Source organism: Arachis ipaensis, chromosome B5, assembly GCF_059453495.1.
Source record: "Arachis ipaensis isolate K30076 ecotype BB chromosome B5, ASM5945349v1, whole genome shotgun sequence".
NCBI lineage: Eukaryota > Viridiplantae > Streptophyta > Magnoliopsida > Fabales > Fabaceae > Arachis > Arachis ipaensis.
This window is the reverse complement of record NC_142440.1, coordinates 6,307,656-6,379,744: the sequence shown is the minus strand read 5'-3', so window position 1 is coordinate 6,379,744 and position 72,089 is coordinate 6,307,656. Positions and strand designations below refer to the sequence as shown.

General features: G+C 34.6%; 4 protein-coding genes and 1 long non-coding RNA gene across 5 annotated transcripts; 3 read left to right on the top strand and 2 right to left on the bottom strand.

Annotated features, from left to right (window-relative positions):
- Positions 1-24,767: 24,767 nt before the first annotated feature.
- Positions 24,768-26,286, top strand: HAT22 (Homeobox-leucine zipper protein family). Its single transcript, XM_016346095.3, has 2 exons — positions 24,768-25,665; positions 25,744-26,286. The coding sequence occupies exons 1-2, from the start codon at positions 25,147-25,149 to the stop codon at positions 26,071-26,073; spliced, it is 849 nt and encodes a 282-aa protein (XP_016201581.1). The 5' UTR covers positions 24,768-25,146; the 3' UTR covers positions 26,074-26,286.
- A 19,364-nt stretch (positions 26,287-45,650) lies between these two features.
- On the top strand, positions 45,651-46,478 carry LOC110271717 (uncharacterized). Its single transcript, XR_002362317.2, has 2 exons — positions 45,651-45,792; positions 45,956-46,478. It is a non-coding gene; the product is annotated as an uncharacterized LOC110271717 (long non-coding RNA).
- Positions 46,479-47,978: 1,500 nt separating this feature from the next.
- Positions 47,979-49,591, bottom strand: LOC107642672 (putative xyloglucan endotransglucosylase/hydrolase protein 6). Its single transcript, XM_016346094.3, has 4 exons — positions 49,356-49,591; positions 49,168-49,268; positions 48,894-49,090; positions 47,979-48,548 (listed from the first exon to the last, which is right to left on the bottom strand). Exons 1-4 carry the CDS (start codon positions 49,537-49,539, stop codon positions 48,161-48,163), a joined length of 870 nt encoding a protein of 289 aa, XP_016201580.1. The 5' UTR covers positions 49,540-49,591; the 3' UTR covers positions 47,979-48,160.
- Positions 49,592-50,961: 1,370 nt separating this feature from the next.
- Positions 50,962-53,149, top strand: LOC148563278 (uncharacterized). Its single transcript, XM_088486707.1, has 2 exons — positions 50,962-52,866; positions 53,129-53,149. Exons 1-2 carry the CDS (start codon positions 50,962-50,964, stop codon positions 53,147-53,149), a joined length of 1,926 nt encoding a protein of 641 aa, XP_088342833.1.
- A 2,908-nt stretch (positions 53,150-56,057) lies between these two features.
- Positions 56,058-56,644, bottom strand: LOC148563277 (uncharacterized). Its single transcript, XM_088486450.1, has 2 exons — positions 56,594-56,644; positions 56,058-56,522 (listed from the first exon to the last, which is right to left on the bottom strand). Exons 1-2 carry the CDS (start codon positions 56,642-56,644, stop codon positions 56,058-56,060), a joined length of 516 nt encoding a protein of 171 aa, XP_088342576.1.
- Positions 56,645-72,089: the final 15,445 nt, after the last annotated feature.

The following is a 72,089-nucleotide window of genomic DNA, read 5'->3' as shown; positions in this document are numbered from 1 at the left end:
TATCTCAACAAAAGAGATAGATATATGTAATCTTTTAAATTAATAATATTAGAGTGTATATCTGAAAAGATTAATAAATCTTACATAGAAAATATCGTTAGAGATAATTTTTTGCTTAAAATAATAAAAATAATACGAATACATTTATTTTTATTAAATTAAATTATTAATTTAAATTATATCTATTTAAATTTTAAATAAAATTTTTTAAAAAATTTAAGATTTAAATATGTGAATAAAATTAGATTAATAAAAAAATAAAAATATACGAATACGATTCAAATTGTACAGAAATAGATATTTTCAATAAACAAAAGAAGATAATATATTAAATAAATTTTATAAAATAAATTATAATTTTAAATAAATAATTAAAATAAATAAAATATAAAATTGTTAATTAATTAGATTTTATTAACTAATTTAATAACTTATATATTAATAGAGCATATTAAATTTCTTATAGTGATTATAATTATCATTTATTAAAAATATATTTTACAAGTTGTAATTAATATGTTTGTAGTTTTTCAAAAAAATGTATTAATTGTTTATTGATTTTATCAATGTGCATTAAATGTTAATCTAAATCTACGCAAGGTGAATTGAATTTTAAATTTTAATGGTGTTTTTTTTTTTTTGTTAAAATTATATGGAGTTTAAAAACTCCAAGCATTAAAATATTAAAGGAGTATTGTAACATCCACCTATTTTGTATACATATATATTTGGTCTAACACAAACTTTTCTTTTTGTAAATCATTTAGAAAGCCCTTATTTTTTGGGTAGAAAAACGGAGTGTTTTTTCATTTGCTTCTGCATTCCACCTGAGGTAAAATATCTAAACCTATTAGAAGATCGTTTTTCTGACGATATGAGGGGCCATAGGCCCAAAGAAAGAGCAAAAACAAAAAAACAAAAAAAAACAAAGAAAGCACACTAGCGCCATTTAATATGCTAAAAAAATATTAGCAGATGTATCCTAAGGCCCATTTAGAATCAACCGAATGGGATATAGATTTTGTGGGCTCAATTCATACCTGAATTTTGTGGGATCAATTCAATGATATGAAAAAAATAACATGAATCATACATCAATACCCAAAAAAAAAAAAAAAAAGCATTGGCTTTCATTAATATATATATATATATATATATATATATATGAAGTTTATGATTCTATATATTTATTAGGCATTGGCCTTAATTTGAATAAACAACATTAGGGTGGTGTTACGGTGGGTAACCGGAGATTAATGGGTTGGATGGCGCTGGTTGGCCCAAACGTATGAAGGAGGTGGCTTTCGAGTGGATCTGTTCTCGGTATTCCTCCGTCCGACTTGCAAGTGTGAAATAATAGGGGGTGGTACCTGCAAAGACACTCCGATGCCTAAGTTAGCAAGAGTGTGAGCAGGTCAGAGAGTATTGGAACTTAGAGATACCTGAATGGTGTCAGTGTATTTATAGTGGTGAACCAATAACCACCGCTGAAGTAGTGCCACCTTTTTAGGTGGATAACCGTTCCCATATCTTAGGGAGGTTAAGATATGACTCTATGAAGTGGTTAGAGAGTTTCTAGGGGCAGTTACTCATTCGAATGAGTGTTATCTGCCAGCTAACCCTCGTATCCGACTTCTTTGGAGCAGGTCGTGTTCAGTACCGACTTCTTGGGATGAAAGCTGGTACTGGGTGAGGGCCAACTCTTTGGGTTGGGCCTATTTGCTTGGGTCCTGGACCTTTATTATTGGGCCAGGGTATGAACAGTGCCCCTACTCGAGCCCAATTTCTTTTTAGGATTTGGGTTCGAGTATTCAACTCGGGGTCGTAGCCGATTTGCAAGAGGACCGATGTGATGGTTTAAGAACCGACGTGATTTTCCTTGACCTTTCGGTTCTGACAGTTACGTCTAATCAAGCGTCGTGTCCGTTAGGGGTGTGCGTAGGGATTTAATGGCCTTGGTAACGGTGCATCTTCATTAATGATTGCCCCAATTTTACCATTATGCCCCTAACGTTCTTATAAATACTTTCCCTCTCTTTCGTTGTTTCGTTTCTGCGATCTTTCAAATTTTCCTTGCATTCGTTCGTGCTGCATTCTTGCGGTTCGAAGGCTTTTACTTCCTCCAGTCTTGATTTCAGACTTAAAGGTTAGCTTTTTCCCCTTCTGCAACATGCTTTCTATTTGCGTGCTTTTATTTTGTAGGTAGATTGGTTTGTAGGCTTTAGTTCCGTACCCCGTCCCTTTAGAGACCGTGTGTTGATTTTCTTTTTCTTTTTGTAGGTTTCTTGTCACCCCTTTTAAAAAAAGAAAATGACTTCCGTAGATGTTCTCTCTCAGTGGGTCGATGTCACGGTCCTAGGGGAGGAGCCTTCAGTCGATACCGAGTTTATCACCCACCTACGTACTCACCACAGAATTTGTACTTCTGAAGAGGATGAGCCGAAGTATGAGTTGGTAGTCCCGGGTCCAGAAGACCGGGTTTGCTTCGGGAGGGCCGACGAGGCGGCCCCTCATTTCTTTTTTATGTATGAGAGTATGGTCACCCGTTTGGGCGTTTTTCTTCCGTTTTCAGAGTTTGAAATGTCTGTGTTACGTCATTGCCGGGTTGCTCCCACCCAGCTTCACCCCAACTCTTGGGGTTTTTTGAAAATTTACCAATTTATCAGCCAGGCCTTAGAGTTCCCGATTTCTCTGAGGATTTTCTTCTATCTCTTCCATATGACCAAGCCCTTCAGTGGGCTAAATAATAAGCAACAGTGGGTGTCCTTCCGAGCCATACAAGGTCGGAGGCTTTTTACCCTTTTTGACGAATCCTTTCACGATTTTAAAAGCTATTTTTTCAAAGTTCAAGCAGTAGAGGGTCACCACCCCTTTTTCTTAGATGAGAGTTCTTCTCCTCGCTTTCCTCTATACTGGTTAGAGGCCTCCCCCTGTGAGAAATATGGTCTGGACGACCTGGACGAAGTGGAGGCGGCCATCGTAGGGTTCCTCCGAGAAGTGTGGGGGAGGGCCCCATACTTGGATACTAAAAAATTTCTCCAGGGGTCGCCGACTTTTGTCCAGTCACAACTAGGTAGCTTTTTGCGTTTCTTATTTATTTTCGACTTGCAATTTTTTTTACCGACTTGTCTGACTTTTAGCTACCAATTTTTTTTTGCAGAGATGGCAAAGAAAAACGCTCAAGAGTCTTACCAGAGGGTTCAAGAAGCCAAGGCAAGGTCTCGTGCCAGATCTGGTGGTGCTAGGGCGGTTGTCTCTCCTCCTCCTCCTCCTCGGAACGTCGGGACTCCCTCCCAACCTATTGTAATTTCTTCCTCTGCTTCCTCTCTGCCACCCCCTTCTGTCCGACCTACTCCTGAACCAGAGCCGAAGAAGCGCAAGACCTTAGAGTCTGGCGCTTCTGGTGAGGCGGACGCTCTTGCGTTCGTCCGAAAGAACATTTATCCCATGCTCGTATGAGTATGGATGATGTTTCTGTTCGGCACTACCTCACCACTGTGGTTGAGGAGAGTCTCAAGACGGCGGGGATTTGTGGCAAACTCTTAGATATATTTGAGAAGACTCCTCTCAGCTCTTTAGGGACGACCTCGAGGGTCGATGAGCTGGAAGGCAGGCTTCGCATATATCAGGAGCATGAGAGGGAGTTGGAGGGGGAAGTTGCCAAGCTGAGGGAGGAGAGGGCCAGCCTCCGGGAGAAGGAGAAGAAGTTGCAAGCCCAATGCAACATGGAGGTGGATTTGAGGAAAGCAGCGCAAGCCAGCTACAATAGTTTATTTGCTGATCTTGTGTCTGTAAAGAATGACTTGCTGAATGCCCGGAAGGCCTATACTGAGTTGGAGGACTCTATTGCGGATGGTGCTGATGAGGCTTGGAGGGTTTTTAAGGAGCAGGTCGGAGTCATTGCTCCTAACTTGGACCTCTCTCCTTTGGACCCTGATAAGATTGTTATTGATGGTGCCATCGTGGATCCTCCTGTCCCCGTGGTGGAGTTTGAGTCTGATTTGAAGACTCGGGGGCAGAGGATCCTAGAGTCCCCTCCTCGCTCTAAGGACGCTCCGAGTTCTTCTGCCGCCTCCGACTTTCTCTCCAACTCCTGGTCCTGGTGGTGGTGATCCTTCTACTCCTCTTGCTAAGAAGTGATTTTGGCTATTGGGGCTCGGCCTGTGGGCCCCTCTTTTTAAACTCTTTTTATATTTATTTGTTGATGTTTGCAACAATTTTTTGGCCTTTTAGGGCCGTAAACAAAACAAATTTTCGATACCCTTTTTAATAAGGGTTTAATTTAGCGTTTAAATAAATGTCCTTTTTTGGATAAGGGTTTTGAGTTACCTTATGCGCGCATGCTTTTCTGTTCGTGGTTCTTTTGACTCTTTGATCTTTTCTGGAAAAAACCTTTTCTTTGGGGCTTGCCTGCTTTTCTGAATCTCTTTGATCCTCAAGGCAGCCTTACAACTTTTTCTTAGTTTTTTCCTATCTCTTTTTGTTATTCCTAGTACTCAATTTTGTTTTATTGAGTTTTTCGTGACTTAGGCTACTTTTGCGATTCATTTTAATTTTACTCGGTTTTGCATTCCGACTTATGAGTCGGACTGCTCCCGAGTTTATCATGATCGACTTCTATAGCCTCTTTACGCCGACTTGTACCTCGTCGTTTTATCCTGACGACCATCTAGGTCGGTTCATGGGATTTTCACGTTTTGTCGAGCTTAAATCGGCGCGTTTCGTAGAAAGAGAATAAAAAGGGAATTTAAAAGAGATATTTAAAATGAAAGAGATCTTTATTAATTGAGGAGGTACCTTATTGCTACTAAGGGCTTTTGATAATTTATTTTCCCTTAGCCCCTACTATGATGCCTCGTTAAAAACCCTTTTCAGAAAAAACCCTTTGATTTTGGGAAAAAATCATGAAATTGGGAAAAGAGTACATCAGGGAGTAGGGTTCGCTTTTAGCTGTAGTACCTTTTCATATTACAAGCATGCCATGATTTTGGTAACTCGTTGCCGTCGAAGTCGGTTACCCTATAATAGCCTTTTCCTAAGACCTCGTTGATCTTGTATGGTCCTTTCCAATTAGCAGCGAGCTTTCCTTCCCCTGATTTGTTGACTCCAATATCGTTTCTGATTAGGACCAAGTCATCTGGGGTGAAACTCCTTCAAATGACTTTTTTGTTGTATCTCGCGGTCATCCTTTACTTCAACGCTGCTTCTCTTATCTGGGCTTCTTCTCGGATTTCGGGGAGCAAGTCGAGCTCCTCTTTGTGCCCCTGTATATTCCCGATCTCGTCGTGGAAAATCACTCTTGGGCTTTGCTCATTGACCTCTATTGGGATCATGGCTTCTACGCCATAAACTAGTCGGAAGGGTGTTTCTCCAGTGGCGGATTGGGGGTTTGTTCTGTAAGCCCATAGTACTTGTTGGAGCTCTTCAACCCAAGCTCCTTTCGCATCTTGTAATCTTTTCTTCAGCCCTGCCAGTATGACTTTGTTGGCTGCTTCGGCTTGCCCATTGGCTTGTGGGTGTTCCACTGAGGTGAACTGGTGTTTGATGTTCATACTGGCTACTAGGCTTCTAAAGGTGGAGTCGGTGAACTGGGTTCCGTTATCTGTGGTAATGGAATAAGGTATCCCATACCTTGTGATTATATTTTTGTAGAGGAACCTCCGACTTCTTTGTGCAGTGATGGTGGCCAGTGGTTCTGCTTCTATCCACTTTGTGAAATAATCTATTCCCACTATTAGGTATTTGACTTGTCCTGGCGCCTGGGGAAAAGGACCTAACAAATCCATTCCCCATTTTGCAAAGGGCCATGGGGAGGTGATACTGATGAGCTCCTCTGGGGGGGCCACGTGGAAATTTGCATGCATTTGACACGGTTGGTATTTTTTCACAAAGTCTGTGGCATCTTTCTGCAAGGTTGGCCAGTAGAATCCAGCTCGGATCACCTTTCTGGCTAATGACCTTGCTCCGAGATGGTTCCCGCAGATTCCACTATGTACCTCCTCTAATACCTCGGTGGCTCTTGAGGTCGGTACACACTTTAACAATGGTGTTGATATCCCCCTTCTATAGAGAATATTTTTTACCAAGGTATAGTGTTGTGCTTCCCTTCGGATTTTCTTGGCCTCCTTTTCCTCCTTGGGAAGGATGTCGAATTTCAGGTATTCGACCAAGGGGTTCATCCATCCGAGGTTTAATCCGACCACTTCAAAGACTTCTTGTTTGTCTTCCATTTTTACCACTGAGGGTTCCTGGAGAGTTTCTTGGATCAGGCTTCTGTTATTTCCTCCTGGCTTGGTACTTGCTAACTTGGATAGGGCGTCTGCTCTGCTATTTAGGTCCCGAGTTATGTGCGTGACCTCGGTTTCTGCAAAACGCCCAAGGTGCTCCAGAGTTTTTTCCAAGTATCTCTTCATATTTGGGTCTTTTGCCTGATATTCTCCACTTATTTGGGAGGTCACCACTTGAGAGTCACTGTATACCATTACCTTCGTAGCACCGACTTCTTCTGCCAGCTTCAATCCTACAATCAAGGCTTCATATTCTGCCTGATTATTTGAAGCTGGGAATTCAAACTTGAGGGAAACCTCTATCTGGGTTCCCCTTTCATCTACCAATATTATGTCTGCGCCGCTTCCTGTTTTATTGGAGGATCCATCTGCATAGAGTTCCCATGTAGTTGGTTTATCCTCTTGATCCCCTGCATATTCTGCAATGAAGTCGGCGAGGCTCTGGGCTTTAATCGCCGTCCGAGTTTCGTACTTCAAGTCGAACTCGGAGAGCTCTATCGCCCATTGAACCATTCTTCCTACAACATCCGTCTTTTGGAGGATTTGCTTCATGGGTTGGTTCGTGCGGACTCTTATTGTGTGAGCTTGAAAGTAAGGTCGTAGCCTTCGAGAGGCTATCACTAAGGAGTAGGCAAACTTCTCTAATTTGTGATACCTTAGCTCAGGGCCCTGTAGAACTTTACTGATGAAATAGATTGGGTGTTGACCGTTCTCGTCTTCTCTTATCAAGGCTGCTGAGACAGCCTTGTCTGCCACGGATAGGTATAGGACGAGGTCTTTTCCGGCTACAGGTCGGGTCAAAATAGGAGGTTGGCTCAAAAACTTTTTGAACACCTGGAACGCCTCATCGCATTCGGGAGTCCATTCAAATTGGTGTCCCTTTCTCAATAGGGAGAACAGTGGAAGGGATCTTAGTGCTGATCCTGCCAAAAATCTGGAGAGAGCTGCTAGTCGGCCATTCAGCTGTTGGACCTCTCTCAAACAAGTCGGGCTTTTCATTTCTAGGATAGCTCTACACTTGTCGGGATTGGCTTCGATCCCTCTTTGTGTTAGCATGAATCCTATAAATTTTCCTGCCTCCACCGCGAAGGCGCACTTTGCAGGATTTAGTCTCATCCCGTGCAACCTTATGGTGTCAAAGACTTGTGAAAGGTCAGACAAGAGGTCGACTTCTTTCTTGGTCTTTACCAGCATATCGTCGACGTACACTTCCATTAAGCTCCCTAGGTGAGGGGCAAACACCTTATTCATCAGCCTCTGATATGTGGCCCCTGCATTTTTCAATCCAAATGGCATGACCACGTAGCAAAAGTTAGCTCTGGGCGTGATGAATGATGTTTTTTCCTGGTCTGGTTCATACATCGGGATTTGGTTATACCCTGAGTAGGCGTCCATGAACGACAAGTATTGATACCCCGAGCTAGAGTCTACTAGGGTGTCAATGCTTGGTAGTGGATAAGGGTCCTTGGAACATGCCTTATTTAAGTCGGTATAGTCGACGCACATTCTCCATTTACCATTTTGTTTTTTGACTAGTACCACATTGGCTAGCCATGTTGGATATTCGACTTCTCTGATGAAACCGGCTTCTAGGAGCGCTTGTACTTGCTCCTCTACTATTAGAGCTAGCTCTGGGCCGAGCTTGCGTCTTCGTTGTTGTACAGGTCGAGATCCCGAGTAGACCGAGAGCTTGTGGGACATGAGTTTTGGATCTATCTCAGGCATGTCGGAGGCCTTCCAGGCGAAGAGATCGGAATTATCTCTTAGGAGCTTAATCAATTCTTGTCTTAGGGTTTCCCCCAGGTTGGTTCCTATGTGAGTGCTTTTTCCTTCCTCTTCTCCGACCTGAATCTCCTCGGTTTTTCTTCCGGGTCGTGGTCGCAGCTCTTCTTTAATCCTTGCTCCACCGAGCTCTATTGTGTGAACTTCTTTGCCTTTTCCCCTCAGGTTTAGGCTTTCATTGTAGCATTTCCTTGCCAGCTTCTGATCTCCCCTCACCGTTGCTATCCCCGCTGAGGTCGGGAATTTCATGCAGAGGTGGGGTGTCGATACCACCGCTCCGAGTCGATTAAGGGTAGCTCTGCCGATTAAAGCATTATAGGCCGACCCCACGTCGATGACTATGAAGTCTATACTCAGAGTCTTTGATTTCTCCCCCTTTCCAAAGGTGGTGTGGAGGGGCAAAAATCCTAGTGGCTTTATTGGCGTGTCGCCTAATCCGTACAAGGTGTCGGGGTAGGCTCTTAACTCTTTCTCATCTAAACCTAGTTTGTCGAAAGCGGGCTTAAAGAGGATGTCCGCTGAGCTTCCTTGGTCTACTAGTGTTCTGTGTAGATGGGCATTTGCCAGGATCATGGTAATTACCACTGGGTCGTCGTGCCCAGGGATTATTCCTCGCCCATCTTCCTTTGTGAATGAAATGGTTGGAAGGTCGGAGGACCCCTCTCCGACCTAGTAAACTCTCTTGAGATGTCTTTTACGAGAAGATTTTGTGAGTCCCCCTCCCGCAAACCCTTCTGAGATCATATGGATATGTCTCTCCAGAGTTTGTGGTGGTGGGTCTCTTCTATCCATATCATCTCGCTTTCTTTTTCCATGACTGTCCGACCTTTCTATGAGATATCTGTCAAGCCGACCTTCTCTGGCCAGTTTTTCTATCACATTTTTAAGGTCGTAACAGTCGTTTGTGGAGTGCCCATATATCTTATGGTACTCACAGTAATCACCGCGGCTCCCCCCTCTTTTATTTTTAATGGGCCTGGGAGGAGGCAGCCTTTCGGTATTGCAAATTTCTCTGTATACATCCACTACAGGGACTTTCAGTGGAGTATAAGAGTGATATTTTCTTGGCCTATCGAGGCCGAGTTCTTCCTTCTTCTTAGCTTCCCTCTCTCTCTCTTTCGTTGAGGGAGGGTGACCGGGTCGCAAACTCGGGTCTCTTAGCCTAGCATTTTCTTCCATATTGATGTACTTTTCAGCTCTTTCCTGTACATCACTTAAAGAGGCGGGGTGTCTTTTTGATATGGACTGTGAGAAGGGACCTTCTCTAAGACCATTGACTAGCCCCATGATGACTGCTTCGGTGGGCAGGTCTTGAATCTCCAAACATGCTTTGTTGAACCTTTCCATATAGGCCCGTAAGGACTCCCCGACCTCCTGTTTTATTCCCAGGAGACTTGGTGCATGTTTTACTTTGTCTTTCTGGATGGAGAACCTCATCAAGAACTTTCTTGAGAGGTCTTCAAAACTGGTAATTGACCTCGGAGGGAGGCTGTCGAACCACTTCATCGCTGCTTTTGACAAGGTTGTCGGAAAAGCTTTGCATCGCGTAGCGTCAGAGGCGTCAGCCAGATACATCCGACTTTTAAAGTTGCTCAGATGATGCTTTGGATCAGTGGTTCCGTCATAGAGGTCCATATCGGGGCTTCTAAAGTTTCTCGGAACTTTTGTCCTCATTATGTCCTCGCTAAAAGGATCGTTCTCCCCTAAGGGCGAATCTTCTCTACCGTCGTGGGAGTTCTGACCTTTGAGGGAGGATTCTAACTTTAAGAGTTTTCTTTCTAACTCTTTTCGTCGCTCCATCTCCTCTTTTAGGTTCTTTTCGGTTTCCTTTTGTCGTTCCCGTTCCTGTTCTAGCTGCTCGAGGCGACTGTGGACTAATCCCATGAGCTCAATTGCGTGGGATGGTCCTTCTTTTTCTGATTCGCGCCCCTCCGAGGAATTTACCTTCGGGTTTTTGATTCCGGAGGTGCCTTCCCTGTGTTGATCGTTGGCTTCCTGGTGAAGGGTTTGGTCTGCCTCATTGTTTCCAGTGTTCAGATTCTCTTGTTCAGAATCTGTCTCCACATGACCCTCTTCAGGGGATCTATCCGCCATCACTGGTTGATCTCTCGGGCTCCCCGGCAACGGCGCCAATGTTACGGTGGGTAACCGGAGATTAATGGATTGGATGGCGCTGGTTGGCCCAAACGTATGAAGGAGGTGGCTTTCGAGTGGATCTGTTCTCGGTATTCCTCCGTCCGACTTGCAAGTGTGAAATAATGGGGGGTGGTACCTGCAAAGACACTCCGATACCTAAGTTAGCAAGAGTGTGAGGAGGTCAGAGAGTATTGGAACTTAGAGATACCTGAATGGTGTCAGTGTATTTATAGTGGTGAACCAATAACCACCGCTGAAGTAGTGCCACCTTTTTAGGTGGATAACCGTTCCCATATCTTATGGAGGTTAAGATATGGCTCTATGAAGTGGTTAGAGAGTTTCTAGGGGCAGTTACTCATTCGAATGAGTGTTATCTGCCAGCTAACCCTCGTATCCGACTTCTTTGGAGCAGGTCGTGTTCAGTACCGACTTCTTAGGATGAAGGCTGGTACTGGGTGAGGGCCAACCCTTTGGGTGAGGGCCAACCCTTTGGGTTGGGCCTATTTGCTTGGGTCCTGGACCTTTATTATTGGGCCAGGGTATGAACAGGTGGCAAACGGAATCCCTCTCATCTAATAAGGTAGTCTTAAATTTTTTTCTGCCACGTGGAATGGTGAGTTGGATGTCAAATCTCTTTTTTTATATATAAACATTAAATATTAAATAATCAATAATTACAATAAATTTATAATTTTTAAATTCACAGATATTTAAGTTTTTATAATTATAAATATGTAAAAGATATCATAAATCAAGTTTTTTAAAATAAAATAATAAATTAACATTATTCAAAACACATAATTAAATATCTTTAAATTTATAATCAATCAAATATAAAATATAATTTAAAATATAATTTAAAATATCTTCAATTATCATTTTTATTCTCTTATAGATCAATAACATTATAAAAATTTGACTAATAAACTATAACTCAAATGACATAATCTCCCCATAAATTAATATCAACCAACTTTTTTTCATTTATTTTATTAAAATTATTTGCTCCTAACATTCCCTAAGTTGTATTTTTGGTGTCTATATATACTATTCCCCTAAGTTGTTAATACGTCATATTCAATTGCACTAAAAAAACAAAAGGAAATAGATAGTTCAAGTATATATATCATATAAGTTATTTTATTAACTTGAGTATCATACTAATTAATCAGGGACCAATTAATTAATACCATACCTTTTCTTGTGTACATATATATGATGGTTTTGAACTCAATAATAATCTTTCAAAGAAGTATAATTCTCTTTCTAGAATAATCCAACAAGTTGAGTGGTGATCATTACGCATGCATGATATATTATTCTAAATTAATTGAAAGGTTTAAACACATACGTACTCTCCAACTTAATTAAATTATTAAAGTCTAAGCCAGAATCTACATATATTCTCTTGCTTCGTTAGTGTAAGATATAGGAGTAATGATATAGTCAACTCAATTTTAACGTTTGTGCTACCATTGGAATCAAGAATACTAGGATGATATATTACATATTGATGCTTATATGCCATTTGACAAATGAAGTCCGTTGCGCCCTGAGGTTTCCAAAGTATCCAATATCCATAATAATTAAAGAAATAGATGATATATACCATGCATGCATGCCGACTTGAGGATTCCGACTACCTTTATTCTATTTAGATTGGAATTTATAACATGGTTTTGCGTAATTTGCATCCCATTAAGGGCACACAACACCCTTAATCATTCACAAACATCATCTTCAAGCTACCTTATGCCTTTCAAATCTTAACCTCCCTCAATTTACTGTGGTTTCTAACAAATGCCTAGTGTGAAAAGTATCTTTTGAAATTCCAAAAGCGATTGATGGTAATAAAAATATATTCCAATGTTATACTTGTCAATGTTAGAGTTGTGGTGTTTTACTCAAATTTTCGTTACATTATTAACGATAAATAAATCAATAATTTTCGAGTTTTGTTTTACAATCTTAATTCAAAGAGCATAAACAATTTTTTTTGTGAGTGTTTCAAAATCTTAATTGTAGTTTTTTAAAAGTAAAATTAAAGATAAAAAGAAAACATACAAGGTGTCGAAGTAAAGTAAAATGCAAAAATTAAAAGAAAAAGGAAAAAAAAGATAAAGAAGAATAAATAAAAAATAAAGATTAAAGAACTTTGATTAAAAATAAAAAATAAATTATAAATTTGAGTTCAGAAAAATTACTTAAAATTCTCAGTTTTATTCTGTGATATTAGGGAGGTTGAGAGCGCTTTTGAGTCTCCAAGTGCTTTCCAATAAAAACTGAACTGATTACAATGTTTGCCTAAATATCTATTTATAAACTAATCTAATGTTAACTGACAGTTACTCCTATATAATAATCATCGTCAGTTTTCAAATTTGAATAACCATTCGCACTTATTTTTTTGACGATCGTTCTATACCCTACTTTAACGCTCTATGTTAATAACTGCTCTTGCATATAGTATACTCTATAATTCAGGCCTAATTTAAATTTTGCGTAAAACTGCTCCTTTGCTAATGTTAATTAGAAGCTTCTCTTAAAACATATTAAAATCGACTTCATAAATTAATAATAATATTATATTATATTTATTTACTTAAAATAATTCTTTTTTTAAGTAATAATATTTTTTTGTCTATAATAATAATAATAATAATAATAATAAAATCATTTTCTAGGTCTAAAATAATTCGATCAACCAAATGAAAAAATTAAGTAAAATTAAAAAATTAATAACGAGGAATTATAGAAATATATAATAAAACAAATGTATTTAAGAATAATTATGTTACGTGTGCACAAATTTCAAGAGGACAAACAATGGTCTTGGGCCTTGGCCTTGATTTTGGCTCCCAAAATTTTTGAAAAAAAAAATACATATATATATGAAATATGTGATTGATAAAATAAAATATTTAATAATTTTATATGTAACTATTTTTAATTATGACATAGGTTTAAATTTTAATTATTTTTTACTGATAATTTTATTTAATTAATTTTATATCATACATTCAAATTTTTATAATTTTTAAATTAATTTTTATATACTTATTTCTATGAATATAATTACTTACATTATTTTGTTTTAATAATTATATTGTCTATTTTAAATATTTTTTTGTAAAAAAATAACAACTTTTTTTTTTAATTATATTGTTGACAAAAATTTTTTTTATCTTAATTTTTTATGATAACTTATTTCAACTATAGTTTTATTTTTAGAATTGTATTTTATATTTTATAAGAGTACTAGTACTTTTGAGATAATTAATAATTTATAAATTATTTTTAAATTTTTGAAACTTTTAAAAGAACTAATCTTAATTAAAAAGATATGTAACAACTTTTTAACTAAACATACCATAAAAATATTGATATCTTATAATTTTATACAATACTATAAAATACTATGTAATTCTTATATAAAAAATAAAATTGTTCAGGTCTAGCCAAAAAAGGGCTGGCGGTCCACCATACGGACTCCCGACTCGATTGGTCATCCACCCGCATGCGAAGGTGACCCACGTGTTGTTTCATATCTTTATGGAGACTTGATAGATGGTAAAAGCTTTCAGTTGGACGGACCCAAGACAAAGGACCCATTCGAAATGTAAGGTATAAATGGGGAGAGACCTACCCCTAACTCTCCAGGTACATCATTCTTATCATAATTAATCGCTTTTTGGTACGGACGCTCACTTTAACATCGGAGTGTCTTTGCAGGTGGCATCACCCGCCGACTCACCGACGCTCGGAACAATACCTCTCCGTAAAACTCGCGCCCAGGTCTTGAAAGGCCCTCGATCCACCAATCATCCGATCCATCTTCCTCGCAAGCAATTGAAAAAATTATATATTTTTTTATATATATTGATAAAATCTTTAAAAGGGAGCAATTCACTAATTGCATATTATTCCTAAATTACTTTTATATAATAAAAAATAATTAGAAATTTTATATAAAATTTGACTCCTTTATATCAAAATTTTTAGATCCATCCCTCATATGTACATAAAAATCAGTCACCAATATAAAATACATGTTACGCATGAGTTAAATAATATATGTATTTATATACAAATAATAATTACTAATTTAGTAGCTAATTTTTTGTATGCACGTATTTTTTATTTAAGAAATATATAAATTAAAAATTCTTATAATTCACCATTATTAACAAAGTAAATTACTTAAATAAAATAGATCTTTTAACATTATCCATTAAAAAATTTACATCTGGGTGTTGTGAATAAATTAAATGTCATGTGACTTGTCTTCTCTTTTTCGTAACAATAATATTTTCAATATGCCGTCAAAGATAAAATTAATGTTTTCAACGCTACATATATAGTGCAGCCTAGGAGGCATGCAATAATTATAGCAACAATAATAGTCATATATTAATGAGAACAACCTAGCTAGCTATATTTCCTCTTAGCCTTTTAATTTTCTTTTTCAGCACCAAAAAATTCAAGCTATGTACCCAGCTACATAATCTAGAGGTGCAGCACAAATTAAACTTTGTTAATTAACCGTTCAAAACATTTATGATGAAACCAGGCAACCAAAACACCAGAGAAATTAAATAGCATGAATTATATATGAATATGCTTGGCTCAACATAATTTGCTTTGTTGGCGGCAGGGCTTTCTCAACCACCGTAGAACCAATGTAACGAAATTCGTAATCAAATCACACCATGTCTTTTCAATAAATTGTCGTTGTCGACAAGGCATGGGGATTGATTTAGGGTCATGGTTTCATCATCTATCTATGACTTCGTGAATTAGTCCAAAAACCATAGGAAAAGAGTCTAAAACCATAATGTCATGTTAATTAATCTCCGCTTCTTGCGTGATTGAAAGTTTCACAGTGTATCTTCTTTTTTTGTTTCAGTTCGATTTGGTTTAATTTAGTTGGCCTCGGACAAAAAAATATTAACCAAATCAATCTAATTAAATTTAGTACTGTTGAGTCGGATGATTTTTCCAATTTAAAATCGAACCAAATTGCAGTACAAACACCCCATATATATATAGAGAGAGTAATTCATTAAAAATTAACTAAGATTGATAAAAAAATTTTAATTGACAATCTCATTATCTTTTAACGATAATTGTCAAGGCCGTTTAATTTTTTTAATATATTTTTGTTACTTTTTCAAATACATTAGTTAAATTTATGGTGTAAAACTAAAAAATATTAATTAAATATATTAGTTAAATTGTTTTTACTTATAAAAATTAAATAGAGGATATATTAGTCACATAAGTATGTTCCGAAAAGAGATTATTAACAGAAAGACTAATCAATTCCATAAAGTTAAATATCAAGAGTCAAAAATGATATTTTTTTATTGAAAATCTCAAAGTCCTTCAAAAAAATTATCAGAGACCAGGATGGATATTCATCCATAAATCAAACTTTATAGTTTAAGCACAGGTATGTTCTTGAATTAAAAAAAAAATCAATTATATTAACTTGAATGTTGAGATGTTTTTTCTAATTAAAAAGAAATCAGCTCAGCACCACTTAGGAGTAGGGCTGGCAATTTATACTCTATCCGCGGATATTCAATTCGGCCTCCAAAAAAAAATTATTAAGTTTCTCCAAAGTAAACATGTTGGTATATATATATATATATTAGTAACTTTTGAATTGAAGAGTAAAATTCATCACACACCATAAAAGTTATAATTTTAATAATGATTAAATATTTATTTTCTCGATTTATCAATTTTTTTACTTTAAAAGTTCTATTTAAAAATAATGATTTCAATATTTCATGAGCATTACGTAAATTCCATGTCTTATAATCATAATTGGTCCCAAATAATTATCCGTAAATGAAATAATAAGAAAAAATATTGAAAAAAGGTAGGATCCACACTTGAATAACAATAAAATAATAAAAAATAACTATAAAAAGAATTTATTTTTTCTTTTTATACCACCTCAATCTGTATAGTAGAGTGCTCCATTTTTTAAACAGACGACTATTAATAGTTATTTGAAAATTAAAACATGAATATTATATTAACAACTTTAACCAGTACTCTTATTAATTATATTATCACATTAAAATTCTTACATTTGAATTGGGCATTTATATATAATTCAGAATTCATGCATAAAACGCATGATAATTGTATGACGATGAAAAACATGCATATGTTTGGAAAAGTTGAGATTGATGCACAAAGTTTGCTATCTCATGGAGGGACAAGAATCCTATTATACCTCTACATATCTTATGAATTTGGCATTTGCAATACAATACGCATTCCATCAATTATATATGCACCGTTTCTGATGGGCCCCTTCTGCCTTAACTTTGTGCCACAACATAACCGGCAAACCATTCCAACTGTTTCTGCTTCTTCCTTACCTCCCTTTCTACTATACACTACCAACAACCTACAACTAACCAATTCAATCTTAATTAATTTTCGGCCTAATCATAACCTTTTCATATGTGTATGAGTGTATCCACCTCTTCAATTAAGACTAACTCAATTAGCCTAGAGTTTTAAATTAGTCCTTTTCGATATTCACTCGTAAGACTTGCGTATTATACACACTTTGTATCTTTATTTTCTTGATCTTATATTATTTTAAATATGAATTTAGTTAATATGTATTTTAACTTTTATGATTATTATTATTAGTTAAAAATTTAAATTTTTATAAATATAAAAATACACTGAATTTTTTTATAAAAAAATAATTAATAATTTTAACACGTATTATTAAAATACATATTAACTAAATTCTTTAAATGTAAATCAATTTTACTTTTTATTTTTATAACACATATATTTATTACTTAGACAGATTTTTTTTTAAAATTTAGTTAATATATATGTGTTTTAAGGACATATAATTTAAGACCTATGATAAGATTATTATTAATGTATATTTTTTTTTTATAATAAATACACAATAAACATATTGAGGATTTAAATTTTTTGTATTTTTAATAAAAAATGTTAATTTGTAATCTTAATATGTATTTTTATTATGGGACAAAATAACTATTTTTTTCAATAAAGACTAAAATAATTAAAATAAAAGGAGTAATTGTTAGATGAATGTTGACATAGACACAATATGATGCTGAGTGGGCAGTGAGGTAGCATTGGTATTTACTATTTAGTGGAGGGGGGTGACATGGATGCATATGCTTTTCACAACTTTTAAACGCAAGCATGATGGTTATGTGTGAAAAATGAAAAATCTCAGCAATCAAAGCATTCATCAGCATTGGAAAAGAGAGTTTGGCGTGGCCAACCAAAATGCCTTTTGCTTTTTAGATAGTCGGTGCGTTTCATTCTTGGATGCTCACTTCAAATATCAAACTTGTCATTGTAAAGAATTTTATGCACACATTAATTATTACAAATTCAATGTGATACAAAATTCAAACATATGATCGATTAGATGAATAATTTTTTTACATACATTTTCATTATTGTATTATATTTTGTCCGTTGGACTGTGTTTGTTCATAAAAACAGAACACTAAATCAGAAATACAAAGATACAAAATCATATTTAGCAAATGCGACATGAATAGAGATTTTGTATTCAGAAATACTAAATTAGTATATTTTGTGTTCATCATTATAAGAAAGACACAGAGACACTAACAAGAGACTAAGTTGTTTTTTATTTTTTCATTCATTATTCTTGTTAATTTTTTATAATTAAAATTTTTATTATTATATTTTTATTTTTAAATTTTTTTAATAAAAAATTAAAAAATTAAATTTTTATTATTTGTTATAGTTTATCACCAAACAAAATATAAAAATATTAAAATTTATGTCTATGTTATTTGTATCTTATTCTCGTTATCTTGTTTTATCCTGTTTTTAGAACTAAATACAACCTTGATGTTTTGGATTTATTTTTTGTGAATTGATGCTACAAGTCTTTTAATAATAACCCTTAATCGTTTTTATCATATATTAAGCGATATTGTTAAGTCTCTCATCCAATATTATATAGTTTTGTAAATAAAATAATTAATGTGATTGATTAGTTTGTGGTTAAAAAATACGTTATTAAATATTAGAACTCAAGATTGTTTTATAAAACAAAAAATAAATAATTCTTTCACTGTCAAAATTTTATGTTCTGGTAATCTTTTAGGCTTATCGACTCAATTATTAACTCCCATAATTAGGTAGGTCCGTCTTTTCTAAAATAAACTTTTGACTAATTCTTACACTGATGTAAAATATGATGCCTGTATTTAAAGTTTTCTTTAATAGGAACAAAGTTTTCTTCAATCTCCATTTTGTTCTACTTTCAGTTTAATATCAATAATTCACTAGGAAGATATTCCTTTTGCTATTTCATTAATAATAAGTTGTTGGTATATAATTGAAGGCAACAAAACAAAGATGGAAAAATGTTGAGTGTATAACACCTTAATTACGAAAACTATCTCATCATTATTTTTTCACTTTAATCACATCAGCAATACAATATACAATTAGGTATATATATATATAGTAGGCATCTGATACACAAAGCAAAAGAAATTGCTTCTTCTCTTGTCCATTTATCCGGATGAAGAACCTCAGTTCTTCTAGCAAAAGCATTTTCGGATGAACTTTTTATCAACTAGTTTTTCAGATAAATGCTACTTTTCCCACCACTTTTTAACTTGGGTAATATTCTGTATCCACTTTTTAAGGAGCAGGAACATCTTAGTCACGTTCAAACACAGCTATACCATTCACTGCTTTGCCTCATGCCATGCACTATATATAATAAATATCTCACTCAATTTTATTTTGGTTCGATTTTGAGAAAAGTACCTACCAAATAAAATCAATCGCTTGGTTTATATACAAAACATCTCAGCCGTTCAGTTTTTCTTTCAAACAGAATCTAACCAATTTTAATGGGTTTGGTTATTCGGTTTTAATTAGATATCAATTTCAATAGAATTGAGCCCGGCCCCAATAATGTAACATACTCACACAATTCATCAATCTGATCGATAACACATTAATATATAAAGTGAAAAATATAGCAGCATGAAATTTCATTTGTATGTGGAAATTAAAGATCCAAATCCAGTAAAAATATTTATTCATTGTGGACACTGTGCCTTCAAATCTCTAAACGAAAAAATTAAAGGTAAAATAAAAGCTAGCAAAGTCGTCGTTTATTTTATTTTATTTATAAATATTTTATAGTTAATAATAGATTCTTTTCAATACTCCAAGAGTATGGGCGGAGTGAATATGGCTGGTAATGGATAAAGTAGAGTTTAAATTCACCTTACTATCTGTAAATTTAAATTCTTTTTAAAAAATTAATCTTACTCTATCTATGAGTTGAGAATCTCTCAACATTAATTCTACCTGCACTCTAAAATTTTACACTCAACTGGACTTCACCCAAAACAAATTAATTTACTCAATTAAACATAATATTTAATCATTTCATAATTCATAAGCATACTAATTAAATAGAAAATATATGAAATTAAATTCATATTAAAATTAAAAGCAACAAAATTATAATAAAATTTATTTTTAAAATATAATTAAAAAAGACTATGTGAGTTCAATTTCTATTAATTTCATTACATATGTATAATCATTTTTAGTTACATATTATAATATGATGTTAGGGGTCATTATAATTTATTATTTTTTACCATTATTTCACCATTAACTCAATTTTTTTAATTTAGTTTCGTTAGTTTTTTTTTTGTTGTGACTATTCCGTTAGTTTAATAATTCAACAATATATTTTATTCCATATTTTTAAACATTAATAATTAACTGATAACAAAAAATAATAAAATCTGACGATAGACTAACATTTCTCTTATAATATATCACAGGAGAACAAACCAAAAAAAAAAAAAAATTGGAAAAGAGAACAAAGCATATATATGTACTACTCTTTTCATATTTTGGAACTAACAAGAATCTAGATTTTAAAATTGCAGAGTCTTTGGTACTATATAAGATTGAACGGGTAGAACTTGTACTCGCGAGCATTCACCTCTTCCTTACTTGATGTGGTGTGGGACGGGTTACAGTGAGGCGGGTTCTTGAGAGCAAAATGATTTTATATATATATATATATATATATATATATAAAATAATTTTAAAAAATATATTTTTCTTGAATGTTATATGATTTTTTTTTTATAATACTTAGGATTTATAAATTTATAATTTTATTTTCTATGCTGAATTTTAAAATTTATAAGAGACATGTAAGGACAAGGTAGGGTACATGTTTTCACTTGTCACAAATAATAATTGCACAAATTTTATATAGGATAAAATAAGTAAAAAAAAAATTAAAAATTCGTCCTATGGTTATCCACTTATTCCTGTACTAAATTAATTCTAAAAAATAATTCAAAAAATAAGAATAATTTTAAATTTATAAACCATCTAAAGATCATATCTAAGAGATATAGAATTTGTAATCCCCATTCGTCAAGGTCATCAAGAGAGAGACACACACCTATAGTTAATTACCAAGAGCAAGAATGAGGGTAAAATTCTCTATATCTGTATTTAAGAATATGAATAATATTAAAGAGAAAAAAAAAAAAAAAAAAAAAACAAGCATCGTCCTAGGTTGATACTTGAGAATAACTCCAAGGATAAATTAGTTTCCTGGAATTTAAAAATTGCTTGTAGTCTCTTACTTTACGGAAAGCAAAATACATTAGTAGTCCGATCCCTCAGTAAGAATGAATTAAATGTTGAGCAATGCAATTTTAATATATTTTAAAGAGAAAAAAGGAAAAAGAAAGGATGGGGATGGATTAGAGGAATTATTGGTGAATGAGAATGAATGAGTGGCAAGTGGTGGGTGGGCCAAGTAGTGGAGCCCTATTGCATATGATGAGTAAACCATTGTTTCCTTGAATAGGACATTTATCTGGTACACACACGCTCATTGGAAATTAAATAACGGAAAATAAATAAATAAATAAAATAGGATTCAATTTAGTTAACATTTTTTTGAAAGCATGCACTTGTTAACATTATTAATTAAAAATACTTTTTATAAACAAGATATACAAAATGTAAGTTTTAAATATATTTATAAAATAAAAATAAAAAAATTGTATTAATAATAATATAATTGGTGGAGAAGATATTAGGGGATTGGCGGTAAAAGAAAAGAGAGGAGGGTGTAAGTAACAGGAAGAAAGCAACATGGTCGGCTGGCCTTAAAGGCAGGAACAAAACAAACATCATCAAAACCTTATCTCAAATTCGTCCTCCCTTTCTGATCCCTCAATCACTCCCCAACTTCTACGCTCCACAATCATCTACCTCCCACGGAATCAAATGCCCATCATACCAAATCATTGGTGGCCCCTCATGTCTCTCTTTGCCAGCCACCTGTTTTCTATTTCCTATTCCTATTCGTATATTATTATTAGATAATAGAGTGAGTGATTCATGATAAGGGTACGGTGCACATCCATGACATGAGAACCACCACTGGTTTGTTGGGTTTTATGTCACTTTGTTCTCTCCATCTCATGCCCAATCACATTATTTTGCTTAATTTACTCATTACTCATTACTCATTTCATTTGATTAATGACTTTAACTAATATGTGTTCTATCTCTTTATAATACATTATAAAAATATATTATAAATTTATTATTAATAAACAATTTTAAATATTTTTATTTAATAAATATAAAATAAATATATTAAAATTTTAAATTTTTATGTTTTTAATAATAACTTTTTTTAATTTATAAATTTAACATGTATATTTAGAATATAAAATAAATAAATCCTTTATTAATTCATGCCAACACCACCCATACCTCCTCGTCCATTAATATGTCACATGAATATTAATTAATATTATTGCCACCTAATCATCCTACCCTTTTTAACTCAAACTTTAATTAATTTATGGCCCATCAAGACATATATTTATAACGATAATGTTAGAGAAAAAAAATATAAATATTTATCTTATAATAATTAATGAATATTAAATAAATATAAAATATATTATGATTATTTTTTATTGATTTTTTATTATCAAATATTTTCATATTTATAATACTAACGATATTAAGTGTATATTCAAATTAATTATCAAAATATAAAAAATATATTAAAATATAAAATAAATATTAAAAATAAATTAAATTTTAAATATATATATAACAATTGATTCAAATATATAAATAATATTTTTGTTATAATATATACTTCATATCTCATCCATCCTGAAATATATAGATAAAAATTTAGGTACAATTAATAATTTAATTAAATTTAATAAATTATTTAATAATTTTTATTTATCACTTTACATAAAATTACTAGTCCCTGAGTTTTTATCATTCTATATACACAGTAGCACATCCATTTATCTCATGTTCACGCTCGTCTATTAAACTAGAATTATTAAAACCATTCCCACTTTTTCCTTGCAATTATATTAATTTTACTGTTTCAAAGTCAAATTCTATCTGCTTGGAGGTAGGATCCCAATTTAACAAAGCAACCATTGCTTATCTATTTTTCTTTTTGCTATTCAGCCATTCGCTGACAAATGCTCTCCTTTAATCCCATATAATAATCTTTAAATATTTGGTACATGACGCTTACTCTTTCTATCACCAATTAATATAAACTCTATTTTAGGGCTTTCCTAATATCTTAATCATTGAGTTTATTGTTGAAGCAACCCAATTAAAAGTGGCGCAGTTAGGCAGTGGAATCTTCTATATACTTTTTTAAAAAATATTTATCCAATCTCAAGAATAAATAGAGTATATGTGTATCTGACGTCAAAAATACCCATTCATGACGCAATAAAAATAAATTGTTTCCAAAAATCACCGACACGTACAAGGTAGATAGAGTTGTTAAGATAGTATAAGATACCATTTCTTGCGCTCCCAGAAAAAAAGAACATACGCATAGGCATACATACATACATACATACATACATACATACATACATGCACACCCACACTATTGTTTGTTAGTGTTGAAAGGTCGTGTTTCCGTCTTCTTTTTGACCTTGTTATGATCGAAGAGGAGATTGGAATTAGATTCAGGCACCAAAAAGTAAACCAAGTTGCATTCTTAATTTCAAAATAATCATTTGACCCTCGCCCACTTTTTGCAATACTCATTCATAATGATGCATATATCCCATTAAAGTTAAACCGAAGATCCGTGGGCTTATTCCCTTCTAACATACTCATTATTATTTATTAATTATTTCCTGGAATCCCTGCTGGCTTCTTACTCCAAAATCCAAATCCATATTCCAACACAAGTTTAAATACGATTACTTTTTCATCATAACAGTGATCATGAGTTTGTGATCATTATTCCATTATAATCAACAATAATATAACATATGCATTCCTGTTCTGTCCTGTTCATGAATACTGCACAGGACTAACGAAGGTGGTTTTATAATATGAACGGCGTTACTTTTTGTGGTGAATATATATGATAATAATTAATTAATTAGGTTGTGTGAAGATCATGAATAATGGATGACCTAACTTGTGTTGAGGTAGCTAGCATCGCCGACAATGCATTATTGGAAGTGCTTATAGTACTAATGGTAGAGGAGTAGGTCCCAAACACTCCACATCAACTTTCTAGTTAAGCAAAGATCCGGATTCTTGTTGATGAATCATATTCTGGCACCATTATAACTCATTGAAACTCCAATTGTGTCTTGTACCTACTTTTCTTTTTTATCCTTCTTTTCTATTGGAAACAAACAAATAGTGCACATCCCTTTCTGATCTCCACATTCATAATAAGCTATAGAGCAAAACCGTCCAACCATACTCTCTCACATTCCCCCATTCATTAAAAAGTATACACAATATTGGTAAGCAAAGTGACATGGTACCCATCTCTAACTAGTTCAACCAGGCATGGAGTGGGAGACAGTTCATGTGGGTCTCCTACATATGTAGTTTTACATTCACACGCGCATATGACATGAATCATGTATCATATATCATTTTTCCATTCCATTCGGAAATTACTTAGCAAGCAACCTTTCCATGATGAGCTAGTGCGTGCCAATGCATATCTTATATCTACATTTATGTCATCGGGTAGTAATAATTAAATTATTATATATCAAAACACATACATATGATGATCGAGTATAAACTCAAAAAGATAAAAAATGATAGGCTCGCAGCTGGGGCCCCTGTTAAGCAGGACTAATTAAAAGGGGCCAATAATTGGTACAATGTAAAGTGATGCTACAACATACGCAAAGAAGCAATTTATATGGGTAAAGCACGAAAGTGTGATCATGATAATATAGAGTTATATATTTGGTACACCTGTGGGGTCCCTAATCTAGGCAACCTGCTTGGTGTGTTTTGCATTTCCATGTGGGATGTGGGAACATATAATGATACACATGACATCTTATTTAATATTATAAGAAAATGAATTGACTAATAAATGCAAATTAAAGTAGAAATAATATTTCTCCATTATTAGCTTAGAGAGAGAATTTTCCAAGTATCATCAGTTATTACGGAATAATAATAATGGAGAGGGGGTAATAATAACTAATAACTAATAAGGGTGGTAAGTGGGTGTCTGATGGTCAACCTATGCAAGAGATATAGAAGGGGAATTTGATAGCAAGATTCGTCGCTCTACTCATTCCTGCGTTTGATTAATAATAATAATAATAGTGTATCATAGCTACCCACCCACCCAACGCCCCCACAAAAAAGTCCCATTCATAATTCGTTTCTCTCTCACCTCTCTCTCTCTTCTTATAATCCAATCCAACCCCGGCCCCCATGAGTCTTTAAATTAAAACACACCATCTAATCTTCCTAACTCAAACCATCACATATATACTACTACGTAGTACTCCAACACACACAACAACTAATAATGGGTCTTGATCAAGATGCCAACAACAATAACAATAATAAGTCCTCCTCCTCAGGCCTCGAGCTTGTTCTAGGGTTATCTCTCACCACCACCACGGCCACACCACCTCCTCCGTCAAGCAAACCCAAGCCGTATTCCTGTCATCATGAGGCACCAGAGCCATCTCTAACGCTGGGTCTATCCGGCGAGAGCTTCCAGCAGGTTCTGAAAAGCAATAATAATAAAGGCGCAGAGGAGCCTACAAGTGGTGAAATGTGTAGACAGGCTTCATCGCCACACAGTAGCGCAGTTTCGTCGTTCTCAAGTGGGGGGTGCAGGGTGGTGGGGGCGTGCGTGAAGAGGGAGAGGGATCTTAGCAGCTGTGAAGAGGCAGATGGTGATGGCGATGGCGAGAGAGTTTCTTCGAGAGTGAGCGACGAAGACGAAGACGGCAGCAATGCCCGAAAGAAGCTGAGGCTCACAAAGGAACAATCTGCTCTTCTTGAAGATAGCTTCAAACAACACAGCACTCTCAATCCTGTATGTAATCATAATCAATCAACCTCTCTATTAATTGTTAATTAATTAATTGATTATTACAACGTTGGTAACGAACAGAAACAGAAGCAAGCTTTGGCGAGGCAGTTAAATCTGAGGCCTCGGCAAGTAGAAGTGTGGTTCCAGAATAGGAGAGCGAGAACAAAGCTGAAGCAGACGGAAGTGGACTGCGAGTTCTTGAAGAAATGCTGCGAAACATTGACGGACGAGAACAGAAGGCTAAAGAAGGAGCTTCAAGAACTGAAGGCGCTCAAGCTGGCACAACCCTTGTACATGCCTATGCCGGCGGCAACGCTCACCATCTGCCCCTCTTGCGAGAGGCTCTCCAACGACCCCCCCGCCAAGCCTCACTTCTATAACCCCTTCACCAACCCCTCTGCAGCATGTTGATGCCTTAATTACTATCCTCACAACCATTGTATTTTTTTGGTTCGAGGCATCCGGCATCCATACCTACCTACCTACCTACCTATAGGGGAACGCTGTAATTAACTAATACCGTAGATAATATCATAGCAACTGCTCATTAAGATTTCTTTTCTTTTTTGCTTTCCTTTAATGTATGTTTATAAATCATTATACAAGACTTCTCCATCCATCAAATTCTTTTGCTACCTGTATATAATATGTACACATGATCATGTTAGTTCTGACTAGCTCTTTCTCGCCCTTAGCTTTCACCGAAAAACAAATACCGATTTAATTTCCTTATCTTCTTTAATTTTTCTGCTGCAATACTCTTTACTCTTTATTAGAGTAGTTCATTCATTTTATTTATTTGAATCTTTACTTTAAAATCATATATAGGTAAGCTTACATATAGATGTACTACTCATGGTTGCGATGGTTCCTAGTTTAGCTAGACGCGTTAACTGTAGTCTTCTATATATATAATCAAAGCCTAGTTCAGTTAAAATAATGAATGATTTTTGGTAATTTCTTCCCATGTGCTGTGTTTAGACCATCTCCAGTAGGGAACTCATCCCAATTCCTGTTTATGGCCCACCTGTCATAAAAAGTAGCTCCACATCAGCTTTTGCGTTATAAACAATAAATAGGAACTCAAAGCATCTCTCTCTTCTCCATTAGGAGGAACTAACTTTAGTCCCTGTTGTGGTCCCACTTAATTAATTAATTAAAATACTTAAAATTAATATAATTAATTTTTTTTTAATAATATTATTTAAATTTATAAATTTAAAAATAATTCATTATTAAAAGATATTAATATTAAATAAATTCATATATAATAATAATACACAATATATAATTTGAGATTATACTAATTTATAGTTTTGTGTTTACAACGCCTAATTTTAATAATATCATTAGCATTTTAAATTTTAAAAATAAAAATAACCAACTCAACTAAAAATTATTTTATAAGATATAAAAATTAAATTTATTTTTTAATGTAAGTAAATTTAATTAATTATAATTTAATATAATAATATAAATAATATTCAATATTAATTATAATATAAATAATTAATATAAATTATTAATTAAATAAAAACTTAATTATTTAATTTAATAAAAATATAATTATTTAATATAATTTTTATTATAATTATTACTAATTTAATTATTATTTAATTATTTAATTATTTCAGATTTTATATTATTATTTTTTTATAATAATTTGCCAAATGACAAGTTATTATTGGTTAATTTGAGTCCCTGCTTAGAGGGACTCCCTTACTTTGATCCTTGTGCAGGAACTCACTCCTTTTCTCCTCCAATGGTTAGAGTTCCTATATGTTAGAAAAAAGTCAAAGAGGAACTCACCATTGGAGGTGCTCTTAGGTACCAGTTTACTGTTTGTTGAGTGAAAGACTAAATAGTAAATATTTATTACTGTGTTCTACACGCAGAAACAAGCTAATTAAGAAAACAAAATCTATTAAATAAAAAGTCAAGTAGATTATATCGTATGACTTAGTATATTAAGTCTTAACCTAACCGGACGGAAATATAGCACAGTCAAAGGGACAAAATAAGGAAGGGAAGTGAATAATGATATTCTAGAAGCTTATATAATTACAATTCAAATTCCTACGTAACACATCAAATATTAAGTTATATATTGTGGTTTCTTTTTTAATGTTTTACAAAATATTGTTACATAATACAATAATTACTTATTATGTATTTATGTATATTCGTATGTGTTATTTTATATATTTTTATTCAATATATATTTTATATAATTTGGTGATTAACCTTTTGTATATACCTAATAATGTATATTTAGATGTTAGTAAATGTATTATATATCATTCTCGTCAATATGAGCTTCTTAAAAATAGATTAATTATTGTTTCTTTATGCTATAATTTTGTAAGAAATAATATTTTCTTAAAAAGTATTCTTTTATACAATAAAAATTGATTGACATTTATAATTAAATCATATTTATATCTAATATTAAATTACACGAAATTCTTTTTCGTTTAAAATAGTTTTTTCTTTTTTTTTTTTTTGTAAAAAACATATATCTTTTTGAAAAATAATGTTTGCATCGCTATGTATATATATATATATATTTTTTTTTTACAAAAAATATGAGACTCGAACCCGCAACCTCTTAATTAAGTATGGAGAGACTATGCCATTTGAGCTATAACTTATTGGCCATCGCTATGTATATACTTATTTTATAATATAATTTTTTTATATTATTTAATCTTTATATTAATCACTATTAATACTAAAAATAAAAGATGTATAAAAATATATACAAATAAAAACAGTATATATATTACCGTAACAACAAAAAATAATTATTTGTCTAATTCACTACTTGTATAATCATCTAAACACATGAATTGATTTTTTTTTTTTTTTACATCCTAACTATATTAAAATTAAAGACTGGAGAATTCAAATTATTTTGTAAATAAATAAACTTCTTGTTGTGTAGATACCTTAACACTGCAGTTATAGCCCCAGTTAAAAAAAAATGGAGAAAAGCATAAGTTGGATGGGAGGTTATGATTAAGTTAGGGAAAGGTCCAAGGTGCGGATAGGGAAGTTAGCTCACGTGTTTCTGTCTGCAAATCAGTTGCTTTTAAAGAGGGAGAGAGGATACTACGGGTGGCGAAAAAGAGAGGAGCTTCTCTATAAAGAAACCAAGCTAAGGAATGGCTGGTTATTCACTTTGAATAAACAAATCTTAATTGTGACTTGTGAGAGATATTGAGACATGAGAATATATCCTCTCTCATGTTCATTATTCAGATAAATTATCCTATGTCATATAAAAAAAAGTTAAAATTCCAAAAAAAGCATACTTGAAATGATATTTGATTAAGATTTATTCAAATATATATATATATATATATATATATATATATATATATATATATATAAAAGAGATTATTTTTACAAAGATATTTTGTTATGAATATGATATGATAAATTTTTAGATGATTCAATTAAACATATTTAATCACATATGTCAAATTATTTAATGATTTATAATATCATATTTACATAAAAATATTTTTATAAAAGTAACCACGATATATATATATGTGCGCGCACGCGCTACTATTTAATTATATTACGTATATACTAAAATTTAACCACTTATAAAAAAATTGATTATTCTATTATGATAAAATTAATTATTTTAATAATTGATTATTTAATTAAAAAATTATAAATTAATATATAAATATGAATTTTAAGTGTTGAAAAAGAAATTTTGATCTGGATTAGATGTGTATATGTGGTGCCATGTGGTGGGATGCTTTGGCTTTAAGGGGACTGGTGGGTCAGACCCCCCACGTGATGGGCCAATTGGAGATGGGTGTATCTGAAAATCAAAATCTAAACATGAGATTTTACTTTAGGGGAGGGTCTTCTTCCCCTCCTTTTTGGGTTGCCCATGAACCTGGACCCCCAAAAGGCCCTCATACTATATATTCTGCCTCACACGTCATCTCACCAGAATCAACGGTGTGGATCTCTTCCCCCACACTCACACACCGAATACGTTACAGCCACGCTATCATCATTGGAATAGAATAGACACTCACACCACACTAGAGCATTCAATAACATCTAACTATATTAGTACATGTATATTAATCAAAATATATGTACATTAGATTAGATTGGATTTGATATGATATGATATGATTGGGGATAGATAATGAATTGAATTCCACACATCGCTCATAATAATGCTGTGGACCAATTAATATCATGAGAGCGACTTTCCGGGAAAAGAGGACACTTTCCTGGAAACTGCTAATCTGCCTCCTCATCATCACTTTCATCACCTATCACCATCATCATCGCATGAGACCCCCATCTAATTGAACTCCAACTCCATTCATATCATTTTTATATATTTCTAGAATACAATACCCCAACACTAGTGTGAATGCTACGTATAAATGCTATAAGCTCTTACTTTTCTTTTCTTTTCATTTTGACTAAATTAAACTAAATAGAAATCTCTAGTCTACTAATTTTGGTCCTTTAATTTACCATGAAATTTATTTGCTACTTTCTTTTTAAGTTCCTTGGACATATTCAGCCCCCCAGCACTGTCTTTTGTCTTCCTTAAACCTGGCGTCACGAAGAAGCTAATTTTGTTAAGAAAGATAAATCAAAACCGAACACGTATACGTATATGCACCTACGAAATTATTTTGATTTTGTTGTGAAATAATATTTTTCTTTAGAATAGAATACGAATTTTTTATGACAGGTCTCTATTTATTACTCCGTAACAGCAACAGCAATGCAGATTTGCTAAAAGCCTGTGATGTTTATTTAGTTGATGATCTGATATATGTGTTTTGATGAGATGATTTAACGTAGATTATTTTGTATGGTTACTACGTGTGCGCACACGTAATGCCCTTACTTAGTCCCCACACAAACCTTATAGACAAATGTCCTCACTTAGCTGCTTTGTCGGCCTGTAGAGGGAATTTCATTCAACACAATTATTTGATGGATCATAACTTCCCAATTAAATTATTATTAATTCATACATACATACATAATTAATTATCTCGTGTTGTCATTAGCAACTGTGCTTGCGTGTGTCATCATGATAATTGTTTGCAATACAATATACATTTTCAACAAGTACCATATTACACTCGTCATTTCAATCATCAGCTCAATCAACACTATTAATATATATCTCATTTAATATATATAGAATATAATGCTTAGCAAATCGCAAAATATAAACTGAATTAATACTATTCGTATGTTGGTGGAGTTTTCTTGAATTTGGCCACGATAACTATTACTTGATGCAGCAGAGTGAGTTACTACTAGCCAGCTACATGACATGAGATATTAGAGGCGTGTGTGATAAACTTTCCCGAAAAGGGAAAATATGTATGATTTAAGTAACGCATAAAATTTAAGATTCCATGCACTATTGAAATCAAATTTCAGTACACCCCCCCCCCCTTTTTTTTTTTCTCTTTCTTCCAGGGGCCTCCCCCTGTTTTCTTGTTACCTAGAATGAGGTAGTGTCAATTTTGAACATGATTAACTTTAGTTTAAGGCTTGATTTGATTTGTACGGTAAATTAAAGAGTCTATACTTATGTGTGCTTGTAATTTTTGAAAGAAGGAGTATTTTTGAAAGTATTTACGGTAGAATTTTTTTGAAGTTAGATTTGTATTTATCAAAATTTAAAAAATTTAATATAATTTTATAAATTAATTAATTTTCAAATTAAATTTTTATATTTATGTCTATTATAATATTTTTAAAATTTAAAATTATTTTATTAAGTACAATTGTTGTTATTTATATTTATTAATTTTTTTTAATTTAATTTATTAAACATAAATATTATAACTTTTAAAAAGTAAAAGAACTACTCTAATCCTTAAAAATTGAGACAAAGTTATATAGTTTAACCTAATGAATAGGTTAAATGGAGTCTGTCCCAATATATTAGTAATATTTTCGGATGTATAGTTTGTCAAGGATGTAATTCATTATTTAAAATGTTTGTTCATAAAGCACGTAGTCGAAGTAAACTAGTGACTCCGGTCTATAACACAATTGAAAGAGTTTTTAGTACACAAATTCTTTATTGGTTGTAATCGGAATCTAACCCAGAATAAGTGGAGTATACATAAAAAGTCATTCGATACTTAACTTAATAAATATTTAAGAGGTATAATAATTCTATGGTTATAGAATATTGGAAATAGTATATAAGATATAGAAATCTTGAAACTTATAAAACTTATCATATCACTTCTTTTTTCTATTGAGAATTTGAGAAATAGAAATTAAAGATGACTTTTATAGGAATCAGATTAATAAATAATATCAATGTTATGAACATTTTTTGGTTATTAAGTCCAATAATAGTCATTAAACATTTCGATTATAAATTTAAAATTAAGATAAAAATAAAATCAAGTTATAATTCATCGTGTAGAATAAAAAACAATTTATAGTTCACATTGGGTATCAGATCAGAATTATATTGAGGTGGAAATACAAAGCAAAAAGCATCTTAATAGATACACAAGTCGGTAATGGTTATGGATAGAGTCTAGAATGGAACTGGATCTAAAATCTAAACTCAGTATTGTGTTGATGAAAATGGCAATGGCATGCATAAATGAGAAGATTAGCTAAGAATTCGATTCCTGGAATGCATGGAATTGCGGTCCCTGAAGGTTGGAATCGAAAATAATGCTCTATCTGCCCATATGTAATAACAATTCTAAGCAGAAAAAGGACACGCAGGAATCTCAAGTCTCAATCTTAAAATCTTGAGGAAATACATCATTAACGTGTCACGCCAAAACCACAATAAATAATAATCCAATACTACTAATCTAGTTATCGGTATCATTTGGTTCATTCCTAATAATGAAGAATATTATTGGCTCTTATAGGAGGGGAGGCCCCCCTTATCCTTTCTCTACGTCCCTCCCAGAAAACATATCATAACTAAATTATTCTGGATTTCTCATTTTTAATTAGACAGGCTGCTTTCTCTCTAATACCCTTGTGTATGTGGCCCAAAATCCTCACAGATAAAAAGGATTGAAGCAAAAAAAGATAGAATAATCTTCAAGTGGCATACATTCTTCGTTAATTTCGGGTGAACAGAACCCAAACTCTCACACATGACCTTGGCCCAAAACTACTAGATCTTATTTGGAGAGATCATAATCAGAAATGACAGGACCACCCCTCTTAAATCTTATCTCTATTTATATTTTGACTAGTATTTTGACTATTTTCTTTTTCTTCGGTTGAATTAACTAACACTCAACTTTAAAGCATTGAACTTGGCAATTGGCAATTGGCAATTGGAAATCACTCATGTAATTGGGCCCTAGATATTGTTCTCTGTGGATGGATATTAGAACTCCACATGCCTCGCTTCATCAATTTCCCTGCCTCCTTCTGCTCCACCTTTATTTAATAACTAAAAGAAAAAAAAAATAATTGCTAAATAATCTATTGAGATTTGAGAACCTATATACTTTGATATATTGATTTGAAGAGAAATGTTTTTTTTTTTGACTAATCTCATTGCTTAACCATGTGGCAGGAAATTTGATATTTTAATTTCACCTATCTATAAGAATATAACACATATTATGGTCCGTATATTTATTTTTTCAGAATATTTGGATTAATAAAATTAGCTATTGTTAATTATTGTTAGTAGATATTCTATTTTCAACCAAAAAAGAGAAATATTTTTAACATTGTAATTGTGGTCTGATGGCACGCTTTCATTGGTACTAGTGCTTTTACCAAAATGTATAATGCAAATACTAGGAAGTTGGCTCTTCTAAGTTTTACTTGTTAGAAACAAGAGACTGAGAGAGTAATCTGAAAAGTGTATTATTGAGTTGTCTTTTGAGGTATAATATACAAAGAGTATTTATAGGTGTTAAATGAATCAAAGTAATAAAGACATAGAATCTTACAATTAATGTACAGATATGCTATATAAATATAGACGATGCTAATTGATCTAAATTGATTCTAATGATTCTCTAACATCCCCTCTCAAACTCAAGTGGGAGCTAAGGATACCAACTTGAGTTTGGATAACAAAATCCGAAAGCGAGTCGGGTGATGAGCTTTCGTGAAGATATCAGCAGTCTGATCCAGTGTCCCAACAGCAATGAGACGAACAGCATCAATAAGGATACGTTGCCGAACAAAATGACAATCAATCTCAATGTATTTGGTGCGTTCATGAAACACATCATTATGGGCAATCTGAATAGCACTGTGGTTATCACAAAAAACATCAGTAGGGGACGACTGAGAAACACCCAGATCTTCGAGAAGCCAACGAATCGAGATAACCTCAGCAGTGGTGTCAACGAGGGCACGGTACTCAGCTTCTGTGCTTGAGCGAGCAGTGAACGTTTGCTTCTTAGCACGCCAAGAGATGAGAGCGTCGCCAAGAAACAAACAGTAACCAGTAGTAGAACGACGATCAGTGGGATCACCAGCCCAATCAGCATCAGAGTATGCCTGAAGTGTCAAAGAGGAATGGGCAGAAAAATAAAGGCAATGAAATAGAGTGCCTTTGACATACCGAAGAATGCGAAGAACTGCCGCATAGTGAGTAGTACGAGGAGCTGACAAGAACTGGCTGAGGACATGAACTGGATAGGCAATGTCTAGTCGGGTGACAGTCAAGTAGACGAGACCTCCAACTAACTGGCGATAAAGTGTCGGATTATCTAAAACAGTGTCATCCATAGGGGTAAATCGAACATTAGGCTCAAGAGGAGTAGACTCAGTGTGACTATCTGTAATCCCAGCACGAGCAAGGAGATCTGAAGTATACTTAGCCTGAGAGAGATAAATGCCATCATCTGTGGAGATGACCTCGAGACCAAGAAAATAGCTGAGAGAACCAAGATCCTTCATCTCAAAGGTATGGTGAAGTGAGGCCTTGAGATCAGAGATACCATCAACATCATCTCCAGTAATGATCATGTCATCAACATACAAAAGTAAAAGAACAACTCCACATTCGCTTTTACGAATAAAAAGCGCATTCTCATGAGGACTAAAAATAAAACCAAGACTGCATATGGTAGTGCTGAACTTGTCAAACCATTCACGAGGAGCTTGCTTAAGTCCATAAAGTACCTTGCGAAGGAGACAAACCTTACTGGAAGGACAAGGATATCCTGGAGGTGGTTTCATATAGACTTTCTTTTTCAAATCCCCATTAAGAAATGCATTCTTCACATCCATCTGACTGAAAGACCATCTTTTAACCGCAGCAATGGCAAGGAGAGCTCTAACAGACGTAAGGCGAGCAACAGGAGCAAAAGTCTCTTCATAATCAATACCATAATCTTGCGTACAACCTTGAGCAACCAAGCGTGCCTTATAACGGTCAATAGAGCCATCAGAGCGAGTATTGATCTTGTATACCCATCTACTGCCCACAACTTCCTGATCAGAAGGAAGATCAACCAAATCCCAATTGTGTGCTTTTTCAAGTGCCTGTATTTCTTGCTACATTGCTTGTTGCCAATTTGGATTTGTGGAGGCTTCTCTGAATGACTTAAGTTCATGTTGATGAAGAATAGTAGAAAAGCAATGATAATCAAGAAGATGAGGAGGTGAATTTCTTACCCTAGAAGAACGAGTGGGAGGAGGAGGCATGACGCTAGGAGCGGGATCGCCGTCCGGACTGGAATCATCGGGAGATGGAGAAGGCGGAGGATCAGGAGCCTCGAGGGGTGGACTTGGGGTAGACCCTGTAGTATCATCACTAGGAAAGAGATCAACATTTGGGTTAGTAAAAAACGGTGATGGAGTAGAAGGAATGAACTCAAAAGAGGAAAAACTAGAGAACATGTGATGCTCCCAGAAGACAACATGACGAGATATACGAATATGGCGAGAGATAGGATCCCAACAACGATAACCCTTATGTTCAAAAGCATAACCAAGAAAACAACACATGCGAGCCCGAGGTTCAAGCTTATTATGTTCGTGAGGCTGAAGAAGGACAAAACAGACACAACCAAAAACACGGAGAGAACTATAATCGTTAGAAGTACGATAAAGACGCTCAAAGGGAGTAATGTTACCAAGAACAGAAGAAGGGAGTCTATTGATAGCATGAACAGCAGTGTGGACAGCTTCACCCCAAGCACGCTCAGGACATGAAGAGGAAATAAGCATCGCACGGACAGAGTCAATAATATGACGGTGTTTACGCTCAGCTCTGCCATTTTGTTGAGGTACCAGGACAAGAAAACTCTGACAAAGTACCCTGTTCAGCGAGAAAATTTAAAAGTTTGGAGTCACGATATTCCATAGCATTATCACATCTGAAAATTTTAATGACCTTTGAAAACTGAGTTCGAACCATAGTGGCAAAGTTAATATAAATCTGAGGCAACTCACAATGATTAGTCATCAAATAGACCCAAGTAAAACGTGAATAATAATCAATAAAGACGATAAAATATCGAGCCCCTCCCATAGAAGCAGTGGGAGCGGGCCCCAAACATCAGAATGAATAAGATCAAAAGGAGAGCATGCAATAGAGGAATTATTATTAAAGGATAAGACAGGTTGTTTTGCAGTGCGACAAGAAATGCAATCTAAAGACTCATTTTGAACTTGACCTAAAACACCTGTAGATATAAGAGGACGTAATTTTCCTAAGGAGCTATGGGCAAGACGACGGTGCCACAAGTGAAGAGTAGATGGAGAGGAAGCAGCACAGAGATTTGTAGAGGGAACATGAAGGTTCTCGAGCTCAAATAAGCGTCCAACCTTACATCCAGTCCCGATGATCTTTCCCGTTCGACGATCCTGCACACGACAACCAGAATTTGAAAAAATGACATCAAAACCGAGTTCAACAAGCTGACCGACAGAGATAAGATTAAAATTCAATTTTGGAATAAAATAAGCATCAGAAAGATGAATATTGGACTGTGAAATAACCCCGTGATGTGTTGCATGCAAGAGGGAACCATTAGCAGTGTTAACAGAAGGTGCATTTGTAGTGGGAGACAACGACGAAAAAAGATGACGCAAATGAGACATATGATTAAAACATCCAGAATCAAAATACCATTTAGAATTACCTGGAGGGGTGGAAAGAGTAGCGGGGGTATTACTAGGAAAGGAGAGAAGTTGCCTAAGAAGGGTTTCAATATCTAATGGAGAGACAGAAGGTGTGTTAAGAGATGTGAAAGAGGTGGACGCAGTAGCAGCAGCAGCAGTAGAGGCAGGCACATGCGGAGAGTTGTTGGGACGAGGTTGATACTTGTTCTGATCTGAGCATGGTGGTCTAGTAGGACATGTAGCAATCAAGTGACCCGAGAGCTTACAATAATGGCAGAACAGTTTCGGGCAGTTGGAGCCAATGTGGCCTTTTTGTTTGCACTTACGACATTCAATAGAAGGACAGTCGGAGAAGGAATGCCCAGGCCGATTACAGTTGCGACATATTTTGTCCTTTCTGTCGGTGACAGCAAAGATAGTTTCACTTTTAGAACGAAGCAATCCCAAGCGTGTTTCTTCAGACTTAAGACGAGGAAGAGCATCTTCAAGACTAGGCAAGGGATTCTGATGAAGAAGAGATGCCCGGACCGGCTCATAGTCATCAGTAAATGCCATCAGAAATTGGATGAGACGTGTCCGGTTCCGATAATCCTCATATGCCTTAGCATCAGTGGGATATTTAAGAACAGGCTCACAAGAGGTCAACTGATCCCAAATAATCTCCATCTGAGCAAGAAAATCAAAAACTGCTTGGCCACATTCTTGCTTAAGGCTATGAAGTTCCTTAAGCAGTTGGTACTGGTGAGAGAGATCAGAGATAGTGTAATGTTTTGCCAAATGATCCCATACCTCTCTAGCAGTTTCAAAACTCCCAAACTGTAAATGAATGCTAGGAGTAGAAGTGTTGCGGAACTAGGTGATAATCTGATGATTTTTACTATCCCAATCCTCCAATTTCTCTGCATAGTCTTTCTCCTTCTCAGCATCCTCCTTGGATTTGGAGGCACCATCTTTGGATACAGTTGGCTTAACAGGACAAGCAATATCACCAGTCACATATCGCCATAATTTGCGCCCTTTAAGAAATCCTCGCATAGCTTCAACCCAATGTGCATAATTGGAGCCATTAAGAATAACAGGGATAGGCTGAAAGACATCCGGTTTTTCCATAGTAATAGAAAAAATAGCAAAAGGAAGAAGAAAACTGCAAATTCAGAGCAGAAAACGAGAAAACAGCGCACGGAATCGGAAAGAGCTCACCAAAAAATCTTAGGGAGGGTCCCGCTTATCAGCCACATCAGCACCACGTCAGCAGGGACGTCAGTGCCACGTTAGGGCAACGGTGACACGTGGCAGCCCGTGAGAGGACGAAGAAGACAAGCTGGCGTTGAGGTGGCGACCGGGTAACGCGCGGGCCGGGTCGGGTCAGGAGCGGGTGCGCGGGTCGCAGGGAAAGCTGGTGACGTGACACGTGGAGGCTCCAGGATCGTGGGATCAGCAGCAAGATCCAACGGCTACTGAAGCATCTGGGAGGAGGAACAATGGAGGTGGACAGTGAACTTCCAGCGACGCGTGGCGGCGCGTCCGGGGGTTTCTAGCGGCAATCTCGGCGGCGTTGGAAAGCTGACGAAGATAGGATCACAATGATACCGGAAGTGACGAACCAAAGCGTCGGAAACAGATCGAAAAATGCGAGCAAAGAGGCACGGGTGGAATCTGAAAAGAAGATCATCCTGGTCGTGGCAGCGTCTTTCGGCGGCGTATGGAGGCGCGTCTGGCGGCGGATGGCGACGGTTCTGGTGGCGTTGGAATCACAGCGACAAGACGAACAAGATGGTTATGGTGGTGACGAACTAAAGCATCGAAAAGGGAACGAAAAAAGAGGTCAAAGAACACTGCCGTAAAGGAAAAAAAACAATGGGGCTAAAAAAAAGACCTAAGCTCTTGATACCATGTTAGAAACAAGAGACTGAGATAGTAATCTGAAAAGTGTATTATTGAGTTGTCTTCTGAGGTACAATATACAAGGGGTATTTATAGGTGCTAAATGAATCAAAGTAATAAAGACATAGAATCCTACAATTAATGTACATATATGCTATATAAATATAGACGATGCTAATTGATCTAAATTGATTCTAATGATTCTCTAACATTACTAATGGATCAAGAAAAAATATTTATAAATTCAACCATCAATATTATTTATAAAGACATCTTTAAAAAATAAAATCTTAATATAAATATCTTAATTTTTTGAATGATAATTGTTTTGTGTGTTTTTCTTAAAAGGTAAAGTCTGTTTTTTATTTTTAATTTTTATACTTTTTAAAAAAATATTCATAAAATTTAGTTACATTTAATTTTATCTCTAATGTTTTTAATTTGAGTCAAAATTATTTCTAAATGTTAATTTCATGTAAAATGTTAAAGACAAAATTTAAAACTTTCAAAAATAATTTTGACACAAATTAAAAACGTTATGAACAAAATCGAATAAAATTAAAAGTTACTAGTATTTTTCAAAAAAATCACAAATATTAAAGATAAAATGTATACTTTATCCTTTCTTAAAATATTCAAAAATATAAATACTTTCAATTATCTTTTTGTATAAAGCATGGATACATACAGTAATTACACATAATATTATGAATTTATTTTAACAATAATTAATTAATATAAAATAAAATAAATTTAAACTGATTCTTTTTGTTAGAATTTGAACTTATTTGAATTTATTGTTTTTTAATTTTTTTTGTTGTCTGCGATATCTTCCAGTCTGACAAGTTAAAGACTAATTTGTTACAGATCTAAGTAGATTGCTACATACACAAGGCGAAATTTAAATCTCCGCAGACGAGTGAAGTGACTACTCCACCATCGATATATTTTTTTATACCTATAGATACTAACTTACTAACCATTCAGCCCGAAATGCTGAGCAGACCTGGGCCTTCTAAATCTGGTTATGCCTATCGTAATTGGACTCTTAAATTTGGGCCTATTATACTATGAATGTTCATGCTTCAAAAATGTTGTCGTCTTAATTTTGGAATTGAATAAAATAACAACCCATCCTACTGGATGCAAAGGAGGCTAACACATGATCTGCCAAAAATTTGATTCTGCAATATCCGGAGAGACAAAAACCCTATATCAAGCTTGTGCTATTTTAAAAAGCAGAGCTCAGTACAAAACCAAAATCAGGAAGAGGTTAAAGTATCAAATTTTTGTGCATTCAATATCCAAAGATTAACCAAGTTGGATTAGTCTAATAGTTAACTTACTAGTCTGCTTAAATAAGTGTCAGCAGTTTAAATCCTACCTTCTGCATACAACAACTTATTGACAGCAGTAAACTTTTAAATAGAACTCAGTACTGCAGCAAATTAATCATTGGACTGGAATATATAATGAAAAACCAAATATATATATATATATATCCAAAGATTATATCGGAAGAATTGTAACAAACTTGAATTAGTCCTTTACTTAGTTTACTCGTCCCTGAAACAAGTGTCGGGGCTCTCTTGCTCCACCTACATCATTTCGCCGATCGACAATTCCACTATCACCTCTAGTCAGGGACGGATTCACTCTTCTGGGTGTGGGGTAAGCGCCCCCACTATAATTTGGAATTTTAATGAGTAGTATATAATAATAATATTTATTTGTCCCTACTAAATTATTAAATTTGATTCCATAATAATTTTTTATTCAACTTTCGACATTTGATTGCCAATTTAAAAACTTCATATTAGATGTCCATTATAATGATCAATTTTCAAATTTAAATAAGATTGGTATTTTTTTTAGAAATCGACTCGAAAGAATATTATCTATCCAATGGTGTTTCTTCTCTTAAAATTAGTTTTAGTTTTTTTCATAATAACTACACTAATTGAATGAACTTTTTTAACTATGAATATCATCAATAGCTAATTGTATGAAAGTTGAGTTTTAAATGATTGTTTAACAACATATACAAAAAAAAAAGACATTTTAATTATATCGTCAAGTTTTTAAAATATGAAATATAAAAAATTAAATTTTAAATTATATGTTATCATTTAAATTACTATTTTAGTATTTTAATTTGTAATTAGATATTTTGAAACTTAATTATATTTTACAATAAAAAAATATAATTATAACAACAATTATGTTACGTATACATAAAATAATTACTTGTATAGAATAAATCTTAAAATACAAATTTTAAAATACAAAATACACATTAAAAATAAGTTAAATGATATATGTATTTATACACAAATTTATAGTAAATAATTTAATAACTAATTTTTTATATAAATGTAATATTTTTATTATAAAAATTATTATCATGTTATATATATATTTCGCTCCCACTATTAAAATTTGTTGGATTCGTCATTGTCTCCAGCCTATCTCGCTGCTTCTAGTATCGTTGCCGAAAAATGCCATTAACAATATGTGATAAGGTTATATTGGAGATTGTTGAATATGAATCATCGCGAGAGAGGCAACGGATGAAAGAAAAGAAGAAAGAAATGGAATGAGGTGGAGGGAGATGTTGTCTTTAATTTTTTTTATTTTTATTTTTTGAATTTGTGTATCTTGTTATTATGTTTATGTTGAATCGCAACTTGAAAAGAACATAATATTTTGGTATTGATTACATGCATGGACAGAGAAAAAGTAATTTTGGTAGTGGAAACGGGGTGGAAGCGGAAGAAGAAAGGTTGTGGGATAATGTAAAACGGTGGTGAAAGATTGAAAATTGGAAGTGAAAAAGAATTAAATTATAATTGGAAATTGGGGAATTGGGGTTAAGTTATGTTAAGACGGGCATTTTGAGAATTTTAAATAATTTTTAAGATTTGAATAATTTTGTTAAGGAGAATTTATTTTTAAGGGTTAACTACAAAAAATGTCTTTAAATTATTTAAACGTTGACAAAAATATATTTGAATTTTATTATTGATAAAAATATTTTTAAATAATTTAAAAATACAACAAAAATATTTAATAGTAAATATATATTTTCAAAAAATACATTAGAAATTGAATTTTAATACAAATTTTTGCAAGCATAATTATAAAAATAAGATATTATTATACTTAAAATTTGGTGATTTTTCGTTAAGTATATATTTTTTTATAATTTTTTTTGTTAACAACCAATAATACTTTTAAAAAATCACAAAACAATATATACTTAACAAAAAATCACCAAATTTTAAGAATAATAATATCTTATTTTTTTAATCATGCTTGAAAAAAATCATATCAAAATTCAATCTCTAATGTATTTTTTGTGAAATACATATTTAATGTTAGTTTCTTTTTGCAAGATTATCTAACATTAAATACGTATTTCTCAAAAAATAAATTAGAGAGTGAATTTTGATACAAATTTTTGCAAGCATAGTTAAAAAAATGAGATATTATTATCCTTAAAATTTGATAATTTTTCATGAAGTATATATTTTTTTCTTGTAATTTTTTTGTTAACAACTAATAATACTTTTAAAAAATTACAAAAAAAATATATACTTAGAAAAAAATTACCAAATTTTAAGAATAAAAATATCTCACTTTTCTATTTTTTCTTGCAAAAAATCACATCAAAATTTAATTTCTAAGGCATTTTTTGAAAATATATATTTACTGTTGAACATTTTTATCGCATTTTAAAATTATTTAAAGGCATTTTTGTCGATAGTAAAATTCGGGTGCACTTTTATCAATATTTGAATAAATTGGGAATATTTTTTGTGGTTAACCCTATCTTTTATGGATATAATATTAGTTTTTTTTGTTATTAGAATTGTCAGAACTTAAATTTTTTATGATAAAAAATAGTTATTTACTCATATCATATAGTACTAGTGATATATACCTCAAATATTATAAAGAATTTAAATATTATTTAGTAGTTTATATTTTTAAGTATTAGAATGTTAAATTTAATTCAATTTAATTTGTTTTTATTTAGATTGGACTTTATGTTAGTAGGCTTATGATTTTTCTTATTTTAACCTAATAAGAGGTTATAAATACCTCCTAAACTATTGTAATTGAGAGATCAGAGAAGTGAAAAACTCCTTTTTAGTTTCATGATAAAACTCTGATGTGAGCAAGTCCATTTTTTGTTGCATCGAAGAATTGTGTTGAAAGTTGAGTGATTATCTTTTATTCAGTTTCCGAACTATGATGTAGATAAGTTAGATTGAGTGAGTCACTTTCTTGTTACATCAAAAAATTGGATAAACATTAGAATATTTTTTTATATTCATTTTTAATCTATTTCTTTTATTTTTCTATTTTTAATTACAATTCATCCTTTTATTCAATTTCAATCGTTATCTCTTTGTTTATCTTCTACTAATTTTTTTGCCCGTAATAATAGTACAAAAATATAAATATTTTGAAATTATATTGACTTTGTCCTGACATTATATATTATGGTAACATTATATATTATGGTAGAAAGATTTTATAAAATCAAACTACTTTTATCAAAAGATCGTAGATATGGTCAATGAATTATAACTCAAATAGCATAGTCTCCCCATACTTACCTAAGAAGTCACAGGTTCGAGTCTTTCTATCTTTGGTTGAAAAAAAAAAGATCGTGGCAAACAGACCAAAACTCGTCAGACTTTTGGCGGGTTTCGGCGGAGCAGGACTGGCTTGTCCAGCGAGCTTTTGGATTTAAGATGATAATTGAATTTGGATCGTTATTTTTGCACTTGTATTTAGAATATTTTTTCGTTTTACTTTAAGTTATAATTTGAACTATGTTTGATTGATTTGAGATTATGACAATGTTTAATTATATATTTTAGATAATATTTATTTTGCTTTGGACAATATTAATTTTATTATTTTGTTTTAAAAAATATAATTAATTATTATGTTTGTTAGATATTTAGAATTATAAAAATTTGAGTGTTTGTGAATTTAGAAATTATAAGCTTATTGAAATGTTCGTAAAATTATATTTTTTTAATATTTAATAATTTAATAATAATTAAAAAAATTAGCAAATTTAGTTCGCCAACCGACTGTTAGGCGGAGTGGAGTAAAAATTTGGGGCCGTCTCAATAGACAGGGCGAGGCGGGCTTTTGGCGGGACATGATGGGGCAGGGTGGGCTAGCCCGCCTACCACCCCTAGTCGTAGGAGACAAAACTCAAAAGTCCCCATCAGTTAAGAAGACCAGGATCTCCGTGGATAAAAAAACTAAATCATAATCTTTTTACTTATTATTTTCATGTAAAAAAGTTTAATTTTTTATTGATAATTAATTTTAATATTTATTATCTAAAATTTTAAAAAAATTAATGTATATAATTTTATTTAGGTGTTAAGTCTGTTGCATAAATAAAAATAATTAATTTTTATACTTGTTATTTAAAAATAATATTTTCTCTCTCTTCCTCCCCCTCTCTCTATATATATATTGATATTAGTATAAAAAAAGATATTGATAGTTATAAAATTAATTTAAAATTATTTTATTTTTTGAAATAATTAAATCTTGATTCTAATTATTAATTACAACATTAATATTCTCTAAATTATATGTAATAAATATTTGAAGGAAGAGGGATAAAATATAAATTAAAAAGATAAACAATAAAAATTTAAAATTAAATAAAAAAATATATATAAAATAATAATATATTTTTTTATGTAAATAATATTACGGAATATTTTTTAATTATATTTAATTATAAATTTAATATATTCTTTATAATTTTATGTATTTATTTGAATTTTATATTATTTTATTAATTTTATTTTTTTTGTAGAATAGAAACACAGAAAAAAATAGAGGATGAGATGGAAAAGAGAGAAAGATAAAGAAGAAGAAGGAGAGAACCAAGTTGGGTTGGTCTAGTGGTTAGCTCACTAGTCCGCTTAAGCAAGTGTCGGGGTTCGAATCCCGCCTTGTGCATGCAGCAACCCATTGGCCAGCGGCAAACCCTTAAATGGAGCTCAGTACCGCGACGGATTAGTCCTTGACCTGCCGGGTTGGGGGATACCGTGGGAAACCAAAAAAAAAAAAAAAAGAAGAAGAAGGAGAGATGGAGTTTGTTAATTTTGAAAAAAAATATTTTAATTGTAGTGAAAGAATATATATCTCGCGACACATTTTGGTTTGTCAAATTAGTATTATAAAATATATATAGGAAGGGGAGAGAGAAATAGATAAGAGGAGAGAGTTAGATGAGAGGATGGAGGAGAAAAATTTATTAATTTAAAAAAAAGTATTTTATCTCAATTTTAATAAAAGAATGTCATGTAACACATTTTAGTTGTTAAATTAGTAATATAATATATTTATATTTTAATTTTAATATTTTAATTTTAATTTTAATTTTAATTAAAAAATATCATATTACACATTTTGATTGTTAAATTTATATAAAGTAGGTGAAAGAATGAGAAAAATAAAAAAAAAAAAGAAAAAAAACTCTTTAATTTAAAAAAAATTAATTTTAATTATAATTTGAAAATGAAATAAATATGACACATTTTAGTTATAAAATCAATAATATATAATAGATTTTCATATCAACTAATACCAGTATAATAATGTATTATCTGTAGAGAGATTTCAATACAACATTATAATTTATAAGAGCGAAATATTTTAATGCAAGTTCAGTTACATGATTGAAAGATAATGCAAAATATGTATATGTGCACCTAGAGTTTGATTATGAGAAGAAGCTACTTTAATTTCTTATTGAATTGTTTAGAAGCAACATTATTATAAGATACACGGGATTTTAGGGGGCTTATTGAGCAAACCATTTGTTAGCTAGGTTGTTAGTTTCTTTTGGGAGGTAATAGTTGTATGATTGCATTAAACAAGTAGGAAAATAAAGGTGGAAACAAAAGCAGGTGCAGGTGATGATATAATAATAAGACATCATAGTGTCCTATATCCCAACAAATAACAAAGCATCAAAAAGTGTTGTCATGCTGGACAAAAAGCTCTTCCTGGCGTGTCATTCATATATAACCTTGCTTATTGTTGGTGTTTGCCATCTCTAGCTATGTACCACTTGACTCAAATGACAAGGTAGACACACTATAAAACCCCTTTCTAACATAGCTTCACAAGCATTTATATATATATACACACTACCACCCTGTCTCCTTTTACTCTAGATAGATTCATATTCCTAAATTTGTTACTCTACTAATTAATTGAGCCTATTTATTTGCATGCATTTCATCATCAGCAAGGGAGCAGCTAGCTGCTATGCATATGAAGAATGTTGATGAGGGAGAATTATTAGTTGCGGCATACAAGTGAAATGGGAGCTGTTTCTTCAATGCTTCTGGTTCTTCTGATATTGTGCAGTTCTGGTTTTGGTGGCATAGCATTTGGTTTGTTGAATTTCAGCAGCAACAGTAGAGCTGGTTCATCTTCATCACCTAACAATGAGGTGGTGTCTTCTGGGAACGGGAAAGGAGCAGAGTTAGAAGAGAAGAGGGGTGTGCCATCGGGAGCTAATCCTCTCCATAATCGCCGGTAGAAGCTAATTAAGTGATCGGGACCACACAGACTTCAAAGAAGAAACTAAAGGAATCTATCTATCTATATGTCTGCTATTCATTTTAATTAATAGGATGTTGTTATTATCTGAGAACATGCCAAAAAAGTATCCCCGTATATAAAACTTTGATTGATCTGACATGTTTGTGCATGAGCTGTCTCTTGGTTTGGTAACACCTCCTAATGGATGCCCTACATTGCATGCCTATGCCTATCATCATCAATTATTTTTTATTTACTAATTAAGCTATAGCTAGCTATTTCTTTCATGTACAACATTTCACAATTAGTTTCCTTAAGTTTTCACTCTTTTTAGTTTATTAGCTTTTGGAATGCTTTAAATAGTGCTATTAACTTCTAGTTAGTTATATATTATTTTCTATCCCCAATAAACCAATTAACCGTCCCTTAAATAATTAAGTTTTCACTTTTTTATTTTTAATATTGGATTAACAATGATGTTTTTTTAAATTGTGATCTACTGTCATATTTTTTTAAAATGTGAGATGATTTAATGTACGGAGTATAAATCGGACAGTCCGATTTTTAAGAGATACAGTAATCGGACCGACCCATTTGTGTTGAAAAAATTAAAAGAATTTGGATCCGATTTCTGTACTCCAAATTTTTTTAATTTTGTGAACACAAATCGTTGGGTCCGATTTGTGTACTCCAAACTTTTAAAAGTTTTTGATTTATGTACCTCCCATAGTTTTAAAAAATACTAAAAATTATCATGTTAAGGTATAACATTCATTCTACTTCTATATCCAAATTTTTTAGCCTAAGTTTTCTCATTGGAAATAAAAAATGGTAACAAATAAAATATTCAATCAACCCACCGGTAAATGCCCATATATTGTTTAAAAGATAATTATTATTAGTGTAGTTGATGATGAAATTAAAGACTAATGTAATATGTTGAATGCGAGATAGAATTAATTAAAGAATAAGGTAGATCGAGCGTTGCCTTGTAACGTAGCAAAGAGGATGTTTCTGTTCCTGCCATTTCTGGCTTGGGCTTGTCTAATTGTTTGATGAGGATCGTCTGTTACGTTACCCCTTCTTCTTCTTTTCATTTTGGTGCGTTCTGACATTTGCTTTGTTTAGTGATTAATTAATATGTAAATGCATATTGATCCGATAAAGAAATACATATTGCTACTCTCGCGTGCTTGCTGAATGCTTGTGTGAAAAACATAAAAACTTAACTTGAACCTATAACTAGGAATATTTTTCTCTTGTCCATTTCTCCACGTCCGCAACTGTCAATTGTACTTGGACCAATAATTAATCACAAATCCTAGTTAACTAGCAGTTAGCACTTAATTACCACTCACATTTTTTTATGACGTACGGTAATTAACCTCGTAGCCATTATATTTGGCAGTATCAATGTATCATGGAACCAAAAACTTTTTGAGGCTCACGTCCTCCTTTTATTTGCTGTTTCTAGAACTTATTCATGGTATATTGTATTGCATTTGAGAGTTAATTAAAAAGTGGAAATACTATATAGCCACTATTGCTGATAATGCTAGGTAACACACAACAATTTGGTTTGCCGACGATTTATGTGGTCAGAATAAGATGACAACAATTTTTATGCGCTGAAATAAATGGGACACACACATAATGATGATTAATTACAAAGCAATTATTGTGACCCCTAACATATGTGGCTAAATTGTGCTTAAAACCATAAATGAGGAATAACATATAATTTGTCATTTCCTTAGATAGAAGCGAAACATTACACTTTTTGGTACATGATAATAATTAAGTCCAAAAGAATGACTCATGAGTGATGAAAAGCTTATTACACATATAGTAGACACCAAATGAATAGAATTGAAGGAGCATAGCATAGGGCACCGACACAAGAAGACTAGGAAAGGCATTCGGGTGGTGGGCCGAGTGGGAATCGTGGCTTGTCTTGGCAATAATCATAGATAATGTGGTTGATGCGAACCCACCTGTACAAGCGGGCTTGAGTGGGACTAAGGGCCTGGTAAGCAGCACCCTCCCACCAGTTACTTGCGTTGGAGGCACAATTGGTGGGCCCTGGGAGTTGGCAGCCTTCAATGTCGAAGTCCTTGTAGTATGCATAGAAGGGTGCCTTCCTCCAATCAATTTTCTCCAAGCCTCCCCTTGTTGCCCAGTTATCTGCTTCCCACAGCGTTGAGTACACTCCCATTCCTTGCATTGTTGGGTATGCAACTCCCCTTGCCACGTCGTTCTTGTACACTCTTATCGGAAACTCATCCACGTAGAACCTGCATCCATATGTAAGTATTGCTGTTACACCTATCTCATTGCTACAATGCTTTAAAAATGATGTCTAATTGTCCAAATAACTAAATACCTTATTATTATTATTATTTCTTTGCTTTTATCTCATATTTGAATTAATACTAATCAACCTTTTTTTTCCCTCAACAAAATGATCCATCAAATATTATCCAAATAGTTTAATTATTATTTTTACATAAATATATCTTGATGTGAATAGTCATTAAATATTAATAATATTAAGAATTAATTTTTTTAAATTTTAACTAATGTTATGTAATTAAAAATGAATTTGATTTACTTTGTGGTAAATATATATAGTGTCTTACACAATGTGGTGGTGGTTCCAGAGAATAGTGTAAGTGTGGAATTGGGCTGAAGGATCAAACCAGAGGTTGACCCTTTGTTCTCTACCCCCTTTGCCGTCGGCGTAGATGTTAGTCTGAACAGTGTATGGTTGACCACTACGGTTTCCCAAGAACTCAAAGTCAAGCTCGTCCCTTATAGCGTCCGTGTCCGAGCTCATCTACGTAACCACCAACAACATTAACGTTAATTCATGCTCTCTTTAACTTTATTAATTAAGTAGACATGTGTACAAACATAAAATGCCGTCACAGTCCCAGCAGAGTCTCCGGCAATGAGCTTAATCTTCATGCTAATACGCCCAAACATGTACCTACTCTTTGAAGCAAATCCGCATCCTCCAAAATAAGATAAATTAAAATGCTTAATTAATTTGTTTCACAATACTAATAATAATAATAGTTATTATTAAGTTAATTAATTACCAGAATTTCGGTCTAGAATGAGTTGTATGGCGGTGCCTTGATTATCAATTTGCCTGATGTGGGAATCAGACCATGTAACTCTAAAGTCTTGAAGGAATGTAACTGGTTTTCCCCAAACACACACACCAGATAATACGAGAGCCCATAATGATAATAAAAAGAAAGGGTTTTTAAAGAATGCCATGTATATACATATATATATGTATTTGTGATTAATTGGAATAATGCAAGTGGAGCAAGAGAAAGTGTGTTATTTATATAGGATAATGGAGAGAGAAAGAGAGAGAGAAATGCATTATGGTTAATGGATTAGAAGAGAAGAGGAAATAGCTTTCGATACAGCTAATGAGGAGCAGTGAGTAGGGCCCTAAACTATTATATTTCTTCTTTTGCGAATGTTTGGACTTTGGAGATTGGCTTCTTCATTTCTATTTATGTATTCTATTCTCTGCTACCCCAATGATTTTCTCAGCGTGCGTGTGCATTATTTTATGTATTCACGAATCGAACTCAACACCATTAATGGGGACATTTCTTGTCCATTTACTATGCTCAATTTTCTTCAGCAATAATAATCTAGCTACCATTGCTTCCTAAACTATAGCAAACAATAATGCCTCTTTTATTTTTATAATTTTATTGATTTATGGCTCCCGTAAATCGTAGAAATATCTGCATGCAACAATAAATAATCGAATAATGCTACAGAGTCAATTTTGTTTATGACGTGTACCACACGATAATCGACAGATAAATTCAGTTATGGACCGACCTTAAAGGGCGAAAACGAACAAAACAGAACAAACAACCTTATCTCCCAAACCGCAACCCCCAAAACAGAGCACACTACTCAAACACGCCTCTACACGTCAAAAAGATACTAATAACTGCACTAATTAAAAATATCGGGACTGACGAAGTCCACTATCAATCCAGAAACGTCTATAAAATTAACCTCTTTAACTCATAAAGACTCAGGTTCTACACTGACTTCTGATTATTACTCTTTATTTGCTTATAACTCACACACTTACTTGAGCGTCGGAGTGCTTTGTGCAAGTACTCTCGCCGCCGTATTTCAGAGAGCCGAGGTTGATCCCACACTCTCATACCTGGACGACGTTTAACCCAGCCGCGTGACCAGGTGCTCGATTGGAGGCTACTAACCTCGGCTGTTGCAGACGAAACATCTGGCGCCCACCGTGGAACCCGATATCTAGCCCCACTATATTTCCACTTTCTACTCTATTTTCTCCTCCTACGCAGGGTTCATCCAGCTTGTGACATGGCTGACAACGGAGTTCCTCAACCCAGTCAGGCCGACCTCATCGCCCAGCTGGCCGAACTACAAGCAGAAGTCAAGAGACTAGCTGAGCTATCCACCCAGAGCAGCAAACAAGAGGAAAACAACTCCAAGAGTTCAACCTAGGGTGGAGCCGATCTAATAGGTGTCAACCCCCCCAGGGAGAAGCTGACCTTGGACAACCCGTTTTCTGAGGAAATCACGAACTACCAAATGCCAAAGCATTTCACACTCCCTTCCTCTCTTGAGCCATATAAGGGGATTGGTGACCCCCGGGCACACATAAAAAATTTTCAATCTATGATGTTTTTTAATGGATCTAATAACGATCCTGTGCTTTGCAGAGCTTTCCCTACTTATCTTGACGGGGCTGCTCTGCTTTGGTTTTCGAAATTATCTGCAGGGTCAATCGCATCCTTCGAAGAACTAGCTAGATCTTTCATCGACTACTTTGCAGCAGCTCGAATTTACGTACATGGATCAGACTACCTCAGCACCATCCGCCAGGGCCCACAAGAAAGCTTAAAGGACTATATGACCAGGTTCACGGATGCCACCATGGAAATACCTGACCTAAACCCGACCGTCCACCTACATGCCCTCAAAGCTGGTCTCAGACCCGGAAAATTCAGAGAAATAATCGCGGTGACTAAACCAAAAATACTGGACGAGTTCCGGGAAAGAGCAGCAGGACAAATGGAAATCGAAGAACTCCGAGAGGCCGACAAAACCGAAAGGAGACCAAGAAAAGAAGATGACAGACCTTCCAGATCGACGAACACTAAAGACCTCGTCAAACCATTCAAGCTCACCCCAAAATTCGACAACTACACCAGATTCAATACGAAGAGAGAAAAGATAATCAAAGAAATACTCAATGCAAAGATTATAAAACCACCAACCAGAGCAGGGAGCTACCAAGATCAGCGATTCGTCGACAAAAGCAAACACTGTGCATTCCACCAGAAATATGGTCATACAACCGACAAATGCGTGATAGCCAAAGATCTCCTAGAAAGATTGGCACGACAGGGCCTCTTGGATAAATACATTGAGGGGAGAAAACACAGGGAAAACAACAAGGAAGATCGTCAGCAAACCTCGGCCAACAAAGACACCAATAATTGGTCAAACAACAACCCACCCAAAGGTGTCATAAATTGCATATCCGGGGGATTCGCAGGAGGGGGTGAGACAATCTCAGCACGAAAAAGAAGCTACCGTGCAATGTTAGCAATCGAAGGAACAACACCGCCGAGCAACAAAAACACATCTGACCTGGAAATCACTTTCAACCAAGCTGACGTATGCTCGGCCGCTCCTAACTCAGACGACCCGGTGGTAATATCTGTCCAGACAGGTGATCTTTTGGTAAGAAAAGTCCTTTTGGACCCAGGTAGCAGTGCAGATGTCCTCTTTCATTCTACTTTTTCAAAAATGAATCTATCTGAAAAACTAATACAGCCCTCATCCGGAGAATTAGTAGGATTCTCTGGTGAGAGAGTACCGATCAAGGGTTATATATGGCTAAGAACAACGATGGGAAACAACCCATTATCAAAGACCTTAGATATACAGTACCTAATAGTTGATTGCCCTAGTCCTTACAATATTATCCTCGGAAGACCTGCTCTGAACATGTTCAGAGCAGTCGTATCTACTTACCACTTATGTGTTAAATTTCAGGCACAAGATAGCAAGATAGCAACAATACACTCTGACCGTCAACAAGCTCGGCAATGCTATAATGCCAGCTTAAAGAGATCGGACACAAGCCATAAACAAAGTGAGGTCCAATCAATACATGGCACGGAAGTTTTGTCCCTGGCCGAGCTTGATCCTCGAGGAGACACCCAGGAAAGACCTCAACCAACAGATGAGCTACATAAAATCCAATTGACCCAAGTGCCGGGACAGGTGACTTACATCGGCCAAGCGTTAGAGGGACAACAGAGATCAGAGCTGATAAAGTTATTACAACACAATGCTGATTTATTTGCTTGGACCCCGGCAGATATGCTCGGCATTAGCCCAGACATCATCTGCCACAAACTGGCCATGAATAAGACAAGCCGACCTATAGCCCAGAAGAAGAGAAACCTCGGCACGGAGAAATCAAAAGCGGCCTTAGAAGAAACTGAGAAGCTCCTCAAAGCCAACTTCATCAAAGAAATTTGCTTCACCACGTGGCTCTCAAACGTGGTAATGGTAAGGAAAAACTCAGGTAAATGGCGCATGTGCGTCGACTTTACAGATTTAAACAAAGCATGTCCTAAAGATGCTTATCCTTTGCCATGCATCGATAAACTCGTAGACAACGCTTCGGGTTTCAAAAGCTTGAGCTTCATGGATGCATACTCTGGGTACAACCAGATCCTAATGCATCCAGAAGACCAAAGCAAGACAGCATTCATAACTGAGCATGGTAATTTCTGTTATAGAGTTATGCCATTTGGCCTAAAGAATGCAGGTACAACCTACCAGCGACTGATGGACAAAGTATTCCGGCACCAAATAGGTCGGAACATTTAAATCTATGTAAACGATATGGTGGCCAAGACCACCAAAGATCGGACGCACTGCGACGACCTCAGGAAAATATTTGAGCAGATCCGAACATACAATATGAGACTCAACCCGGAAAAATGCGCCTTTGGAATCCAAGGAGGCAAATTCCTCGGATTTATGTTAACTTCTCGGGGAATTGAAGCAAACCCTGAGAAATGTAAAGCTATACTCAACATGGCAAGCCCCAAGACGATAAAAGAGGTACAGCAACTGGCAGGAAGGGTAGCCGCGCTCTCTCGATTCTTACCAGCAGTATCAAGTCGGTCACACTTATTCTTTCAGACGATCTTAAAGAATAAAAAATTCCAGTGGACCCTTGAGTGCGAGAAGGCGTTCGCCGAGCTTAAAACCATCTTATCATCACCCCCCGTGTTGCAAAGACCTAAAGTTGGTAAACCTTTATATTTATATTTGTCTATTTCCAATCATTCCATAAGCTCGGCCCTTGTCATTGAGACAGGAAGGACGCAACAGCCAGTATACTTCGTCAGCAGAGTCATGCAACCAACAGAACAAAGGTACCCGAGGATAGAGCAGCTAGCCCTGGCACTTGTGGTCACAGCAAGAAGACTAAGACACTATTTCCAAAGCCACACAATAATAGTAAGGACAAATCACCCATTAAGGCAAATATTGACAAAACCAGAGCTGGCAGGACGATTGACCAAATGGTCAATTGAGCTCTCGGAGTTCGACATCCAGTTTTAGCCCAGATCGGCCCTCAAGGCACAAGTTCTCGCCGACTTCATCACGGAACTGACACCTGACGAGCATAATGAAACATGGGAGTTGCATGTGGACGGGGCGTCAAGCCGAGAAGGAAGTGGTGCCGGCATAATCCTGAAAAAGGAAAACGAGGTGGTAGCCGAACAAGCCCTCCAATTCCACTTCTCGGCAAGCAATAATCAGGCCGAGTATGAAGCCCTCATAGTGGGACTCAAGCTCGCCCTAAACCACCAAGCGCAGAGCTTAACAGCACATTGCGACTCCCTCCTGGTGGTCCAACAAATCCGAGGAGAATTCCAGGTAAAAGATCCCTTGCTGGAACAATACTGGCTCATAGCAAAGGATCTAATTTCAAATTTTAGTTCTTTTACTATATTACATGTGCATAGAGAACAAAATGTCAGGGCAGATATACTATCCAAACTTGCCGCCACAAGGGCAGATACACAAACATCAGCATTATCACAATGCACACTTACAAAACCTAGCATTGAACTATTATGTATAGAAAACATTAACCACCTCCATGATTGGAGAAAACCTTTTCTTGAGTATATATACACAGGTATCATACCCAGGACGAGCTCAACCCCCAACAGTTCAGGCGTAAGGCAAGCTTCTACACAAAGATAGCAGGGGAGCTATACAGATGTGGTTTCTCACAACCACTGCTAAGATGCTTAGACAAAGATCAAGCCAGAGAGGTAATGGACGAAGTTCATGAAGGTGTATGTAGAAACCACATAGGAGAACGAGCTCTCGCTGCAAAAATAATCCGAACAGGATATTACTGGCCGACCATGAAGAGAGATTGCATAACAAAAGTCAAAGCATGTGACAAATGCCAAAAACATGAAGCGATCTCTACAAAGCTGGCCGAGGTATTACATAGCATGGAGGTAAGCTGGCCGTTCCATAGATGGGGACTTGATATCCTCGGCCCATTTCCAATAGCACCAGGACAGGTAAAATTTCTTTTGGTATCCATAGACTACTTTTCAAAATGGATAGAAGCACAACCCTTAGCAAAGATAACAGCCGAAAAGGTACGATCTTTTATATGGAAAAATATAATATGCCGTTTTGGAATACCAAAAGAGATAATATCAGACAATGGTAGACAGTTCACAGACAATAAGCTCGGTTTGTTCCTAAGAAATTTTAATATACAGCATCGTTTTAGCTCGGTCGAACACCCACAAACTAATGGGCAAGCCGAAGCTGCTAACCGAGTTGTATTGCAGGCAATAAAAAGGAAGCTCGACAATGCCAAGGGAGAATGGGCCGAGCTCATACCAGAAGTATTGTGGAGTTACAACACCACGGTACATAACACTACGGGCGAAACACCCTTCAAGCTAGTCTATGGCTCAGAAGCGCTGATCCCTATTAAGGTCGGGGTACCGACGTTAAGAGCCGAGCTATACAACGAACAACAAAACCTAAGCGCCAGAAATGCCGAGCTTGACCTAGCCGAAGAAGACAGGAAAATCGCCGCCATCAAACAAATAGCCAGAAAAGAATGGCAGAAAGAAAACACAATAGGAGAGTAGTACCGAGGACACTCATGGAAGGCGACCTAGTGCTTAGACGAACAGAGGAAGCCAGGCGACCTCCAGCACATGGCAAGCTCGCCGCAAATTGGGAAGGCCCTTTCCGTGTAACAAAAGTGCTCGGCAAGGGGGCATACCAACTTCAAACGTTACAAGGCAATACCATACCAGGAAACTGGAAGATCTCTTCACTCAAAATGTATATATCATAGTTTGTACAAATTAGCGAATGAAGGTACTCTTTTTCCCCCTTAGAGCTTTTTTCCCAAAAAGAAGGGTTTTGCCTAAGGAGGATTTTAATGAGGCCGGACGCCCTATACATCCAAATGAACGTGACAAATTTTTTCAAACAGAGTCTAACAATGACAAAACAAAATAACAAAATAAAGCACATGCTATAAACAATCGCAAACAAAATATTGTCAACTTGACCCAACGTCGGCCGAAATCATACAACGTTCAAAAATAAGTATGACCAAAGCTCGGTCAACCAAACCAAAACAGTAAATTAAAGTCACAAGTACATGCCCAAATTACACAGGGCAAAACAAACTAAGAAGGAGCATTTTCATCATGCTCCTCCGCAGTGCCATCCACAACTAATTTTTCACCTACCACTATCTTGGTCATGTCAAGCTTATCACAATCAAAGTCTGGGGCTAACAAAGCAATCTGGCTCACAGCACGATCAAATCCATAAGAAAACATCTCCATCCCGGCCTCCTCCAACTCGTGAACACGAGAGGTAAGCCGACCTTTAGCCACATCATGCTCCTTAACTTCAGCCTGCAACAAACGAATCTGATCTCTCAAGCGAACCACCTCGCCTTCAGCCTCTTTTGCCTTGGCCACAGCACTAGTAACAGCATCACTCTTTTCTTTCACAGCCTTCTCCAAATCAGCAATCCGAGTCCCATATGACTTCTCCAAGGAAGAAGCCTTGTCCACAGCCTCTTGTTGCTCAGCACCAACAAGCTCGGCAGTCCTACCAACACAAAGCAAACGAGAAGCAACAACCTACAAACATTCATAAAGTGAGAACGAAGCTATAAAAAGATCGAAAGGACACAAAACAAAAATAAAGGTACCTGAACAAATTTACCAAGCGCCTCCATACCAACTCGGCGAGTCAAGAGCATGTCCCCAGGATACTGCGAAGCCCTATCAGAAAGCTCCGCAAAGTTAAACTGCTCGCTGCAAAGAGAATGCGAATTAGAGCCAGCAATAAAACCATGAAGTTTTTTCTGTCGATCAAAAGCAAGTCCACCACCACCTACAGCCTCTTGATCACCTTCTGAAATAATCTCTAAGGAAGTATCATCCTTCTTTCTTTTAAAAGAAGATGCAGCATGAGCAACGGACGAGAAAACTTGCTCCTCAGCATCTTTCCCATCACCTGAGCCACCAATCCCTTTCTCCTTTTTTCTACTCAAAAAAGACTGCAACTTGTTCGGATCTAACAAAGGAACTCGGCCACCTGCAAGAAATCATCATTAGAGAAGCCCAAAAAATGACCAGCACAAAGCAACAAAACACCAAAAGTATTACCTATATATGCCCCCAAACCCTCACTATCACCTAAATCATATAAGCGCAAAATATCGTGAATGGACATACACTCCTCGGCCGCAACACTTTCAACAAGGAAATTCATCACAAACTCCTCCTCCTCACTCCGTTCGGAAGCCTCAAGGATTTGGCTCGGCTCAGAACACCAGTATAGGGGAAACTTCTCACTAAGCTCGTCATCCAAATAGAAGGGATAATCGGACTCGGATGAACGAACCTTGACGAAAAGAGACTTAAAATTCTTAAAGGAAGACTTGTAGAGAAGAAACAGAGACCGACCCGGAAAACTACTAAGACAGACCCACAAACCCTTACGGACTCCCTTTGCCTGAAAAAGCGAGAAGAACAAAGACAACGAACAAGGAAATGAGAGGTAATCCATCAGACACTGGAAGGCGCGAAGAAACGCCCATGAGTTTGGGTGCAACTGTGACGGAGCGCAGTTAAGTTGGGTGAGGACGTCACACTCAAAGGAAGAAAAAGGAAACTTCACACCAAGCTCAGCCATGCATGGAGTATACATGTAGAAATACTCCCAGTCGCCCCTTCTCTCACAAACCCTATCACTACTAGAACAGGGCTGAAACTCAACAACAACACCAGAACCACTCCTAACGAAATCCATACCCCTCAAATCAGAAAGGGATTCGGCACTGATGAAAGAAGAAGAACGAGTTTTTACATCATCCTGGACCCAGTGATATGGGTTATCTTCCCTAACCTCAACAGCCTTTAATTTTTCTTTTAGTTTCTCCCCCGCCATGAAAGAGCACACGAAAAATAAACAGTCAAAGAAGAGTCAAGAAACACTTACCTTTCGAAGACATAGCAAAACATAAGAGAAGAGGGAGCAACGCAGCATAATTTCCAAAACAGAGAAATGACTATTATTGCAAGCCCACTATTGAAGTGGGTAAGTTAATTCACACCCACTAAGAAACGTGGGAAACCCAAATGACAACAAAGCGCAATAAAGGCGACACGATTTGCGAAGACACAAATAAAACCTTTTTCAAATTTTTTTCAAAAATAACATTTAGCCACGTACGAAAGACAAAAGAGCTCGCCTACCGACCTATACAGAACGCTAGGCGACCTGGGGGGATATGACGTGTACCACACGATAATCGGCAGATAAATTCAGTTATGGACCGACCTTAAAGGGCGGAAACGAACAAAACAGAACAAACAACCTTATCTCCCAAACGGCAACCCCCAAAACAGAGCACACTACTCAAACACGCCTCCACATGTCAAAAAGATACTAATAACGGCACTAATCAGAAATATCAGGACTGACGAAGTCCACTATCAATCCAGAAACGTCTATAAAACTAACCTCTTTAACTCATAAAGACTCAGGTTCTACACTAACTTCTGATTATTACTCTTTATTTGCTTATAACTCACACACTTACTTGAGCGTCGGAGTGCTTTGTGAAGGTGCTCCCGCCGCCGTGTTTCAGAGAGCCGAGGTTGATCCCACACTCTCATACCTGGACGACGTTTAACCCAGCCGCGTGACCAGGTGCTCGATTGGAGGCTACTAACCTCGGCTGTTGCAGACGAAACAGTTTATAATTAATATCAATTAACCTTTTAAAAATTAAATTATTTATGTTATATTATAAATTGTAAATAAAAAACATTTAACTCTAAATTCTAAATTATAAATCTATAATTAAATCTAACTAAAAATTAATTCCTGTACTTCCTCTAAATAAAGGAATAAAAATAAAGAGTATACCTTTATCAACTACTAGAATATTTAATTTCTGTCTTGAATATATATATATATATATATATATATATATATATATATATATATATATATATATATATATATATATAGTTAAGGTCAAATAACTCAAAATTTATAATCCATCTAATTTTCCGGTGAAATGATGTTACTTAATTACCACCCATTAATTGTTTCTACCCCTCAGGCCATTATAATACAACAAGAGTAAGGATATTTATTATTTTATGTGGAATTTGCATAAACTTTTTCTTTTGTTTCATGTTAAAAAAAATTCTTTTGAAATTAGCAAAAATTGAACTATATTTTTTTTGTTATAAAAATTTTAATATTTAGTTATAAAATTACTTTTTCCTAAAAACTTGAACTAATAGAAAAAGAATGTAGATTTCAAAAGAGAAAGTGAATATAAGTCAAGAAAAGAGTGAGAATCAAGGCAACGGGATTGACAACTATAAATGGATAAAATGAGAGACATGTGTATATTGGCTTTTTATGCAGGATAGATGATGAAAGAGTACAACCAAAAAAAATTCGAATTAACGTATTATATTTGATGATTGATTTGATTCTATGTATATTGTATAGTTACTTTTTGTTTTCATTTTTATGGCTTGTTTCTTTGTGGTTGAATTTGGTCCTCAACTGCAATGTTGAAGGAAATTAAATTTAATCATTTAATATGTACTTCTTAAAAGTGTCGAACTTTTCACTACTGATGTAATCAGTAAAAAAATTAGAAAAGGACACATAAATTGTTTATCTCTAATAATTGTTGTAGGACTTTTTAGACTTTAACATAATATGAACGCGAGCTGGCTAGATAGTTGATTATTAGTCTGTCCTCTAGCCTCCCCATTAATTAGAAGAACTTCAACATTTTAGTACAAGTGAAATGAAAATCTTAACTTACCAGCCCTCGGGCTCAATTTGATTTAATAAATGTGACCATTCAAATGTTTGCTGAAAGCTACTATACAAGAGGAGTAAAGTAATACTAGTACATATTCATAATTACATCTACTTTCATTTGCATCTTTAAACTTTATGTCACATGTATTTTTGGATAAACTTTTATATATTTTTCAACTATATCTAATACATGATTTAAAAACGTTTATAATTATTTAGTCTTGGACCACTATTATACATTTTTATAATATTATATAAAATAAAATAATTATGATTGGCTAACAAACTATAACTCAAATAGTATAATCTCTTCATCTTCACTTAGAGGGTTCGGATTCGAATTTGTTTAATTTATTGACAAATTTATTGTTTTTTATTAGTTTTTTTAGTGGACTTATTTTATGAAACATATTAAATGTATTAAAAAACACGTATAACTTTTTGCCATGTTTATTTTTTAGTTCTTTAAGCGGTTAGAATTTTAGATCATATTAATATGAATTCCATTAATTTGTTGATTTTATTGTGATATCTTTAAAAAAAGGATAAATAGCTCTGAAAAAAAAAACTCTTTTCTTTTCATATATACCTAGATTCCAACCAAAACTTCTGATTAATAATGGCCAAGTTACTATGTAGTAGAGTATTAGCACTTTTAAAACATATAAATCAACACTAAACTTTTTTTTTGTAAATATGGAAATTGATAATGTTGAATAATAATGCATATTAATCTTTGATGGGATAAAGTGGATGACTTTAAGTAGTGGTGGGGGCATACATGTAGAACACCCCTACTCTACCACACTGGAACATCATAATACAGTACAGTTGGTAATGTGTATAGGCATGCAATTGAAATGCACGGTTCACTTTCAGTAGAGCCAGTGTTTGCCAGAACCATTCATGCAATTTCAAACTCATTATTGGGATTTCCCTCTTCCTTTTCTCAACGTGCAATAATGCATGCATCAAACTAATACTTATCACGTTTAGACCCCATTGAAATAAATTATGAGCAATGCTAGGGAGTTATTAGCCGATTTTGTGATTTATAGTTATTAATTAATTATTATTAATATTTTTAATTGTGTAAAATTATATTTAGTGACATAAAATTATTCATTTTTTTTAATTAATTAAAAAATATTGACCAAATTTTAATAAAAATAATGACGTCCTAAACTTTTTCATAAATTATTTGACTCAAGGGCCTCAAAACTACCATTGTTTTTCTCATCATTTATCCACCATGCATAAGTAACCAAACAATTATTTTTTTCTCTTCATGGTCTCTCTTTTAAGCGCCACATCACTCACCAAAGGCAAACTCTATATTGATTACGAGATTTAGAACTCCACTAATTTTTTTTCATCTTCATATATTGCCAAAGTAAAATATCATACCTCCACTTAAAGATTTTTCAGGTAAGCAGAACAATAGAAAAAATGTCTTCTTATTCAACTAATTATTTATTTATATCCTACTCTATCTGTTTTTGAGCCAAAATGAGAACTCCAAATTCTAATACAATTTAAATAATAATGTTTGAAAGACAATAAAAAATTAGTTTAAACAACTTAAAATAATTTTATTTAACAAATTGCTAGCCCCTAATATTCTTTTTGTCATAATGTCAAATGTCAAAGAGATAATATCTAATAAAATGATCTTATATAACATAATATTTTTATATATAATATTTATAATTATATATTTATTATATTTAAAATTATACAATTATTATAATAATAATTAATGAATGTTAAATAAAATTATTTTAAGTTGTTTAAACTGATTTTTTATTCTCTTTCAAATTGAGAGTTCTTCTATTCAAACACCGACTAGTGCAACAATATGCCAATATGTTCGGTATCAAAGGAGACTTCCCAGCTGCCATCAACAACATGACCTTATATTTTTGCCGAAACTAGTAATTTGATGTTCTGATTGAACCAATCCGACTTTGATCATATTGGATTGGTTCTAGCTTGTGAATAAAAAATATAAATTTAGATTAATACAAACTAATTAGATTTAACTGCTTCAAATAAAATAAAAAGTTTTTCTAAACGGAACTAAACCACCTATTTATACTCTAACAACTTGTTTGCTACTTCAGATGAAGACTACAAAAATGTAACTTGTGGGTTGTCATATGTTAAAATTATTATTGATAAAATTTTTAAATTTTTTACTTTAATAAATATATAATAAATGCATTAAAAATTTATATGTCTATTATGAAGACTTTTTGAACCGATAACTAATTTTAACATATGCCTTGGTTGATTATTACTGTACTTACATTAATTGCTGGCTTCACAAAAGTTAGTGGGTGAGAAAGGTTATCGATCAAACATTGATTAATGGAACATGGTTCCTTATAATTTGATGTGCATGCCACAACCACCTTATTTCTAATTGGTTGCTAGGACCCTAATGTGTCGCTTCATGTGTTCCATCATATTCATATATATTATAATTTCATGTCTTAAGTTATTTAGGTCATGGATTTCTTTTTGTAGGAGTATCATTAACTTTCATAAAAATAATTATAAAATATATTCTATTTTTTTTTTGAAAAAGTTACTAATTACATTTTGATTTCTTCAATTATTAATTTTTTAACTTTGTTCTCTTTTCTTTTTTTTGGGTATGAGAATCTGAGAGAGATTAGAGTTTTTGGAGAACATCAACGAGATTGAAGAAATCTTCTTCCGAAATAGAGTGCGGATTGGAAAACCCTAACTCTGCTTTTTCCTTTTTTTTTTTTTTATTTCAGATTAGTAGCATTCAGTGAAGAGAAGGTCTGCTAGGTTTTTCATCCAATTTCAATTCCTCACCTTTTCTCATCCTCTTCATCTGCTGCAAATCTCGTTTGCATATCCTCGCTGCCGCAACACGCCTCCGCCTCCGCCGCAACCTGTTGCCGCTGATGACATGCCATCATGTCATGTTTTTCTATGCTTTTTCATGCAAGAAATTGATGATTTGTGCTTAAATATTGAATGCTTTTGTGCTTAAATGGTACATTTTTTTGATCTTTTGATTTTATAAATTTTGTAGGAAATAAGAAGAAAAAGAAGCAAAAGAGCACAAAATAAGCTAAAAAGAAGAAAAAAAGAGTTTTGGGGCACACTTTGGAGTCTTGGGCCACGCTTTTAAAAGTATGGCCCATGACCAAATCAAGGAGTGCTGCGCTCATTGAGTTAACCGAGCTACCTAAGAGTTCAAATTCAGCTTGGAAGCAAGATTTTTGGCTAAGTTAAACTTGGGCGTTCACAGCATGACCATGCCTCCTTCAAAGAGCCATAACTTGAGCTACAGACGTCCAATTGATGTGCTTCCAGTTGCGTTCGAAAGCTGACATTCAGAGCTTTCCAACAATATATGGCAATTCATATTTGGCACAAAATTGAGGTATAAGTGAAAGGCATCTTTAAGGACAAAAAACAAGCAAAAATAGACCAAAGTGCAACCACCAAGATTCGAAGAGAGAGACCAAGGGAAGCCCAAGAAAGTAGCGCTCTCAAGGAGAGCACTAAGTTAACGTTGAGAGCATTGTCGTGCTCTCTCCCAAAGAAAATGCAAGGAAAATAAGCCAACATGGCTTCACTAGGATTCGAACTTGAGGCCTTCCACTCAAGGCAATGTGCTACCTCATTTTGCTTCACAAAGAAATTGCTCCCCAAATGCTTCCACCAAGGCTCGAACCTCAAGCCTCATTCCACAACAAAGGATGCTGCGCTCTCCCCATGCACTGAGCGCTATGGATGCTGGTCACAAGGCTTGGTGCACGCAAATTTGGAAGGCCAAGGCAAGGGAATGATGCGCTCTTGGCACCAACCGAGCATTGCCCTGGGAGGTGACCTTGGTTCATTTTCTAACCAACTTGAACCAAGCAACTTTGAATCATACTCCAAACCAATTGAACCAAGGCCAACTTGACCCATCTCTCTTCAAATCCAAAGCAAGCAAAGCCCAATTAACATCACTCAAAGGCACAAGGATCAATTAGCTTAGGAATTTATTTTTAATTTGTTTAGAATTTCAATTTGATTTTCATTCATGTAAAAAGCCTATATAAGGCATCATTTTTATTTTGGTGAGAAGGCTAGCTCTACTAGAGAGCACTAGGGGGAATTGGGATTGAGAGCTGAGTTCTCTTCATCCTGGTTCTTACTTTTGCATTTTCTTACTTTCTGTTTTCGAATTTTGGATTGAGAATTGAAGGAATTCTGTTTCAATACTTACTCTGAAATCATCTTTGTCCTCCTTCTGCATAATTCAAATTTACATTTGCTGTTTTCACTTTCTTCTCTTTTGCAATTTCTTTTTCTGCACTTTGAGCTGAGTTTGCTTTCAAAGCAATTTAAATTCTCTGCCTCCTTGCTAATTCACTTTCTGCATTTTCTATTTGAGCTTGCTGTGATCTTGATTTATTTTCCTGCAATTTACAATTCTTGCAATTGCTCTAAGTTTTTATTCACTGCAATTTTGCTTCTCTGTTTACATTGCTCCCAATTTATTCTTCCTGCAATTTAAATTTCCAGTTGCTTGATCTATTGTTTTCTTTTATGTTCAGCACCCACTCCCCTTTACATTCACTGCAATTTACATTTCTTGTCATTTAAATTTCTGCAATTTACATTTCTTGCTCTTTAAGTTTATGTCCAATTTACTTTCTGCACTTTAAATTTTCTTGTCATTTACTTTCTGCTGCATCAATTATCACTCACCAATGTTAGCTTGACTAAACTAATCACCCACTAAAGTTGCTTGATCCATCAATCCCTGTGGGATCGACCTCACTCTAAGTGAGTTATTACTACTTGAAGCGACCCGGTACACTTGCCGGTGAGTTTAGGTGTTGGAATTTCGTTTTCAACCCATCAAGTTTTTGGCGCCGTTGCCGGGGATTGATTTAGATCAACAATGATTAAGTGGGTGAGAAGTCTATATCAAGCATTTTCTTTATTTTTGTTTTCTGTTTTAGATTGAAACCAAGGTGTTTGAGTTTTTGCCTCACTAAGAAATTCTCATCTCTGATATGAGTAATTTCAATTTTCCTTGGTGTTGTGTTTTCCAAAATTCAAATGGAGTTCAATTCATCTTATGATCAAACAAATTTTATGGGATATTACCCACCATCACCAATCTCTAATGGTGGCTGAGAATATCACCAAGAGAATACACATTCTGAGCACTCCAATTCATGGAGATTTGCTTCAGAGACACAAGATGAGCAAGAAAATCATATGGGATACCAACCACCACCACAAAATGATTCATATCATTATCCTCATGGTGGATGGAAGTATCACCAAGGAATGAAAGAGCATCCACCCTCACTTCCCAGTTTTTCAGTTGAAAGTTCTTCATCACTTAATTATGCCTCAACACAAAGTTTCCTCCAAGATGCATACAAGTCATCCCACCAACCACAAAATTCATCCCACAACTCACAAAACTCATTCCACACCCCTCAACACAACTTCATCACAATATATCCATGTCACCAAAATTACTCTCAACCTTCATCTCTTGAATTAGCAGATGAGGATTACCTTCAATGGTCCAAAGAACCCTTAGAAAGCCGATGCCAAGCCATTGAAATACACAGGCAACTCGTGAAAAGATACACACAGTCCCAATCCTGGAAAAAAATCCTCTTCAAGAAGATGAATGGGCCTTTAGAGCAAACAAGGAGGAACTTAGAACCATCAAACAGTGAGGATGAAGACCAATTTGTGGGTAAGGAAGTGGAAAAACAAGAACAAAAGGTCCCTGTGGCAAGTGAAATTGCAGTAAAGGATGAGGAACATGAGCCAAGAATTTCATATTCACAGAAGCTAATTGAGGTGATAGAGGAACATGAAACTTCACTCCCAAAAGACTTAATGGAAGATCATGTAAAAGAAGAGGAGGAAGCCAATCAAGGAAGTTCACACTCAATTGAAGAAAATTACAGGAAGGAAGAGCTCACTGAACCATCAATTCAAAAAGCTCTTGATGAAGAGAACACTCCAACAATCACACAACCACCAAGACTTGGATTCAAGGAAGTGAAGGTAATTAACAAAAGCACCAAGAAGAGGATTGTGACCAAGCTACAAAGGACAATATTCATAAAGAAAAGAAGGTCAACTACAAGCAATCCTCCCCTGATCCAGCAAGCAAGCTCAATCAAGCCATTAACAAAAGAAAGCTTGTTGAGGAGAGGCCAAGACAGGGGACACTAGCTTAATCTTCTCCCCCCTTGAGGTCATTCCTCTTAACAAATTGGAAGAAGAGGAAGAAAGTGAAGAACATGTCAACCGTAGGTAACATTTTCTCTCTTTGCTTTGTTGATTTTCTTTCTCTGCTTGGTTTAATTTCAATAAATCAGGCATATGATTTCATTCTAAGTTTGGTGTTGCCTTGCAACAAATTGTTTTCAATCTTTTTGGATGATTGCATCAAATCAAAAAATGAAACTGTCACACTAAGATTCTAAGTTTGGTGTGCCAATTATTTTCTATGCAATTTATTCAAGCAACACTACTTGTTTGCAAAATCATAATGCCTCTGCAGTTTTATTTTTCTCTTTTGATTTGACACTTTTTTATTCTACTTGCTTTAGTCATTTGTCTGTTTTTAAATGCCTTCATCTAGTTTGCTTATTAACTGTTTTTGTTAGTACATCACCAAGAGATCCTTATTCATGGCAGATTCTTGGCTTGGTGATTGTACTTAACAAATAACAGTTTCATTTGCTTAGTTTTAGTTCAAATAAATTGACATAGGATTGCATTCTAAGTTTGGTGTTGCTATGCAACAAAATTTGCTTCCAATCTTTACTAGATACTTGCATTAATTCTAAGTGAAAGTGTCACACTAAGTTTGGTGTGCCACTTATCTTTTATGCCATGTATTGTGCTCACCTTCTTATGTTTGCAATCACAATGTCTCTGTCTCTTGTGCCTTAATTTTTATCTTTAATTTTGCTTGCTTAAAATACATGTACTACTAACATTTCATTGTGTAAGACATTTATGATCCATCTTTAACCCCATAGCCATTGTTCTAATTGTTACTTGAGGATGAGCAAGCATTATGAGTTTGGCAAGGGAAAGAGGAAGAATAGAAGGAAAAGGACAATATTAGAGAAGATGAATTACAAGGTTGTAAAGTTCCTTTTCCCTCTCATTTGTTTCCAGCACTTTAAATTACATGATTGTCTTTATATTCTCTGTATGCATGTGTGGTATGAATAAGCATCGCTTGAATCTTGATTTGCAACATGCTGCTGTGACATTATGACTACCAACTTGAGTTTTGTAAAGTTCAAAGCAGTAAAGCATCATGATCATAAACAAACAAGAAATTAAAGAAGAAATTAGCATGTGCATACAAGTATTGGAAAGCTAGTATGATTAATTGTTGCTCAAATGCATTGGATTTTATTTAATTGAAGTTTTCATCTAGTACATTTTGTGAAATCTTTTGAAAATCATGAAAACCTTAAAGAAGCAAATACAATTAAGGCAAGAAAAGAAAAAGGGAAAGAATGAGAAAGCTAAAGGCTCTGAGTACCAATGACAATTAAATTGTTAAGTACTTGTGGTGTTTATGTATCAAGCAAAAAGCTTGAAAATAAAACACTTAGAGTCAAGGTTAGGCTCAAGTGCAAATGCACTCCCCCAAAGCTTAAGGCTCTAAGCATCAATGATTAGAGAGTCAAGAAAAGAAACAAATGAGCTTAAAGAAGTTCTCTAATTAAATGCTTGTGGTGCTTATGTGTCAAGTGGTAATACTTGAAAACAAAGCATTTAGAGTCGTAGCTTTGTTATCAACTCATGGGGCAAAGCACCCAAAAAGAGAAGCTAATAAGAAAATCAAAAGCTTGTTTCAAGGAAGAAATATAAGAAAAAGATTTCATAAATTGAGCTAGATAGAAACATCAATCATTTACATTTCTTTTGTGATTGTAGCATGCTTAGAAAACTAGCTTACCATGAACATTGAGTTGCTATTCTTCTCACCTTGGTTTGTCAATCTTTATTGCATGATTCTTTTCTTACTTGGGGACAAGCAAGGTTTAAGTTTGGTATTGTGATGACATGCCTTCATGTCATGTTTTTCTATACTTTTTCATACAAGAAATTGATGATTTGTGCTTAAATATTGAATGCTTTTGTGCTTAAATGGTATATTTCATTGATCTTTTGATTTTATAAATTTTGTAGGAAATAAGAAGAAAAAGAAGCAAAAGAGCACAAAATAAGCTAAAAAGAAGAAAAAAAAAAGAGTTTTCGGACACACTTTGAAGTTGGGGCACACTTTGGAGCCTTAGGCCACGCTTTTAAAAGCGTGGCCCATGACCAAATCAAGGAGTGTTACGCTCATTGAGTTGGGCGTTCACAGCATGACCATGCCTTCTTCAAAGGGCCATAACTTGAGCTACAGACGTCCAATTGATGTGCTTCTAGTTGCGTTCGAAAGCTGACATTCAGAGCTTTCCAACGATATATGGAAATCCATATTTGGCACAAAATTGAGATACAAGTGAAAGACATCTTTAAGGACCAAAAACAAGCAAAAATAGACCAAAGTGCAACCACCAAGATTCGAAGAGGGAGACCAAGGAAAGCCCAAGAAAGTAGCGCTCTCAAGGAGAGCACTAAGTTAACGTTGAGAGCATTGTCGTGCTCTCTCCCAAAGAAAATGCAAGGAAAATAAGCCAACATGGCTTCACTAGGATTCGAACTTGAGGCCTTCCACTCAAGGCAAGGTGCTACCTCTTTTTGCTTCACAAAGAAATTGCTCCCCAAATGCTTCCACGAAGGCTCGAACCTCAAGCCTCATTCCACAACAAAGGATGCTGCGCTCTCCCCATGCACTGAGCGCTATGGATGCTGGTCACAAGGCTTGGTGCACGCAAATTTGGAAGGCCAAGGCAAGGGAATGCTACGCTCTTGGCACCAACCGAGCATTGCCCTGGGAGGTGGCCTTGGTTCATTTTCTAACCAACTTGAACCAAGCAACTTTGAACCATACTCCAAACCAATTGAACCAAGGCCAACTTGACCCATCTCTCTTCAAATCCAAAGCAAGCAAAGCCCAATTAACATCACTCAAAGGCACAAGGATCAATTAGCTTAGGAATTTATTTTTAATTTGTTTAGAATTTCAATTTGATTTTCATTCATGTAAAAAGCCTATATAAGGCATCATTTTTATTTTGGTGAGAAAGCTAGCTCTACTAGAAAGCACTAGGGGGAATTGGGATTGAGAGCTGAGTTCTCTTCATCCTGGTTCTTACTTTTGCATTTTCTTACTTTCTGTTTTCGAATTTTGGATTGAGAATTGAAGGAATTCTTTTTCAATACTTACTCTGAAATCATCTTTGTCCTCCTTCTGCATAATTCAAATTTACATTTGCTGTTTTCACTTTTCTTCTCTTTTGCAATTTCTTTTTCTGCACTTTGAGCTGAGTTTGCTTTCAAAGCAATTTAAATTCTCTGCCTCCTTGCTAATTCACTTTCTGCATTTTCTATTTGAGCTTGCTGTGATCTTGATTTATTTTCCTGCAATTTACAATTCCTGCAATTGCTCTAAGTTCTTATTCACTGCAATTTTGCTTCTCTGTTTACATTGCTCCCAATTTATTCTTCCTGCAATTTAAATTTCCAGTTGCTTGATCTATTGCTTTCTTTTATGTTCAGCACCCACTCTCCTTTACATTCACTGCAATTTACATTTCTTGTCATTTAAGTTTCTGCAATTTACATTTCTTGCTCTTTAAGTTTATGTCCAATTTACTTTCTGCACTTTAAATTTTCTTGTCATTTACTTTCTGCTGCATCAATTATCACTCACCAATGTTAGCTTGACTAAACTAATCACCCACTAAAGTTGCTTGATCCATCAATCCCTGTGGGATCGACCTCACTCTACTTGATGCGACCTGGTACACTTGCCGGTGAGTTTAGGTGTTGGAATTTCGTTTTCAACCCATCAGCCGCCGCCACGCAACACGCTGCCGCCTCCGTCGCGCAATACGCTGCCTCAACGCTTGGAGGTTAGTTAATCATTATGCCTTTTCAATTCATGGATCCCTTTTCTTCCTCTCCCTGTGTCATCTCTCTAGTCTACTCATCTTCGCAGCGCAACCCGCATATATGATTTGAGTTTAATTAAATACGAAATTGATGTTCCAATTAACTTAGTTGTAGTATATTGTTCTCGTTCTTGATTAGGTTTCTGCTGTTATACTCTATCAGGAAAGCTGCTGGTAATGATTGTAATGACAATGATAAAGAGGCTAAGAGGAGTAAGATGGTAATTGCACTTTTATGAAATTCCTTGTTTTTGTGTTTCAGATACTGATTATTTTGTTTCCCATCAAAACAAATTAAAAATACTGATTATTATTTTTAAAGGACGATGAAAGATTAGTTGCAGGGACACCAACATTTTGAGTAAAATTTAAAATTGGCCTCAACTTTTTTTTGAGTGACCACTTTCATCTTTGATCTTTGTTTATTCGTTTGTTATTCCCAAAACTTACAAATTGTGAGACAGAGACTCTTTTGGTATGTTTTGGTTGTTTGGAGTGAGGACTAAATTGTGCCCTTTTGTTAGTTTAGGGACTGTCTCGCAATAAGTTTAAGGACAAAAACTAATAAACAATGAGCAAGAACTAAAGTGGCTACTCGAAGAAAGATTAAGGACTAATTTAGGACTTTATTCTCTACATTTTCAATGGTGCATAAATTGGCCTGATTAAACTATCTAATAACCCCTCGGAAAAAAATATTTTAATTAATGATTTTTTTTATTTGCATAGTATGGAAAGTTTTTTATTTGTGAAATTTATCATCACGATGTGAGATTGTGGATCATATAAAATTTTTCAAATACACCGGTGGATTTTAAAAGAAATATGCTAATCCCCTTTTTCATGTTACCATGCTTGTATTGTTTAGGTTCCACTTAGAGGTTTTGCATAGTTCTTTGTCATTTATTGGTCAAAGAACAATATAAGTCCATGAATTGAGATACAGGAGTTTTAGATATAATTGAGTTACTTTGACCTTATTAATTAGTAGTTTTAAATTTTTAGATATAATCCAAATAAAGAAGCTAGTATTAGTTATTTTGAATTTTGATCTAATAATGAAAATCTATCTTGCATTGTTTCTTCTTGAGTTCTCTCTGTGCTTCTTGAGTTCTCATCACTTTTGGCTAATGAAGCTCAAGCAAAAGCTGAAGTAGGTGATAACTATGTGTATGCAACTATTGATTGGTCGCCTCATGATAAGTTTAGGGATAACACCAAAATGATGCCAATTCATACACAGACAATCTCATTCCATAAGAGACAAGCTCTTGGTAAATGACTATTTTGTTGCTTCTATTCATTCTTCTTAGACTAAGTTACTAGTTTGGTTATTCTTGTTATGGTAAATCACCTGTCCAATTGTGTTTTGGTCCTGAATTACCTTGATTTTTTTACATTTTTTGCAGTAACATACATGGAGAACAATAGAGCAGGAATCACTGTGTTTGGATTCATGCTTGATAGAACATGGCTCTACTCAATTTTTGCAATTCAATTGGCTCTATGCCTTTGGCTACTTAACAAGACAGTTGGTGTTTAGAGACAGAGAGAAAAACTGCCTTGATCTTCCTACCTTGTTCACTATGTGTTTTGTAATGTACTAATGCATAATATTATTTTATAGTGATTAGTTCATTTGGATCTGATAGTTCTGGTTATGAACTTTATGATCAACGAAATGGTAAATGATATATGAGTCTGCTCCACAAGTTACAGAAACTAGTGTTAATGATGAGTAACATTGTTGAGTTCAAAGGTGTTGACTAGTTCCACAAATAATCCACTTCTTGCAATCCAATTTCTTGAAAAACTCACATTAATCAAAGTTGAAAATTTGTACTGTTATACATCAATATTAAACCAATTAAATGGTAGGTCTTGTGATGTTTTCTTTTTGCCAACTAGTATCTATCATCAAATAATGTGTTAGAAAGATTCAACAAGATATACACACACATAAATATAAAATCCACATGGAGTAACCGGAAGGATTGTCTAGTTTGTGGAAATAAGATTGTGACAAGGAGAATGTTGTTGTAGAGAGCAGAACAAAACTCAAAGCAATGTCATTCATTGGCTTTCAAAACAAAAACATATAAGAGAAGCTTTGTAACCATCGATGTTTTGTGTTGATTGGCCTCAAGTTATCAATAATCAGAGACTAATGGCTCTACTGTTACCCTAAGTTCTCAACTATTAAAGAAAGGGTCATGTTCTTCCAGAAACATTGACAAA

Bases quoted from the DNA above. Each gene is read 5' to 3' on its own strand.
- LOC148563278 (XM_088486707.1), top strand. From the start codon at position 50,962: ATGTTTTTTAATGGATCTAATAACGATCCTGTGCTTTGCAGAGCTTTC. The intron at 52,867-53,128 runs GTAAGGAAAAAC...TAAAGAATGCAG, and splicing joins GGCTCTCAAACGTGGTAATG to GTACAACCTACCAGCGACTG.
- LOC107642672 (XM_016346094.3), bottom strand. From the start codon at position 49,539: ATGGCATTCTTTAAAAACCCTTTCTTTTTATTATCATTATGGGCTCTC. The intron at 49,091-49,167 runs GTTTGTACACAT...GTGGTTACGTAG, and splicing joins GGACTGTGACGGCATTTTAT to ATGAGCTCGGACACGGACGC. The intron at 48,549-48,893 runs GTAAGACACTAT...ATATGGATGCAG, and splicing joins TGGAACCACCACCACATTGT to GTTCTACGTGGATGAGTTTC.
- HAT22 (XM_016346095.3), top strand. From the start codon at position 25,147: ATGGGTCTTGATCAAGATGCCAACAACAATAACAATAATAAGTCCTCC. The intron at 25,666-25,743 runs GTATGTAATCAT...GGTAACGAACAG, and splicing joins AACACAGCACTCTCAATCCT to AAACAGAAGCAAGCTTTGGC.
- LOC148563277 (XM_088486450.1), bottom strand. From the start codon at position 56,644: ATGCTCTTGACTCGCCGAGTTGGTATGGAGGCGCTTGGTAAATTTGTT. The intron at 56,523-56,593 runs GTACCTTTATTT...GAATGTTTGTAG, and splicing joins CGCTTGGTAAATTTGTTCAG to GTTGTTGCTTCTCGTTTGCT.